At 37.9% G+C, this 72089-nt stretch overlaps 2 protein-coding genes and 1 non-coding gene across 5 annotated transcripts; 2 read left to right on the top strand and 1 right to left on the bottom strand.

Annotated features, from left to right (window-relative positions):
- The first annotated feature begins 37379 nt into the window (after positions 1 to 37379).
- LOC107830769 (mediator of RNA polymerase II transcription subunit 27) lies at positions 37380 to 44656 on the top strand. 2 transcript variants are annotated; one of them, XM_075238916.1, is made up of 2 exons: positions 37380 to 37576; positions 43088 to 44656. In XM_075238916.1, exon 2 carries the CDS (start codon positions 43153 to 43155, stop codon positions 44398 to 44400), a length of 1248 nt encoding a protein of 415 aa, XP_075095017.1. In that variant the 5' UTR covers positions 37380 to 37576; positions 43088 to 43152; the 3' UTR covers positions 44401 to 44656. The 2 variants fall into 2 exon arrangements, with proteins under 2 accessions (XP_075095017.1, XP_016513894.1); XM_016658408.2 differs by lacking the exon at positions 37380 to 37576 and adding an exon at positions 37746 to 38009.
- Positions 44657 to 49278: 4622 nt separating this feature from the next.
- On the top strand, positions 49279 to 55870 carry LOC107830770 (uncharacterized). Of its 2 annotated transcripts, none has more exons than XM_016658410.2 (6): positions 49279 to 49641; positions 51008 to 51238; positions 52982 to 53088; positions 53264 to 53326; positions 53918 to 54082; positions 55029 to 55870. In XM_016658410.2, the coding sequence occupies exons 2-6, from the start codon at positions 51037 to 51039 to the stop codon at positions 55398 to 55400; spliced, it is 909 nt and encodes a 302-aa protein (XP_016513896.1). In that variant the 5' UTR covers positions 49279 to 49641; positions 51008 to 51036; the 3' UTR covers positions 55401 to 55870. The 2 variants fall into 2 exon arrangements, with proteins under 2 accessions (XP_016513896.1, XP_016513897.1); XM_016658411.2 differs by having other exon boundaries at positions 49398 to 49641; positions 51070 to 51238.
- A 1547-nt stretch (positions 55871 to 57417) lies between these two features.
- Positions 57418 to 57538, bottom strand: LOC142174034 (small nucleolar RNA snoR130). Its single transcript, XR_012703393.1, has one exon. It is a non-coding gene; the product is annotated as a small nucleolar RNA snoR130 (small nucleolar RNA).
- Between the last annotated feature and the right edge of the window lie 14551 nt (positions 57539 to 72089).

The raw sequence follows: 72089 nt of genomic DNA, 5'->3' as shown, positions 1-72089 counted from the left end.
TTATGGAAGGTCTATCTTCCAGCCTGATCAAATAAAAATCTATTAGGAATTCAAGAAAACATAAAACACTAAAGTTGTAGTTTTTTCAAATTCCCGAATGGATCTCCGTGTAATAATTTACATGTTTTTTACTGGACAATGTGCATTCTGCATGCTCAGCTACGCGCTCAGCCATCACGTGCACGACAACACACTTGGTGCAGTGCCACCGCCCTTGGTGCATGTTCAGGTGCATGGTTGGGCCTTAAGTTGCATGGGCGCGCACCTGAAGGGTCGTTGTTAAAGCCCTACTTTGTTCCATATACCCATACCCATAAATTTTCTATAGAAAGGGAAGATCTCGAGAACCCAACTTCCTCCAAGGTCTCTCCATCATCCAAGGTAAGTTCTAATATTGATTCTAAGTTTATTTCAATTCACCAACACCTTATTAATATGGGTAAACCATTCAAATCATTAGGTATTCGATTGAGACATTGTTGTTGAGAAACGAAACCCTAGAACTCGAATTCAAGATGATTGAACGTCCACCCTCTAATTGATTATAGCATTGCATTAGTGATTATAGACTCTAAGTTCATGAGATATGAGTTGATAGGTTTGATATAAAAGCATGAACGGTTATAGGTTTGGGTTGTTGTGTAGCACCCCTGAAAATTTTGAAGTACTTAAGCGCTATTAAGAAAGTTGATGTGTGCTAATTATATTATTTTGTGTGCAGGCGAGGAATATTAATATGATGGATATAAATTTGATATGATAATAAGTGTACGAGGCATATTATAAGTGATGCGGGTTCTAAGGAGAGCCCTAAGTCTAAGTCAAGTTGGAAATTACATGATAGACTAAAGTTTCAAATGAGTACGCACAAGACCAAACTTTGGGCAAGCATATCTACATATATATAAGGGGTTATGTGATTAACACCTTTCAAATTAAAGACCTTTGAGTCTAGTTTCTAACGCGTTATGTGATGAACATCCTTTCAAATGAAAGAACTTTGAGTCTAGTTTCTAACGCCTCAAACCATTTGTTATTTGGACACCCCTACAAGAAGTTATGACAAAATTACCAAAGGCTAGCAGAATGTGATTCTGTGGCCAATTCTGCGACCGCAGAATGGTCGCAGAACTGACCAGTTTAGCGGTCCATTGTGCGGACCGCATGCCCGTTCTATAGTCCATTCTACGATTGTAGATCTGCAGTCCATTTCAGGAACATTGTAGTAATTTAAGGAAAGCTCAAAGCGAGGTATGTTGGCTAAACTACTCTCTTATAATTGAATTCCATGATGTTCCCGTAAGTTTCAAGTATGGTTGGTTCAAGTTCCTTATTTTCATGTTCCGAGTTGTTCCCAATAAATTCAATCATCCTGAGTAAGCAAAGTATCGATAATTTTGTATTCAAAATGTGTTCTAAATGGTCCTATCACATTATGTTATCCTTCGGGAATGTTTTCAAGTATGATATGTGTGTTAAAATGTTATGGCTTTGAGTCATGTTTCAAATGAAAGCTAGTATGCCAAACTGTGTGAGAAAAACTCAATATACTTAAGACTCTTAATTGCTCATATGTGTATCTAAAGTCTTGATTGGAAATGTCTTATTGTTGATAATCTATAAAGATGGTTGGCAGTGAAATAAGTGAATTGGGGATGCCCATATGTGGCTATTTTAACTAATGTTATGCTTTGTAAGTAGTTTCAATGTGTTTTGTCTTCTTATATATTCTTGGGTGGAAATTGTGTATTGCCCTTTTTGTGAAAAAGTGTTTCAATAGTAAATGATGTGTTACTCGTTTATGATTTTAACTTGTGCTTCGATTGCCAAAATGTTTACTCTATTTTTTTGAAAGCAATTCATTGTGTTTAAGGTCTTCATTACTAATGAACATAAAGTTGTGATTTCTGGAATATTATGTGTTGATATTTATGATGATGATACATGATAGGGATGAAATGAAAGTGTGGAATATCAAAACGGTCACCATGCCTTGAATAATGAATCTTGTGAATGGCCAAAAGAGCCAAGGGAATATTGCTGTTGTGATTGGTTGAAAGTACTAATGGATATTTATAGAAATGTGAAGGATAATTAGGTAAATATATTTGTATTTATGTTATCTTTGTGTGCAAACCAAAAATGTTTTTGGGAGTATCGATAGTCACCGAGGAACGGTAGGTTGAAATAACCTAACCCTGAAACTACACGTGCCAGTGAGGGAGTGGATTCTGATTATTTCCCTTATTTGGGATGAGATTGAGAGACCGTTAGCTGCAGATGTTCAGACATTGGATAATCAGTTCGTGAGGTTAGATGTTTCAGAACCCAGTCAGGTTCTAGCTTGCACAGTCACTCGGTCTTCTCTAGATGAGCGTATCAGAGAGCGATAGTATAATGATCCTCATTTGCTTGTCCTTAAGGACACGGTGGTGCCAAACAGGTTGCTGTGGGGGAAGATGGACTTGTACGGATGCAGGGTCGTATTTGTGTTCCTAATGTGGATGGGCTCTGTGAATTAATTCTTGAGGAGGCACACAGTTTCAAGTATTCTATTCATCTGGGTGCCGCCAAAATGTATCAAGATTTGCGGAAATATTATTGGTGGAGGAGAATGAAGAAGGATATTGTTACATATGTAGCTCGGTGTCTAAATTGTCAGCCAGTCAAGTACGAGCATCATAGACCTGGTGGTTTACATCAGAATTTAGAAATTCCTGAGTGGAAGTGGGAGCGTATCACTATGGATTTTGTTGTTGGGCTTCCATGAACTCAGATAAAGTTTGACGCAGTATGAGTCATTGTGGACAAGTTTACCAAGTCAGCACATTTCATTCCAGTAGCAGTCACCTATTCTTCATAGAGGTTAGCGGAGAGTTACATCCGAGAGATTCTCCGCCTTCACGGTGTGCCCATGTCTATCATTTCTGATCAAGCTACACAGTTCACTTTGCACTTATGAAGGGTTGTACAGTGTGAGTTAGGCACGCGGGTTGAGTTGAGTAGAACATTTCATCCACAGATAAATGGACAGTCAGAGCGCACTATTTATATATTGGAAGATATGCTACGCGCTTGTGGTATAGACTTTGGAGGTTCTTCGGATCAATTATTGCAACTTGTGGAGTTTGCCTATAATAACAGCTACCACTTGAGCATTTAGATGGCTCCATATGAGGCATTATACGGAAGATGGTGTCGTTCTCCAGTTGGCTGGTTTGAATCGGGAGAGGCTCGATTGTTGGGTACCGATTTGGTACAGGATGCCTTGGATAAGGTTAAAATTATTCAGGATCGACTTCCCATAGCTCAGCCTAGGCAAAAGAGTTATGTCGACCATAATGTTCGTGATATTGCATTCATGGTTGGAGAAAGAGTATTTCTCCGGGTTTCACCTATAAAAGGTGTAATGAGGTTCAAAAAGAAGGGCAAGTTGAGCCCTAGGTATATAGGACCCTTCGAAATTCTTGAAAGAGTGGGCGAAGTAGCCTACAGGCTTGCATTACTACCTAGATTATCAGCGATTCATCTGGTGTTCCATGTGTCTATGCTCCGAAAATATCATGGTGATCCATCCCATGTGTTAGATTTTAGTTCAGTCTAATTGGACAAGGATTTGACTTATGAGAAGGAGCCGATTGCTATTCTAGCCCGGCAGGTCCGACAGTTGAGGTCTAAGAGTTATCCATCAGTTCGAGTGCAATGGAGAGGACGAACGTTTGTTTTAGAGGTGGAGAATGTGATGACCCAAAATGTCATATTTAATTTAAACATTCATTTCTGTGTTATAAGACCTCGAAAAGCACTATTCATCACTCCTCGACTTGCGTAAACAGTCCGAATAATTTTCCGGAAAGTTTTTATATGAAAAATTAATTAAGATGTCAAATAGAGCTTTAAAACTCAAATGGGTTGACTTTGGTCAATATTTTGAGCGAACGAAGTTGGATCAGTGTTTTGACAGCTCCGGTAGGTCCGTATCGTAAGTTGGGACATGGGTGTATGCCCGGAATCGGATTCGTAGGTCCTTAGCTCAAATTATCGCTATTTAACGGAAACTAGAAATTTAAAGGCTAAAGATTTACAAAGTTTGACCACGGACTTGACTTTTTGATATCGAGGTCGGAATCTGATTCTGGAAATTTGAATAGGTTCGTTATGTCATTTATGACTTGTGTGCAAAATTTGAGGTCAATCGGACTTGATTTGATAGGTTTCGACATCGAATGTAGAAGTTGAAAATTCTCAAGTTCCTTAAGCTTGAATTGGGGTATGATTCGTGGTTTTAGCATTTTTTGATATTATTTGAGGTCTCGACTAAGTTCGTATTATGTTTTAGGACTTGTTGGTGTATTTGGTTGAGGTCCCGGGGGCCTCGGGTGGATTCCAGATAGTTAACGGATCAAACTTTGGACTTCAGGAAAATCTGAAATTTTGGCCTTCCGGTGAAATCGCACCTGCGGATTGTAGACCGCAGATGTGAGCTTGTAGAAGCGGACAGTTTGCACAACAGGACGGGGTGTCGCAGAAGCGCGATCGGAGAAGCGGCCCACGCATCGCAAAAGCGCGACCGGAGAAGCTGCCCACGCATCGCAAAAGCGAGAAAAGGGGGAAGGGCAGCCTTGCTCAGAAACAAGCCAGCCCACAGAAGCGACCCCAATTTCCGAAAAAGCTAAACCGCAGATGTGGTCAAGTGTCCGCAGATGCGAAAAAGCCTAGACAGAACCCATAAAATCGGAAGTTAACCGTTTTTACTCATTTTTGAGTTTTGAGTCTCGGATTTAGGTGATTTCAAAGGAATTTTTCACGACTTTGAATTGGGTAAGTGTTTTATAACCAAAGGTGATTATATTTCATAAATCCATGTTTATATTCATCATTTATTTCGGATTTAGATGGAAGAAATTGGAATTTTTGTAAAACTTTCCAAAAAACAAAAAATTTAAGATTTGAAGGTCCATTTAACATCAGAATTTGATAATTTTTGTATGGTTGGACTCGTCTTGGAAGAGGTGTTCGGATTTCGTAAGTTTTTTCCGAGATTCGAGACGTGGGCCCCACTATTGATCTTTGAGATGAATTTCGAATTTTAATCCAAAAAATTAATAAATTCATATGGAACTAATTCCTACGATTTGCATTGAGTATATTGAGTTGTTTATGACTAGATTTGAGGATTTCGGACACAAATTTGTGAGGCAAAGGTTTATTGAAATCTTGAATTTTGTTGCAAAGCGAGGTAAGTGCCGTGATTAACCTTGACTTGAGGGAGTAGGATTTATTTGTCTATTTGCTACGTGATTTAATGTGCGGGTATAATGTATATGTGAGGTGATGAGTACTTATGCGTTGTGGTTAAGTCGAAGCATGATGGAGGAATTTATTTCATTTTGAATAATTGCTTATTTAATTAAGATATTCCTGCTTAAGTTTATTATTGATTATTTAATCATTATTCATGAAATATTTAACTATTTAATTATTGTTGAATATGGTGAGAAAGAATGTAAAAGCACGAAGGGTGATGCCGTGCCATTTTTATTATTTATACTATCATTGTCATGGTGAGAAAGAGTGTAAAAGTACGAAGGGTGTTGCCGTATCATTTTTGAGTGTAAAAGCACGAAGGGTGGTTCCATACCATTTTCAGAGAGTGTAAAAGCACGAAGAGTGATGCCGTGCCAAAAGAGAGTTAAAGCACAATGGGTGATGTCGTGCTAATTATTATTATTTATTTATCAGTTTATGGGAGGAATGAGAGTAAAAGCACGACGGGTGATGCCGTGCCATTTTTATATTATTAGTTGCTCATTTTATTGTTGATGAATTAATTGGCTGCTAAGTGATACTTCTCCTGCTGAAATTATTTTATTATTCCCATTCGCATGTCCCCTCATAATTTATAAATTGTTATTTATTGTATCATTGTTACTTCGTATTTGTATATACTTGTACAGGTTGTTTGCGTACGTGTCTTGTCATAGCCTCGTCAGTACTTCGTCGAGGTTAGGCTCGACCCTTACGGAGACATTAGGCCGGTTATACTCATACTACACTCTGCACTTCTTGTGTAGATTTTGGAGTTGGTCCCACTGGCGTACGATAGACATGCTCAGATTCAGCTACTCAGAGGAGACTTGAGGTATAACTGCACATCGTTCGCAGTTCTGAAGTTCCCTTCTATCTTATCTTAGCTATTTATTATCTTTCAAACAGCTTGAATTTTATTCAGACCTTTATTTGTATCATTCTAGTAGCTCGTGCACTTGTGACACTAGATTTGGAGATGTATTGTGATGATTCGGTAGTAATGGTCTTCCACACTTTATTTCAGTGATTGACTTCTGTTTAATTTAATTTGCTTAAAATGGTTAAGATTATTTTAATGTTGGTTTGCCTAGCAAGTTAAATGTTAGGCGCCATCATGGTCCTGAAGGTAAAAATTTCGGGTCATGACAGGAAGGTCAATTTTCCAAAAGGTTTCTGCAACAAAAGCACATGAAGAAGAATAAATTAGCAATTCAAATGTTCATGTTCTCACATAAGCCACGCCCAGGTTCTCCATCATTACATCACCCACCAGAGTTGTTTGATTTTTCAGATCCTATTGATCCGTCCATCTTATTAGAGCGGGGAGTTTTTATGAACACCAAGATTTTTGAAACTAAGGAGGTTCCATACTAGCACCTTTTGGTTTTAATCCGAAATTTTCACTATGTCATGTGTTCATAGCGTAGGCCAAGAATTTTCCACAAGATCTCTTATGGTTCTTTTTGTATCTCTACAATCAATACCACATTCTCATGGAATTCAAGTACCGTGATTTTCGAGAAATTGACACTCTTGAACCTTTCCTAAAAATATTTGTATTGTGGTTCAAACCTCAAAGATATTGGGTTCATCATTTTCATTCTCGTGGAGTCAAAATATTTATGTTCCACAGGCCATTTAGTATGATCAAATGAACTATAAAGGTGATGCCTACGATGCCCTTTTGGTTTTATTATCCAGTCACAATCCGAGCAATGTAAAAGGAGTACGTCAAAGCTCAGAGGATCATTTTTCAGCAAAATTAGTGTCTTCCAGAGGAGACATGATCAGGAGAGGAAGGAAGTTCGAATTATTCTTCCATTCACCCCCATTGGAAAAATGTTAATATATCACTTAAGGGATACAAGGAAATACTTGAAGACTCACCAGAAGAAATTTCTAAGATAAATTTAAATGAGGATATTGGTACTTCGTCGCAGAAGAAGAAAGGTAAAAGAGTAGGAATTATTGAAGAAAATCAACCGCATGCAAAGATATATTTCACAAGTGCTGAAAAGTGAAGGATAGAAGGGTTAGAAGACAAGTATAATGCATAATAATGATTCAGGAAATAATTTGAATAAGTCTTCTAAACCTTTTTAGCCAACTTCCCGTCCATAATCCCTATTTTTCCTAATCTATAAAATTGCACAAGTATCACCATTTTCAACTCTTAACCCCCTAGGTAAGTACCCAATTGAAAAAATAAAATTTTGCACACCTTATTTATCCTTTTCACCACTCTACCCCACAAGAAATTACCATAAAAAAACAAACAATCTACATAAGTTTTTCACCTTTTAGCCACTTTAAACCACCAAAAGTTACCATTAAAATACAAATATATATCAATAAAGTTGCCTACCCATTTCAAGCCATAAAGTTTTCCAAGTTCTATGCCATGCAAATATTATTCAAGGGACCATCATGTCATCAAAGAAAAGTAATCTATGTCAAACCATAAATTTACACAAATCCAATGGCATGAAAATACTATTCATTGGTCCCTTTACCATTATCCATGTCTTGTCCAATCTAATTTCAAAACCCAATGCCATGAAATTATTTTTTCCACTTCTTGATCATGTTTTTATGTTTTATCTATTAGCCAAATAAGGATCTTACATTGTAAGGCTTTTATGTTTGTTGTACTTTTTTTTCACCACTTGTACTATGTAATTAAATAAGAGTAGTACATGAGGATATATCCCAGGTAAGTACTGATTCCTCCTAAGATTCTTCAGAAGAAGAACTTCCTTCCATTTTTATGAATCAGCCTAGGGAACTAGAGGTCTGCAAAGTTGGCGATGATCAAGATGGGATGATTGATGAGCCCATTCTACAAAGGAGATATGATTCTACCACAACCAAACAGATAATGAATAATGATTTAATCATAGGAAAGAAATATTGCTCATGCAAGACGCCAAGGAAGAAGTTTAGAAGATTCAGGTTACCCAAATTCCTAAGCGACAAGTCCAGGTTCAGTTTAAAAATAAAATACTTTAGAAGGAGAAGGCCGGGCAATGCAAAGAGAAATATAGCCGGTTTTATTTGTAATAAAGTAGGACATTTCGAGTGAAACTGCCCATAGTTCAAGCAGTTTATTAAACTTCTCTTTGAAATTACAAATTACACAAGCGTTCATTTTAGTGAGGATGAAGATTTTGAATCAGTTTTTTCACAGGGAGATGAGCCCACAAAAGAGATTCCCTTTTCCCTATATGTTTATGAGGAATAAGGTGATGATCATTACCAAATTTCAGAACCAAAGCCAAAGGTGAAAGAAGAGATCCATAGCATCATGGTGATATCACAAACAGCAATCAAAGTCTATGCATCTAAGTGGGACAAACCAACACATGGGAAAAGAACCACATCATCACGGTGATCCCGCAAGCAGAAATCAATCCAAGTGGGGCAAACTAACACATGTCATAACTTTTCTTTGACACGAGAGGAGCCTCCTCACTCATTATCCTATGATTGGTAATTAATTACCAACCACTCAATCAATTTCTTTTGGATGACAAGTTTCTCATCCAAAATACGCTCACCCTTTTCTCCCAACTTGCCAAAGCAAAAAAAATTCTAAGTTTGATCTCAAATTAGGTTTTTGGCAATTAGGAATCCGCCCAAATGATAGGACAAAAATTAGTTTTTGTATTCCCGATCACTATTTTCAGTGAAAAGTCATACAAATTTCAGTTAAAAATCTATTCCATCTTTGTTTCAAAAGATAATGATAAAAATATTTCAGCCCATCCTCCATACATCACTTATTTATATTAATAATATTTTAGTATTCAGTGATACTTGGGAAGAGTACATAAATTTTCTCAATCATTTTGCATCATTAGTGGGAAATATGGCATCTTTCTTTCAGCCAAATAATAGTTTTTGGAAAAAAGAAGTTTGATTTTTTGGGCATGCATTTTCCCATGGAGAATATACTCAGGTCCTCATATTTCTGAGTAACTTCTCAAGTTACCTGATATTGGGTTCACAACGACGCAAATCCAGCAGTTTTTGGGAATAATAAATTATGTGAGAGATTTTATTCCTAATATTTTTACATATATTCTCCTCTCCCAAAAATGTTGAAGAAAAATGCCCAGCCATGGGGCAAGGAACAAAATGATGAAGTGAAAAAAATAAATGAGATATCCCAAAGTGTCAAATCTTTGCACATTCCCTCCAATGAAAAGAAAATATTGCAGACAGATGCCAGTAATTAATTTTGGAATGCATTTGTTTTGAGGAAGAAAATGGTCAGAGAGAAATATGTGGTTACGCCAGTGGAAGATTCAAGGATGCCGAACAACACTATCATTCTACTTTCAAGGAGATTATAACACTGAAAAATAGGATTAAAATGTTTATTTTTTGTTCTAATTCACTCACAATTTCTTATAGAGATGGATATGAAGGCTTTTCCGAGGATGATCCACTTGAATCCAAAGGTCATTCTGAATTAGCAAATTCTCGGATGGGCTCAATAGTTTCTCCATACAAGTTTCAGCCCAAGCACAATAATGGGAAAGATAATATTTTTACTGATTTCCTTTGAAGGCAAGGTGAGTTTTTCAAGAGGTTTCTGCAATACAAGCACCTGAAGATGAATAAATTAGCAGTTCAAATGTTCATGTTCTCAGATGAGCCACGCCCAGGTTCTCCATCATTACATCACCCTCCGGAGTTGTTTAATTTTTCAGATCCTATTGATCCGTCCATCTTATTAGGGCGAAAAGTTTTTATGAACTCCAGGTTTTTTGAAACTAAGGAGGCTCCATACTTGCACATTTTGGTGATAATCCGGAATATTCAATATGCCATGTGTTCATAGCGTAGGCCAAGAAGTTTTCAAAGGATCTCTTATGGTTCACTTGGTATCTATGCCATCAATACCACAATCACATAGAATTCAGGTGCCGTGATTTTCAAGACTTTGACAATCTCGAACCTTTCCTAAAAATATTTTTGTTGTGGTTCAAAGCTCAAAAATATTAGGTTCATCATTTTCATTCTTGTGGAGTTAAAATATTTATGTTCCACACTCCATTTAGTATGATAAAAAAAGAACTATAAAGGTGATGCCTACGATGTCCTTTTTGTTTCATTATCCAGTCATAGCAATGGAACAGGAGCACGCTGGAGCTCATGGGCTCATTTTTCAGCAAAGGAAGAGCCTTCGGGAAGAGATATGGCCATGAGAGGAAGGAAGTTTGAATTATTCATCCACTCACCTCCATTGGAAAAATGTTAAGATATCACTTATGGGATAAAACGAAATGCTTGAAGACTCACCAGACACCTATGACATTTATCCAGCAAAAATTGCTAAGATCAATTTAAATGGGGAATATCGGTACTTCGTTGCTGAAGAAGAAAGTTAAAAGAAGAGGAGATATAGAAGAAAATCATTCACACGCAAAGAGATATTTCACAAGAGCTGATAACCGAAGGCTAGAAGGGTTAAAAGACAAGAATAATGCATAATCATGAGCCAAGAAATAATTTGCATAAGTCTTCTAAACCTTTTTAGCCAACTTCCCTTCCATAATCCCCCTTTTTTTCTAAACTAAAAACTGCACAAGTGTCTAAAATAATTTTCACCTCTTAACCACCTAGGTAAGTGCCCATTTGAAGAAATAAAAGTATGCACACCTTTTTTATCCTTTTCACCACTCTACCCCATAAGAAATTACTATGAAAAAACAAAAAATCTGCACAATTTTTTCACTTTTTAGCAACTTTAACCCATAAAGAGTTACCATAAAATCCAAGTGTATCGATTAATCTGCCTACCCATGTCAAGCCATAAATTTTTCCAAGTTCTATGCCATCCAAATACTATTCTAGGGTCCCTTTTGTCATCAAAGAAAAGTCATTCATGTCAAGCAATAAATTTACCCAAAACCAATGTCATGCAAATACTATTCATGGGTCACTTTACCATCATCCATGTCTTGTCAAAACCAATTCGAAAATATAAGGCCATGCAATTTGTTTTCTAGTTCTTGATCATGCTTTTATATTTTGTATATTAGCCAAATAAGGGTCTTACATTGTAAAACTTTTATGTTAGTTGTATTTGTTTTATACCAGTTGTACTATGTAATTAAACAAGGGTAGTACATGAGGATAGTTCTAAGGTAAGTACTGATTCCTGCCAAGATTCCTCAGAAGAAGAACTTCCTTCTATTGTCATGAATCAGCCCATGGAGCCAGATGTCTCCAAAGTTGACGATGGTCAAGATGGGATGACTAATAAGCCCATTCCAGAACGGAGATATGATTCTGCCACAACAAAAAAGATAATGAAGAATGATCCAGCACTTTATAGAGCTTGCGCTAGGTCAGATTTTAATCACAGGAATGAAACATTGCTCATGCCAGGCGCCAAGGAATAAGTTCAAAAGATTTGAGTTGCCTAAATTCTAAGGCGATATGTTTAGGTTCAGAAGGAAAATAAAATACTTCAGAAGGAGAAGGTCGGCCAGTGCAAGGAGAAATAGAGCATGTTTTGATTTGTAACAAAATAGGAAATTTTGCGCGAAACTTCCCGAAGTCCAAACAGACTATTAGAATTCTCTTTGAAATTACAGATTACACAAGCGTTCATTTTAGTGATGATGACCATCTTGAATTTGTTTTCTCACTTGAAGATGAGCCCACATAAGAGACTCTCTTTTCCTTTGATGTTTATGAGGAATATGGTGATGATCATTACTAAATTTAATAACCAAAGGCAAAGGTGAAAGAAGAGATCCATAGCATCATGGTGATCTCGCAAGCAGAAATCAAAGTCTATACATTAAAGTGGTACAAAACAACACATGGGAAGATATCCACAACATCACGGTGATCCCGCAAGTAGAATTCAATGTCTATGCATCTAAGTGGGACAAAAAAATACATGTCATAGCTTTTATTTGACACATGAGCATAGTCCTCACACATTATCATGCAGTCATTCGAGATGATTATTGGGTGTCGTACTTCAAGAATTTTGACACCACCTCTAATGGAATTCTGACCACAACCGTTATTACCAAGCACTCGATCACCATTGAATTCTTCCCAGGATTGAAGTACAAGACAAAATTGATTAGGTCACATGTCCCAGGTTAAGGAATTGGTTATTGATTTTGACATTTACATGGTTTTGCAGGACAAACTCCAAATCAAAGCCAATGGGATAACATTCACAAATCACACAACAGTCCTATGTAGCATCTCACACTGAATTCTTAACTAAATGTGACAATCCTTTATGGAAAAATGAAGAGTTCTTCATCAAGCTAGCTTCAAAGAAAAATGAGAATATCAATTCTACAAAGGCAAGTCACTTTGGTATGAATCCTGACCACCTTCAGCTTGCAAAAAAGGAGTGTCAGGAGCTAGTGGATTTTGATCTCATCGAGCCATCAAATTCATGATGGGTGTGCGAAGCATTTTATGTGAACAAAAGAGCCGAGCAAACAAGAGGAAAATTGAGATTGGTAATTAATTACTATCCACTCAATCAATTTTTTGATGACAACTTTCCCATGCCAAATAAGCTCATCCTTTTCTCCTAACTAACCAAAGCGAAATATTTTTCTAGGTTTGATCTCAAATCATGCATTTGACATTGTGAATCGACCCAAATGATCGGGAAAAATCTAGTTTTTGCATTCCCAATCACCATTTGCAGTGGAAAGTCATGCCTTTTAGTTTAAAAAATTGCTCCATCTTTGTTTTAAAATGCCATGATAAAAATATTTCACTTGTTTACATTGATGATATTTTATTATTCAAGGATACTTGGGAGGAACACTTAATTTTGCTCAATCATTTTGAATCTTTAGTGCGAAAAAATGGCATCATGCTTTCAGCCAAAAAAATGGTTTTTGCAAAACAAGAAATTAATTTTTTGAGCATGCATTTTTCATATTGAGAATACACCCTAGGTCCTCATATTTCTCAAGTTCCTTCCTACTGGGTTCACATCAAATCAAATCTCATATTTTTTAGGAATAATAAATTATGTGAGAGATTTAGTTCCTAATGATTCTACATATATTTCTCCTCTCACAAAAATATTGAAGAAAAATGCCCGGCCATGGGGCAAGAAACAAAATAATGCAGTTTGCCAGGGCAAAGAATATATATTTCAATGAGATTCTTGTTGTGGTTCCACTAACACATAGATTGACCCTGGTCATGATCTCGAGCAACTTGTTGTAGCCTATCGTGACCCTCTAAGTTCTGTGCATAGTCCTGAATAGGAGCAATAAGAAAATCGCATCTATGTGTTGTCAGGACGTCAGAATTTAGAGACTTCACCAAACGCGGTGATAGGTATATTATCCGCATTTTTTATTAGTGTATATGCCTTGGTAGATAGGTTCTACCCTGTCGTATATTAATCCATTTTTTGCTGGTTAATGTGGTAAAGTATGTATTGCTACAACAACCGTTTGAGGTGTCCACGCCAGTGGGCGTGTCCGTGATATTTAGGCGAGTGTATCGAGATTGCGATGTGATGATTTATGATCACTTTACCTTGGCCAATTTGAATGAATTAAAAATGTAGAATTTAATGTCATTATGGAAATTGATTGGTTGGCCTCTTGTTATGCCATAGTAGATTGTTGGAGGAAAGTATTTCGCTTTAACTTTCTGGGAGAGCCCGTTATCGAATGGAATGGCAATATCGTAGAGCCATAAGGAAGCTTATTTCTTACCTTAGGGTCCGAAAGATGATCACAAAAGGATATTTTTATCATATGGCATGGGTACAAGATGCAGAGGCGAAGCATCCCACCCTTCAATCGGTTTTGGTCGTTAGTGAATTTCTTGATGTGTTCCCGGATGAGCTCCTGGGCATTCCACCAGAGAGGGAGATTGAGTTTTCTATCAATGTGCCACTTGATATTCAGCCTATGTCTATTCATCCATACAAAATGGCTCATGCGGAGTTTATGGTTAATGAATTAGTTGAAGGAACTTCTTGATAAGGACTTCATTCGACCCACCACTTCCCCGTGGGGAGCCTAAGTGCTATTTGTTCGAAAGAATAATGGTTCGTTAAGGATGTGTATTGATTATCGACAGCTAAATATGGTGACCATCAAGAGAAAGAATTCACTTCCAAGGATCGATGATATTGTTTGATCAATTGCAATGTGTCAAAGTATTTTTCGAAGATCGATCTCAGATCTAGATATCATCAGCTAAGGATCAAGGAAGAAGATGTTCTGAAGAAATCCTTTCGGACCAGATATGTCCACTACAAATGTCTCATTATGTCGTGTGGCCTAACCAACGCACCAGCGGCCTTCATGGATTTGGTGACTCGAGTGTTCAAGCAGTATTTGGATATTTTTGTGATCATGTTCATAAGATGATATACTGGTATATTTTCAAACAAAGGCGAATCACGGAGAGCATTTGCGAATGGTTTTATGCATACTTCGGGATCACAATTTGTACCCAAATTTTCAAAGTATGAGTTCTGGTTGAACTAAGTGGCCTTTCTTGGGCACATAGTGTCCGGTGAGGGTACATAAGTTGATAGTCAAAAGGCTGAAGCAGTAAAGAATTGGCTAAGGCCTACAACCCATACCAAGGTATGCAGCTTCCTTGGGTTGGCTGGTTACTACTGAAGGTTTGTTGAGAATTTCTCATCCACAACTGCTTCTTTGACGAAAGTGATGCATAAGGAAGCGAAAATTCGGTGGACTGATGGTTGTGAGAAGAGCTTCCAGGAGTTAAAGGATAGGTTAACCTCGGCACCAGTATTAACTCTTCCTGAAGGACCCGAGGGGTATGTCATATACTGTGATTCCACATAGTGGGCTTAGGCAGCGTACTAATATAACACGGGAAAGTGAATGCATATGATTTAAGGCAGCTGAGGAAACATGAGCAAAATTATCTGACCCTTGACCTGGAGCTAGTAGCTGTCATTTTCGCTCTAAAGATATGGCGTCACTATCTATACGGAGGTCATGTTAACATATTTACCGATCACAAGAGCTTGCAGTGCATATTCAAGAAAAAAGAGTTGAATTTAATGCAATTAAAGTATCTCGATGTATTAAAGGACTCTGATGTTGATATTCTATACCAGCCCAGGAAGGCAAACATGGTGGACGATGCATTAAGTTGGATGTCTATGGGCATCCTGCGGTATGTGGAAGAGCAAAAATTGGAGATGAATAACTGTACAGTTTTTTGACACCGGTAACGGAGGAATCACGGTTCTGAATACTATCGAGTCCTTGTTAGTGGCCGAAGTAAAGGTGCGACAATTCGAAGATCCAGCCTTGGCGAAAATAAGAGGAAGCATCCCCTTTCAAAAGAAGTAAGTGTTCGGGCTATCCAAGGAAAGTGCCCTTAGATACAAGGACCGGCTACGTGTACCTAATTTCAGATGACTCGGAGAGAAGATCATGACAGAGATTAACAAATCTCGGTATTCCATTCATCCAAGGTCAACCAAGACGTACCACGATCTTCGACAGTTATAGTGGTTGAACAACATGAAGAGGTACATTACTGGGTACATCACTCGTATCCAAATTTCCAACAAGTAAAGATTGAACATCAAAAATCGGGAGGGTTGCTGCGATACATGGAAATTGTGACCGAGAAATAGGAATCGATCAACATAGATTTCATTATCGGATTATCATGATCACGTCAATGGGTTGATTAAATCTGGATTATCGTGGATCGACTCACCATGTCAGCTCACTCTCTTCCAGCCAAAACTACTTTCTCGGCTGAAGAATATGCTATGTTGATATTAAGGAAATAGTTTGACTTCATTGGGTCCCAGTTTCTATCATATCAGATAGAGGTGCTATGTTCATAACTAATTATTGGAAATCATTCCACAAAGGGTTAGTTACAAGGATCAACCTCAATACAACTTTCCATCCAAAAATACCATGGCCATGCCGAGTGAAATATTCAAATGCTCGAGGACATGTTACAGGCCAATGTTATGCAAGAGTGATTAGGAGGATCGTATATTACTCATCAAATTTTCTTACAACAACATCTACCATGCCAGCATTCGGGTGGCACCATATGAGGCCTTACACAGACGAACGTGCATATCTCTTATAGGATGGTTAAAAGTTGGTGAAACAAAGTTATCAAGCCCTGAGTTGGTGCAACAAGCGGGGGAAAAGGTGAAAGCAATTTGAAATCGATTATTGACCGCTCAGAACAGGCAAAAATCTTACTCAGATAGTCGGCGGCGAGATTTGGAGTTCGTTGTAGGAGACTAGGTGTTCTTGAAGGTGTCACCTATGAATGTTGATGAGGTTTGGTAAAAGAGGCACTCATCCCCTGATATATCAGACCATATCGAATCATACAGGAAAGTCGGTCAAGGGGATTATAAGCTGGAGTTGCCCCAGGAATTGGAGGCAGTGCATCCGGTATTTCATGTATCTATGATCAGTATGTGTTTAAGTGATACATTGCGTATCACCCCTCTTAAAGTTATTAAAGTTACATGAGATCTATCCTACGAAGAAGTTCTGGTGGCCATTCTAGATCGTCAAGTCCGAAAGCTGCGAACTAAAGAAGTGGCTTCAGTTAAAGTACTTTGTAGGAACAATAGTAAAGAAGAAATGACGTGGGAAACGAAAGAACAAATGAAATCTACATATCCAGATTTTTCCAAGCTATGAGAGGCAACAACGAGGTAATCATGAGGGGTTGTGATCCAACATTCAAAGACGACTATTCCAAAGGGGGAGATGATGTTACACCTCACACCTAAATAAATCTTGGTAAGTTTGGTCTCAAACATGGCCAGTCAGCCAGCGACATATGTGAAGGGAAGGGGGATTACACGATTCCGCAAGCTTGCACCAAGTGTCCCACCTGGTGTCGTAACCAGCGCGGGGTGGCCCATTTTGCATGATGACCCGACGAAGATTTCTATGTTAGTATAAAAAGGCAATAAGGCTCATTCCCTCTCATTTTCTAGAAGTATCACTAACACTTGTTCTCCAAAAATACTCTTAATTCCCCTTTCGGATTTCAAAATGAGTAAAGAAAAAGTCGAAGATGAGTTTGAATCTTGCAATATTTTGCGTTAAGCAGCCTGGAATCATCATTGTAATAGTTATTATCTAGTTGCATCGATTTTGGGGATTCATTGAAGGCAGGGTTGATCATCTTAGAAGTGTAGCTAGCGCTTCAACAAAGTATGTAGGGCGACTTTCTTTCTTGGCATGAGTTAGCATAAGTTTCTCCTTCCTTCTAAATAATTCCTGTATTGTAAGATTTGGTGGTTCTATGCCCCTCTAAATAATGTTGTTCCATTTTTGTATATTCTTGCCGGTAGCATTCCTATTAATGTTTAAATTGTTCCAAGTTGGTATCCTATGATTGGGAAGCATGGTACATTTTGAGATTAAACTTAATATCTCTTGGAATTGATTCTGCAAATCACCACATATGAACATGTATCTATTTTTAGCGAGTTGCACTATAGATAGTTGTGTACGACACCTATTATGCAACCACTGATCAATTGGGTACGATGTGAAATGCTAACGAGCCTTTACATGGTCTGGTACAATCGAGACCTTGTGTGGCCGGATACGACCCGAGCTCTCTATGACATTACCGAGCCTTTGCATTGCCGGGTATGACCGATCCCTTACATGGCAGGGTACGACCGAGACCTTATGAAGCCGGGTATGATGTGATAAAGGAAATTAATCTTACCGAGTCCCGTGAGAGGGCAGGTATGATGTAAAGTAAGATGACATCTTTATATGTTATGGCTTCTATTGTTCATGCCCCCTATGGTTGTCCTCGATACCCAGGTTGAGACCATGAGATCATGTTTCCTATACTATGACTCTTATTTATATGCTTTCTTAGTTTTACATACTCAGTACATTTTTTGTACTGACGCCCTTTTATTTTGGGCATTGTGTTCATGACCATAGGTGCAAATAGACCCGGTGGCGTCCCTCCCCAATAGGGTGTTGTTCGAGTTAATAGATTGTTGCTCTCCACTATTTCGGAGTAGATGTTCAACAGTCAATAGGTACTGGAGCAGATTTCATGAACGTTTTGGGTACAGTGGAGCCCTGTCCCGACCAAGTAGTGTAATATATATATTTCTTTTGATACTCTTAGAGGCTTGCAGGCTAGTGTTAGTATTTGATTGCATGTTGTGGCTGGGTATGGTTATGCTGGTGATAGTGATGATCATGTATTAAATGCTAATGTTTATTTTGCTAAATAGTTATTCACATGTTAAATATAGTGCTAATATTTTGAGGCCTCAGTGGCCAGATTTTATGGATAAAAGAATATAAGAATTGACGTTGGTTCGCATGGGCCTTCGGGTATCGTGTGCCGGTAGCATCTCCCAAGGTGGGGGTGTTACAAGATTCTATTTTGAGAAATAGAATTTTCGGACTGCCAATTGATTGTTGCTTCAATGTCACTAGATGGTGATTTTTCTCCTGAGGGCAAAACAACATTATTTTTGGTGTTCTTTAGGGCATGATCTGCACATCTTTAATGAAATGTTCAATAGGTGAAAAATCATGGATATAGACGGCGCTAACAAGGCTATACATTAGTACATTAGGATTGTTGGGAAAAGCGGTTGCCTTGTCATCTTCCCAACCAGGGGTTATTAGCTAGTTATTTTTCTCTAGCAATTTTGGCCATTTCCTGAGGATTATAGCGGAATAGTTATTCATACTTACCTGGGTGACTGAGCAAGCCAACTAATGGGTTGCTTTTTTCATACCTTTCTCGAAGACATTCTGCAGATGATTTGCACTTTTCTTTTTAAGCACCGGGTAGTATTCTGTTGGATCCTCAAGGCATTATTAATAGGAACATTCAATATTTCATGGGCACTGACTCGTGAAAGGATCTTTGAACCACCACAAATTTCTTGCTTAGATGTCATTGTGCACAATCCAGTCATGGTCGGACATGATTCCTTCTATCCATTAGGAGAAATCGTCTGGATCATATCCACATAGCTTACATCGTGTAAGGCCTCGTAAAATTTCACCGAAAGCCCCAAGGAAGTTCATCGGTTAGCTAGTATGGGGGTTCGTCTTACGGGCTCTAGTGAAGGAGGGGTTATTGTGCAATATAGGGGTGAATCATCGCTTGTTGTGGAAGTCAAGGAGAAGCAATATGACAATCTATTGCTGGTACAGTTGAAGGAGGGGATTCACAAACATAAGACCATGGCTTTTTCTCAGGAGTCGTCAGGAGTCCTATTCGGATTTACGTCATAGGGATTTGGAGTTCCAATAAGATAATTGTGTGTTCTTGAAGGTTTCCCCCATGAAGGGGGTTATACGGATTGGTAAGATATGAAAATTGAGTATGAGGTATGTCAGACCATACAGAATCATTCAGAAGATTGGTCAGGTGGCTTACAAGCTAGAACTACCTCCAGAGATCTCTTTAGTGCACCAAGTGTTTCATGTATCCATGTTGAAGAAGGTGGTTGGGGATGCGTCGCTCATTATTCTGGTTGAGATTATAGAGGTTAATGAGGAATTGACTTATGAAGAGATTTCAGTTGCTATTCTTGATAGGCAAGTCCGAAAGCTGAGAAACAAAGAGATTTCCTCTGTTAAAGTGTTATGGTAAAACCAACAGGTCAAAATGGCCACCTCGGAAGCAGAGAAAGAGATGAGGAAGAAGTATCCTCATTTTTTTGAATAGCTATGTAGTTGTATCCATGATGTTAAAAGCTAACTTTCTACAAATGATGTTTCCCCTGAGCAACTTGTGTGAAGGATACTCTTTCTTTGTAATGTAATGTTTATGGCATTGTGACCGGTGTTGTTTCCATGTTAATTTACATCGTAATGTTATAGTTATGCTGTTAGGACTGGTTTTGGATTCTCTAGCAGGTGGATAGGCCCAATTATAGGGGAGACTCTGGCGAAATTTTTAGAAATTTATAGAGTTAGTCAAAATTTGGAACTGTTGGTATGTGAAGTAACAATTGGGTCACATTGGATGCTAATTGCGGATTTTGACCCTCATTCGAGAACGAATGATTTTGAGCGGCCGAAAATGTAAGGCCTTGTAAAATTTCAACTAAAATCAGGGGTTTCATGGTGCCGAGGTAGGCTAATAAATTTGATAGTTGTAGAAACTCTTCGCAGTGAGCTTGCTGGCCAAAGTACAAACTTTTTGGGTTGAACAGAGCATTAGGAAGTTGAAGAAAAATTGTTGCAAAATAGAGCGTTTCTGCGATCCATTATGCGATCGCAGAACTAATATGCAGAACGTAGATCTGCCGCAAAGCGAATCAGAGAAATGGGCCAATTTTGGAGGTTGTTTTGCGGTCAACTATGCGATCGCATAATCGTTTCCTGGGTCATACATTCGTCACATAACCAGCATGAAGATTTTTAGAGGGATATTATGCGGTCCATTATGAGGCCGCATAATTGATATGTGTGCCGCAGACCTAGCCGTATAGTGGACCAGACCAGCAGAGATTTTGGGATTGTTTCTGCGGTGCACTCTGCAACCGCAGAGTTGAGTTCGGTGGGTCCATTTTCTGATTTTTAAAACCTAACCCTATTTGATTAAAAGCCAATGGGTCTTGTTTAGAAGGCAAAAATCTGCCATTTTAGAGCAAGGGGGTGCTTTAGAGAGAAAGGATGAAGCCCCAAGAACCTTTTTCATCAACCCTTGCTTAAACTTTGAAATTCAACAAGGAAAACTCACAAGGTCTTCACCCAAGAGGTAAGATTCTACTCCTTAGCCCTCAATTTCGGAATTGGACTGAAAGTAGGTAATTAGAAGTGTGATTCTTGAGTGTTATTTATGCATGCATGTACCATCAAGGTTGGTGGGAAAGTTATTGATCTCAATGCATATAGGAGAACCTTAAAACCTTAATGCACACTTACTGCTTGATAAAATGCTCAAATGAGCTGAAACTCTGAATATCTTCCTAATTATGATTTAAATTTGTCATGTTTCTAATAGATTGAAGTCGCTAAGATTTTCGGAACATTGTAGTAATTTAAGGGAGCTCAAGCGAGGTATGTTGGCCAAACTCCTCTTGTAGAAATCAAATTCCATGATGTCCTTGTAAGTTGCGATTGTGATTGGCACAACTTCTTATTTCTCATGTTCCGAGTCCTTTCTAATATATTTGATAATTCTAAAATAAGTCTTGTGTTGAAAGATGTATACACTCAAAATGTGTTCCAAATGTTCCTATTATATCATGATTCCCTTCGAGAATGTAATCTATTATGATCAATGTACAAAAGGTGTTGTGATTTAAAATCATGTTTCAATTGCAAGTTAGTATACCTAATTGTGGAAGAGAAGCTCAAAATAAGCTAACCCCAAAACTACACGTGCCAGTGTAGGAGTGATTGAGGGGTAAATCTCCGTGTTGATGTGATGAGATTGTTTCCCCTTATCTTTCCCCTAACTTGACACCTTTATACTGTTTGAGGCTCTCAATGATTTCATGTTTCCTTCTCCTTTTACTGTTACTCGTTCTATTGATAGGGTGTTTAGTTTTACATACTAGTACTATTTCATACATACTAACGTCCCATTTGCCCGGGCGCTGCATCTTTAATGGATGCAGGTGGTTCCACAGCAGGCTGTATTGATCAGTGATAACAGTACACCCTCTCCTAAGCTGACTTTGTGAGCCCCACTTCATTTCGGGGTCTTGTATCTCCTGTCCGCTATGTATATTATTTTGAGGTATAGCCGAAGCCTGATTGCGGCACCATCATGCTACTCTTTTTTATATATTAGAGGCTCCGTAGACATAGCGTCGGTGGTACCTTTGTTTTTGGAAGTCAAATTAGAAATAGTGTATTTGTATCATATGTTTCCACTTCTAAACTATTAATGTATAATGTAATATTTTGGGAAATCTTGAATGAAGTTCTAACAGAATTGAAATTTGGATTGTTCATGTAACCTTATCATTGTCTAATTAATGAAATATATCTTCTGTTTATTCATGGGTGAGTTCGGATAGAAGGCATTTTACAGGCTTGCTTGGCCGAGTTATCTCGGCGAGCGCCGGTTGTGCTCTCCGAGGTCGGGGTGTGACGCATCAATTAACTTATGATGTACTTTTATGTACGAAAATATGGGGTATAACAAACTTGTATGTATACTTGTATGAAATAACAATTAAACATTTTGTGTTATTGAATAATTCTGTATTTGTTATAAAAATTCTTATTTTTGTCTTCAATATTTTCTATTTAAGATAAGCTTGTTTAGATGATTAATCTTGTTAAGTTTACAACATACACAAATTCAAATGATGATTGAAAACTATAATGACCCAGTTGGTTGTTTTGTGTATTTAAGCCTTGTTTCCCTCTTTGAAGCTTCCTCTATGTGTATTTATGGTTGTGTGACTTTTGGGGATGGTTGGTTGGGTTTCTAGGAGGTATTGGTTTGATTTGAAATACATAGTTCCTAGTTTGGAAGTTTAAGTTGGAAGTGTTGGCCAAGTTTGACTTTTGTGGAAACGACCCTGAAATTGTATTTTGATGGTCCCAATCGGTTTGTATGGTGATTTTGGACTTATACATTATACCCAGAATTGAATTCAGAGGTTCCTAGGATGAATTGGCTCTTTTTGCTGAAAGTTGACAATTTAAAGGTTTCAAAATTTCTAATTTTGACCATGAGTTAACTTTGTGTCTATCGGGATCGAATTTTTGTTTCGGGACATGAAATAGATCCATTTTATCATTTGAAACTTGTGTGTAAGGTTTAGTGTCATTCCAAGTTAGTTTGGTAGGAATCAGACGCTCGGTTGTGATTTTTGAGGGCTCAGGTGAGTTTCGGACGTATTTTAGAATGTTTGGCACTTGTTTCAGTGTTGCAGATGTTGCTGGTGCTACAGATCTCGCAAATGCGAGAACCAGTTCGCATTTGCAAGCCTCGCATTTGTGAGGTATTAGTCGCATTTGCAAAGGGGTTTGGGGCCTAGGCATGTCACTTATGCGACCTTGTGGTCGCTTTTACAACGTTGACTGGTAGAGTAAAACTTTGCTTTTGCGAAGTCAGTGGTCGCATTTGCGACATCCTCTGGTTTTAGTAGGCTTCGCATTTGCGGTCAATGGGTCGCACTTCCGGAGTTCGCATTTGCGAACCCCAGATCGCAAATGCGACATCTGTAACTGGTTTTTAAAAGGGATTTCGGGACTTAGACTCATTATTTCATATTTTGAGATTAGGAGCTCCGTTTGAGGCAATTTTGAGGTATTTTTCGCCAATTTGGGTTGGATAAGTTTTCTTGACTCGGATTTGATTGTTTTTCATTAATCTCATCTTTTATTTAGCATTTAATTGATGAATCAATGAGTGATATTGGTGTTTCTGACCAAACTTTTCAAAAAACAAATTGAGATTTGAGAGTCGATTTTTATAAGGCCCTGTTAAAAATTTCCTAATGATTTAAGATTTTAAAGTGTGCCAACGGTATTTGGGAATAACGTATTTGAGTATTAAAGGAGACCCATGGGATAGAACCACATCACTTTGAAATGAAAATATATGTTTATGGTGTGTTGGAACATACTAAGGCGTTTTGTGAATGGCAAGAACTTGTGTGGAACAAGTTGGATACATTAAGTGGAAAGGATGTCTCAATTCGCACAAGATCCTAATTCAAACGCATCCTACTTCCAAACTATAAAGACTTAGGAGGTTATATACCAATCAAATTAAAGCTCTTTGAGTCTAGTTTCCAACTCATCAACCCGTTCGTCATTTGGATATTTTTACAGAATGTTATGGCCATTTTACCGGACCTATTTTTACAGCTCTTTGAAGGTATTCTGCCTCAGGTGCGTGACCAGATGCATGGTCACTTTCCCAGCTGCACGACCACGCACGTAGGAGTCCATTAAATACCTCCAAGGTCGGGTAGAGAGAGGGGATAAGTCATTTCTTTGAGCTAGGTCTTGCATATCAAGGAAAATCCGCCCAACACTTCCCTCCCATGAACTAAGGTAATGTTTTTGGAGTAATTTGAGTTGATTACTACTCCTAAACACCTATATTAACAAGGATTAATCTTGAAGATCCATAGATTTTCATTCAAATCCCCAAATTGGTCAAGAACCCTACAAGTTGGGATTTTCCAGAGTCTCACTACAAGAGGTATGTCTGCCATCTCTAACTAATCTATGGTGATTATTTATGTATGAAATATGTGTTATAACTTATGATATGGTGGTTGGAAGCCATAAGTTTCCAATTTAAATACATAACCATTGTAGAGATTGAAAGGTGATTATATGATGGAATTTTGTTGGTTGGGTGTGGATGGATGGTCATGTATGTGATGTTGGAAGTTATGAATTATTTAATAATAATGGTGGGATAAATTGTTGGTAAATGGTAGTAGTTGGATGAACTAATTCTATGGTTAAGAGATGTAGAGATTCATGCCTACTAGGTGTTTGATAAAGTGCCTAAATGGCCTAAATTATAGAATTTATTACTAATATTGGTCCCATTGGATGTTTTTATTGTAAATTGAAGTTTCTTAGTGTAGTGGATCATTGTAGTATAATTAAGGGGAGAATTCCAGGTATGTTGGCTAAACTACTCTCTTAGAATTGAATTTCATGATGTTTTCGTAAGTTTCAAGCATGATTGGCTCAAGTTCCTAATTCCTATGTTCCGAGTTATTCCTTATAAACCTAACTATTCTGAATGAGCCTTATGTCCAAAGATATATGTTCAACGTACGGTTTGTGTATTAAAATGTTATGGCTTTGAGTCATGTTCCAAATGAAAGCTAGTATGCCAAATTGTGTGAGAAAAACTCGATATGCTTAAGACTCTTAATTGCTCATATGTGTACCCAAAGTCTTAATTGGAAATGCCTTGTTGTTGATAATCTATAAAGATGCTCGAAAGTGAATGAAGTTATACTTGTGGCTAGAGGTGCCAATGAAATGAGATGATGTGAGAAAGATTATGAAATAAGCCTAGATTCAATTGTTCCAAAATTACTTCAAAAGTAGATATGTCCTAAAGTCATGCTCCAATGTGGCTATTTTAACTAATTCTATGCTTTATGAGTATTTTCAATGTGTTTTATATTCTTACATATTCGTGAGTGGAAATTGTGTATTTTCCTTTTTTGGGGAAAAGTATTTTAAGAATAAATGATGTGTTACTCGTTTATGATTTTAACTTGTGCTTCGATTGTAAATCATTTTACTCCATTTCTTGTAAAGAAATCCATTGTGTTTAAATTCTTCATTACTAATAAACCTAAAGTTGTGATTTTCGGGATATTCTATTTATTGATATTTATGATGATGATCCATGAAACGAAAGAAATGAAAGTGTGGAATATGAAATGCGACCACTGTGACACAAATGATGAATCTTATATATGGCCAAGAGAGCCAATGAAATAATGATGTTGTAAGTGGTTGAAAGTACCAATGAGGCTATATACGGTATGAAAAGTTATGAGATAAATACATTTTTATTGATGTTTCCTTTGTATGCAAATCAAAAATATTTTTGGGAGTATCGATAGTCACCGAGGAAGGGTAGGTTGAAATAACCTAACCCCGAAACTACACGTGCCGGTGTAGGAGTGAATTGTGATTATTCCCCTTATTTGGGAAGAGATTGATGTGATAAAATTATTCCCCTTATTTAGGATGAGATTGATGTGATAAAATTATTTCGCATAATTTGGATGAGATGATTGATAAAAAAGGATGATGTCGATCCACAGACATTGTGGTGAGATGGCCTAGCCGATTGGGTCTTGATCAGATACCATGCCGCACAGATGGTGGTGATTGTGTTGGAAATTGTAATTAAAATTGTGATTATGGTTGATGTCTCGGACGAGACGGTCTAGCCGATGGGGTCGTGATCGAACTACGTGCTAAAAGTATAGTGGTATTGGTATTGTAAACGGTGATATTGTGAACAGTGGTATATCAGTGCTAAATATCTCCCAACCAAAAATAAAATTATATTCATATTTTGATTATCATCTTCATAGTATTATCTTCATATTTTGGAAATTAGTATGTTTTAACATGGCATTTGGATATCATTGATTGTTGATTGTTGTTCTCATGATTTCCCCTTTCTTACATTGGCATTCAATTTTGAAAAAGGATAGTAAGCTTTACATACTAGTACAATTCCATATGTACTGTTACACAATGCCTTCCTGAGATTCTTTTGAAGGGCGACGTACGGCTAAGCAATCGTTGTCGGTGCGATTGTTGTCCGCCGACTGAGGTCCCCTCCGTACGCTAGACTAGATTGTTAGTGTCATACGGAAAAACCAATGTCATGAGCAACTGAGAGAGTAGAAAAGAGAATTGAGAATGAAAGAAAGCTTGATTGCATTAATGAAAGCTATTACAGAAAAGCAACACGGTGTTAGAGGGAGAGACACCAGTACAGAGAATTGTTTGCTTGCTAGAAAGTTTGATTGCTTGATCCCCCTTAATAATGCTTAAAAAAATAAACCAAAGTTACATAACTTGACCTAAATAAGTTGTAGAAGCACAGTTAAGGAAAACGCAATAAAACTACTCTATATTTACAATAAAAGGGACTTAGTCTTCTACAAGGTAGAAACAAGTCCGTCGGCAACAACTTTGTCAATAGCATCAAGGTCTGCGTGTTCAGCATTGTCTGTGGCTGGGCGCTGGTGATGGCTAGCGGTGGGGCGACAAAGGAATATGCGCGCTTGTCACTTGGAGCTGCCGAGACCACGGGATCAACCGTGGCGCTGGGCGTTGGGAGGCTTTCCAGGATGCCACGGGTCGCGTCTAAGGGGTCATGGGGCATAGCTGGAAAGCCGTCCATGACATTCTCCCCCACCTGAGTTGGCAACGTCCTCGACGCCTTATTTGAAAGATAATCATAAAGTAGGCTCTTACAGGCTTTGAGGTTTTTTCCCCTCTCCTAGGTGTTCTCCTCTACATCACATTCCTGCAATTTCACAAAGAACTCCTGGTGATCTTTCCTTGAGGCGTGAATCACTCAATCATCAAGAATAGCTTCAACACGCCTTTTCCCGGTTGAATTGGGACCTCGAATACTAGGTACTGTGAGTTGGCTCCGTGAAGGATCCTCCATATATTCCCGAAAAGGTTTCAGGAGACTGACATGGAAAATGGGATGGATTTTCCACCAAACTGGGGTATCCACTCGGTATGCAACTTTCCTAATGCGCCTTTCAATGGACAAGGGTCCAATATATTTTTGCAATAGGCGAGGTTATGGACCCTTGCAAACAAGTACCGCTTTGGGATTTTGACCATCACTTTGTCTCCTACTTGATATTCAACAAAGCGACGATTTTGATCAACATGCCTCTTTATCCGCTTTTGGGCTTTGACAAGATAGCTCCGCACTATCTCCAAATTTCACTTCTATTCTTTTGAGAAGCTAGCAGCTCGAGGAGATTTTGACATGTTTGGTGCATTCACAGTGTGTGGGAGTAGCAGTTGTTGTCCGGAAATAATTTCAAAAGCGCTTTTGTCCTAACTAGAGCTCTTTTGTGAATTGAAATACAGTTGAGCAGCATCCAGAAGCTTGACCCAGTCCTTATGTGATCTGGTTACGAAGTAGCGGAGATATTCCTCCAACATGCCATTGAATCTCTCCGTCTAGCCATCAGATTGCGGATGAAAACTTGAGCTATGATTCAATTTTGACCAGAGGCACTTAAAGAGTTGGGTCCAAAAGTTCCTAGTAAAGCATGAGTCACGATCACTAACGATGTCTTTAGGCAGACCCTAATATTTGGCGACATGAGAGAAGAAGAGTCAAGTTGTTTCTTCTATTGATATATATAGTAGGGATGCTATAAAGGTAGCATACTTGGAAAACCAATCCACCACACCCAGGATGGTTGTGAGATCTCCGACCTTGGGCAATCCGGTGATGAAGTCCAGGGAAACGCTTTCCCAAGGTCTTTTTGGGATAGCTAGTGGTTCCAAGAGTTTTGCTTGCGTCAAGCAGTCCGACTTATCCTTCTGGCATACTAGACAAGTCTTCACACACTAAGCGACGCCATCGTCCATTTGAGGCCAATAATATGCACGGCGAAGCAATGCCATGGTGCGTTCTTCACCGGGATGATCAGCCCACAAAGTATCGTGGCATTCCTCCAGAAGTGCCCTTCGTAGATCTCCTCCTTTAGGAACATAAAGTCGATTCCCTTTCACTTTCAGGAAACCATCTTCTATGTAGAACTGGCAAGTCATGCCTTGTCCTACCAAAACAACCAAATACTATGCAGCAAGATCCTTGATGAGTAGGTCTTGTACCTGGTCTATTATGGTGGTGGTTACTTCACACCCCTTTAGGGCGGCGAGTAGGCACACCGAGGCTAGATCAGCCCTCCGACTGAGCGCATCAGCAACATGATTAGTCTTCCCACTTCGATACTCCAGGTTGAAGTGAAATTCCGCTAGGAGTTCCTGCCACCTAGCCTGTCGACCATTCAACTTTGGATGGGTCATGAAATGGCTAATAGCTATGTTGTTTGTCTTGATCACGAACAGGGCTCCCAATAGATAATGCCTCCAAAGGCATAAGCAATGAACGACAGCCAATAATTCTTTCTCGTGGGCGACATAGCGCTGCTCTGCATCCTTCAGTTTCCGGCTCTCATACGCTATGGGATGCCCATCTTGTAGCAAGACTCCACCAAGGGCATAGTTACTTCCTATTCAGCATGTTTTGGTGAGCCCTACTCTATTCCGGGCCTGATGTCATTTAATGTTGTACTTTATATTTTGAGGTATAGCTGGGGCCTTCTTGCTGGCATTTCTGTATTACTCTTCTATTGTACTTAGAGGCTTTGTAGACATATTGTTGGTGGTGTTTGATGTTGGGAATTAAACTATAAATGTTGGTATTTGACAAACATATTTTCATTATATCTATAAACTCGTAATATTTTGGAAATTATGAATGAAGCTGCTAATGGAAATGAAATGTGAGTTGTTAATGAAATCATTTTAGTGTTTGATTAATGGAGTGTATCTCTTCTTTATTCACGCTTGAGTTTGGGTAGAAGGAAATCTAACAGGCTTGCTCGGCCGGGTTCACTCGGTTGAGCGCCCGACGCGCTCCTCGAGTTTGGGGCGTGACAGATTTGGACTTGGCTTTGAAAACTGAACATATATTTGGGCTCGTGGGGTAATGGATAGTCGACATCTACCCCTCAACTCAGGCTTTGACCGACGGGACCTGGGGTGACTTTTGTTGACTTTTTAGGAATTTAGTAAAGATTGCAACTTTATTAATCGAAATTGATTACTTTTGGATTATTTGATATTGTTGAGTTGCTTTTGGCTAGATTTGAGCCGAACAGAGATGCATTTTAAAGGAAAAGCATTTTTTTGGAGTATTGATTTGGCTTAATTGAGGTAAGTATCTTCTCTCACCTTGTGTGGGGGAATGTTTAAACTTAGGATTTGGTCGTAACTGCATATTGTGTTATGTGAGTTACGTGTACACGAGGTGACGATTGTGTACACGGACGTGTGTGATTTATGGTTGGATTAGACCTTAGGTTATTAATAAGCCTTGAATTGGGGTTGTTTGCTATATGAAACATGTTTTATTGTTGAATACTCCCTGCACTCTTACATTATTGTATTGTCCTTGTGCACGTTATTTTTGAGTTGTGAGACTATATTTTGACATGAGTATTGATTTTGTTTCTTTGTGATATTGTGGAACATGTGGACATGATGTGTGGGTTGATTGATGTTGTGTGGAGTATAAGGGTGGCGAGATGCGCATGTGGTGACATAAGGGAGGCATTTAAATGTGATGCACATGCGGCGAGATAAGGGTGGGTCAAGTATATTCAAATCAACCCACCAGAGACCGATACCATCTCTCATACAAGGCCTCATACGGAGCCATCTGAATACTCGATTGGTAGTTGTTATTTTAGGAAAACTCTGCATGCGGCAAGAACTGATCCCAAGAATCCCCGGACTCCATAACATAGGCACGAAGCATATCCTCCAATATATGAATAGTTGATGACGTCCAAATCCACTACTAAAGAGTAAATGGACACGATCGCATGCAATATAATTTACCTAACTATAATGGTTTTGGGAATATTTATGTCTAAATGCGAAAATGTAATTTAACCTAGAAAGCAAGTAAAATGATCAATGGCTACAAGCATGGATGCAATGGGAATTACACTCAAGTAATGATCCAATGTATTTCATGTTTATGTTAATTAGCCTAGGGTAATAATTCTATATTAGCTTCTTCCAAAGACTAACAAGACTTCCTACTGAATTATCCCTAAAACAACTAAGAGATTAAGCTCACCCGAATATGGCTACAAGTAGTTCAATCCTATCCCTAGGTAAAATCTATAAAGTGAGGGTTAAAGCCTCAAGTTCTTGTTAATTAATCTTTTTCAACCCCAAATTATATTTTCCAAAATTAATTCGAAGTTAATGGGCGAGTCATAGGGTTGGCTAATCCCTTTGGAAACATTAAAGAACAAGAATAATTAAAGAAACAATAACTCACTTCATTATAAATAAAAATCGTTCAATACATAAGCACAACAAGGTATTTAATCCACATTTTAAATATGAATATTTCCATAAACAAGATTCAAGTATTGGAAAAAATACTACACACTTAGATATTCGATACAAAGCAAGGAAATGAAGAAATGAACATAAATGGGTAAGAAATGCTCAACCAAAAACTCCAAATCTTCAAGAACCAAGTGTGTGTGCAAGAACCCTAGCTTCCAAACTTGTCTTCTCTAGTCATGAAACTAAAAATTAAACCAAAGATATGTTTCCAATAAGCTAGGTCGTGTATTAGTGGGTTTGGAATGGAAAAAATATGAAATACCAAAATTGTCCATAGCTGAAGCCCGTTGACCGCACCTGTGGAGGGATCCTCGCAGGTGGGGTTCCGTAGATGCGGATAGTCTCTTGTAGAAGCGGCCTTTGATGGAAAACATTTACTCTGCAGAAGAGGACTTACACGCGCAAATGCGGACATCAAGCGTAGAAATGCGACCGCATATGCGTTTCCTCACTTGCAGATGCGATCCCAGCGAAGGTTGCTTGAATTCCGAAGATACAGCTTTCTCCACGCAAATGCGAGGTCGCATAAGCGCACAGTGTTCCGCAGATGCGGAATTGCTGAAGGAATTTGCACTTGTTTTACACTTTTTTGCACAATTCCACTTCAATTGAATTCAACTCTTTTCATGGCATCATTTGAAAATCTAGCAATACACACCATAGACAACCTCATATCATAATTAACTAATACAGAAACTAAAGAAAAGAGACTAAAATAAATAATAAAGTCACCACCCATCAATAGTGCGCTCGGACTGTCCATCCGTTTGAGGGTAGAATGTTGTTCTCAACTCAACCCGTGTGCCCAACTCACGCTGTATGACTTTCCAGAAGCACGATGTAAAATGCGTACCCCAGTCAGAGATGATGGATACCGGCACGCCATGAAGTCGGACAATCTCGCGAATATAGACATGAGCCAGCTACCCTGAAGAATAAGTACCACTGGAATGAAATGAGATGACTTGGTTCCTATCCACAATCACCCATACTGCATCAAGTTTCATTTCAGTCTGTGGGATTCCAACAATGAAATCCATGGTAACTCGCTCCCATTTCCACTCGGGAATATCACGCCTCTGAAGTAACTCACCTGGCCGTTGATGCACAAACTTCACCTGCTCACAATTTAGACACTGAGCTACATACTCCACTATGTCATTTTCAATCCTCCTCCACCAATAGTGTTGCCTCAAGTCTGACACATCTTAGCAGAACCCGGATGAAAGGAGCACCGCTAACTATGGGCCTCCTGCAGAATCAACTCATGCAAGCCATCAACATAAGGCACACATAGCCGGCCCAACATCCGTAACACACCGTAATCCCCAATAGTAACCTTCTTGGCATCGTCGTGTTGTACCGTGTCCTTGAGGACAAGCAAATGGGTGTCGTCATACTGACGCTCTCTGATACGATCATATAGAGAAGACCAAGAAACCATGCAATAAAGAACACAACTCATCTTCGAAACATCCAACCTAACAAACTGGTTGGCTAAGGCTTGAACCTCCAATGATAATGGTCTCTCCGTTGCCGGTAGATATGCTACACTGCCCAATCTCTACGCCTTTCGACTCAAGACATCGGACACCACATTGGCCTTCCTAGGATGATATAGAATGGTGATATCATAGTCCTTAGGCAACTCTAACTACCTCCGCTGCTGCGAGTTAAGATCCTTCTATTTGAACAAATATTGTAGAATCTGGTGATCGATATAGACCTCACAAGGGACACCGTACAAATAGTGCTGCCAAATCTTCAAGGCATGAACAATTGCTGCTAATTCTAAGTCATGGAAAGGATAATTCTTCTCATGCACCTTCATATGTCTAGACGCATAGGCAATCACCCTACCGTCTTGAAGCAACACCGCACCGAGGTAAACACATGACACATCACAATACAGAGTGTAAGACCCTGAACCCATAGGCAATACCAACACGGGGGTTGTAGTTAGAGCAGTCTTGAGCTTTTGAAAGCTCTCCAACACTCATTTGTCCATCTGAGCGGAGCACCCTTCTAGGTCAATCAGGTCATACGTGCAGCAATAGATGAGAAACCCTCTATGAAATGACGGTAATGCCATGTCAAACCAAGAAAACTCTAGATCTCAGTGGTTGAAGACGGTCTAGGCCAACTCTACACTGCTTCAATATTCTTCAAATCTACCTTGATCCCATCACTCGACACCACATGACCCTAAAACACCACCAAGTCAAGCTAGAATTGTCACTGAAAATTTTGCATACAACTTTTTTTCTCTCAAGGTTTGAAGCACAATCCTCAAATGTTGCTCATGAACCTCTCGGCTCCGGGAGTACACCAAGATGTCGTTAATAAACACAATGATGAATGAGTCAAGATAGGGCTGGAATACACTGTTCATCAAGTGCATAAATGTTGCTGGTGTGTTTGTCAGCCAAAATAACATCACAAGGAACTCATAATGACCATACTGAGTCTTGAAAGCAGTCTTTGAACTATCTGGATCCCGAATCTTCAATTGATGATAGCATAACCGAAAATAAATATTTGAGAACACTCTGGCACCCTGCAACTGATCAAATAGGTCATCAATGTATGGCAATAGATACATGTTCTTTACTTTAATCTTGTTCAATTACCGATAATAAATACACATGCGCATAGAACTATCCTTCTTCTTCACAAACAAGACCCGAGCACCCCAAGGTGACACACTAGGCCAAATGAAACCCTTATCAAGGAACTCTTGCAACTGCTCTTTTAACTCTTTCATCTCTGCTAACGACATACGATATGGTGAAATAGAAATAGGCTTAGTGCCCGACAACAAGTCCATGCCAAAATTTATATCCCTATTAGGCGGCATGTCCAGAAGATCTGACGGAAATACATTTGGATAGTCTCTCACTACCGAAACCGACTCAACGGTAGGAGTATCAACACTGACATCTCTCACAAAGTCTAGATATGCATCACACCCCTTCCCAACAATCCGATGTGCCTTAAGGAAAGACACCACCCTATTAGGCACATAATCCAAAATACCCCTACACTCCAACCACAGCAAACATGGCATAGCCAATGTCACCGTCTTGGCGTGACAATAGAAAATAGCATGATAGGGCGATAACCAATAAATGTCCAAAATAACATCAAAGTCTACCATACTAAGCAACAATAGATAAACTTTGGTCTCAAACCTGCCAATAATAACTAAAAACGATTGATACACACAGTCAACAATAATGGAATCTTCCACAGGCGTGAACACATAGATAGGAGAACTCAAAGAATCACTGGATATACACAAATACAGAGCAAAGTAAGATGATACATATGAATAAGTGGAGCCTGGATCAAATAAGACTGATGCATCTCTATGACAAACCGGAATAATATCTTTGATAACTGAGTCTGATGCAACCATCTCCATCCTACTCTTCAGCCTAAGGTTAGTCCTGTTACTTATTGAGTACATTGGGTTAGTTGTACTCATACTACACTCTACACTTCGTGTGCAGATCCAGGTACATGTGGACGCGATATTTGCTAGATCAGGTGTTAGTACCTGCTCGAAGACCTCGAGGTAGCTGTTATTATGCCGCAGACCTTGGCTCTTCTTCCTTTCATTTTATTTCAGTCATCTTTATCAGTTATCTATGAGAGTTACACGAAACCTAAGGGTCTAAACGGGTAAAAGTTTCACATATAAGGTCGTGTACAAACTCGTCACCTCGTGTACAAGTCTTCCACGTAATTCTAATAGTTTAATCAACCAATCACTATGGTGTAGTTCCCCCACACAAAATTAGGCAAGATACTTACCTCGAACAAGCTAAATCAATCCACTAAAAATCCATTCCCGTGTGAAACAACTTGCAGACGACTCGAATGTAGCAAAAATAACTTAATATCATAAATAAAAGCCATGAAAAATAATTTCGGATAATAAAGATTCAATCTTTAATGAAATTAAAAAGTCAACTCAAAAGGTCAACCCCGGGCTCGCACCTCAGAACACAACCAAACTTACAAATTCTGAGAACCCATTCCAATTCGAGTCCAACCATACAAAAATTATTCAATTCCAACCTCAAATCGACCTTCAAATTCTCAATTTATTATTTAGAAAAGCATTTACAAAACCCTCCAATTTCTCTCCAAACACAAATCACTAATTGAATAATAAAAACAATGATAGAATTATGAATAATTGAAAATTTCAAGTCGAAAACACTTACCCCGGTCCAAACCGTGAAAATCCCTTCAAAAATCACCCAAAATCGAGCTCTACGACTCAAATTATGTTAAAATGAACCAAACCCTCGAAATAGAGTAATATATAATCTGCCAGGTTATTGCCACGACCCAGCCTAGGGCCGCGGCGTATAATCGACACTAAGTGCCAATCATCACTAAACTTGATAATAATCTACTAACTATGAATATAAACAAATAAACTGAACAAGCATAAGCATTGCTAATAAGAAATGTTCAATATGGAAAGTTGACAAGCCTAACACAAGCTGGCAAATAACACGAGCCTTGTATCTTTCAACTTCATTTTTCTCATTCATTTTTCACACAAAAAAACATTTATAACCAACTGGTTTTATACCAGCAGGTGTTTGGACTACTGGTCCAAAGATCTCTCTTTTAGCAAGTGCGTTCAATTCTGATTGAATTATCCCTTACCATTTTGGCCAATCAGATCTTTGTCGACATTATTCGACAGATCGGGGTTCAAAATCCTCACTATCTTGCATAATGTTAAGTGTAACATTATAAGCAAAAATATTATCCACGACTATTTCAGATCCATTTAAATTAATCCCATCACTAGTAGAACTTATTAAAAGTTCCTTGCTCACTTGAGTCTCGGGTTCAGTGATTTCTTCAGGAATCTCATAACTAATCAGATCTTAGGTCTCTTCAGGGGATCCCTTTATAGTATCGTTTTGATCATTTGTCGATTTTATTTTTCGAGAATTTTGATCCTTAGAACCCAAATGCATACCACGCTTCAAGCGTACTTTAGGTTCACTAGTTCTCATGCCAGTAGATGGTCCTGCTGGAACATTAATTCGTATAGGCACATTCTCTACAGGGATATGTGACTTAGTTATCCTTTTCAAATCAGTAAACGCATATGGCATTTGATTTGCTATATTTTATAAATTGATGATCTTCTGGACCTCCTGATTACATATAGGGGTACGTGGATCAAAATAAGATAATGATAAAATTTTCTACACAATTTCTCCTTTGATTTCCTTTATCTCTCCCCCTAATTGTGGGAAATTTATTTCATCAAACCGACAATCTGCAAATCGAGCAGTAAATAAATCTCCCGTCAATGGTTCAAGATAGCGAATAATAGAGGGTGATTCAAACCCAACATATATTCCTAACCTTCTCTGTGGGCCCATCTTACTTTGCTGTGGTGGTGCTACTGGCACATATACATCATATCCAAAAATTCATAGATGGGCAATATCTGGTTCATGACCAAAAACTAATTGTGACGGAGAATATTTATTATAATGTGTCGGTCTGAGACGGATAAGTGATGCTGGATGCAAGATAGCATGATCCCAAACAGTAGTGGGCAATTTTATTTTCATAAGTAGTGGTCTTGCTATCAATTGCAGGCGTTTAATAAATAACTCTGCAATGCCATTTTGAGTATGAACATAAGCTACAGGATGTTCAACTTTTATCCCAACTGATAGACAGTAATCATCAAAAGATTGAGATGAGAATTCTCCAGGATTATCAAGGCGAATAACCTATATAGGATAATCTGGGAATTACATCCTTAATCGAATTGTTTGGGCTAATAGCTTGCAACCTGCCTGTTTAATAAGAAGTTGCTGCAAATTATTTCATTGAGTTGCTTGCAACCTGCCTGCATCAGCTGCTTGTAGATAAACTTCAACAGAGTACTAAATGGATAATCTTTTTCAGGAAGATTATCTATAGCGGAGTAATGAATGAATATCCACAATATAATAATTTCATAATAGGTAATGCATTTGTATGTGGGTATGTGCCCGTAAGCTTTGTACCTTAAGAAATAAAAGAAAGTAGAAGATTTCCTTTGTCGGGAAAAAAGCAAAATTAAATGTGCAAACTTTAAGGAAGAAGTTGTATATCAATCAAATATAGAATTTTTTTATATATAGTTAAATCTTACAAAATTTTAAATTTCTAAATATTAAATTTTTTTAGATAGTTCAAACAAGGAAAATTTCAAATTTTAATTGATTTGTATTCTTAAATATTAAAAAAATAATTAAAAGACTATTTTGTCCTATAGTAACTCTATTTTAAATTAAAAGGATAAAATATGCGAACGCGACGAGCAAGGCAGTATTTATGAAAAACCATTTTCGAAAAGCTAAACCAAAACAAACCGGTTGAAACGGGGAATAGTAAACAACTCAAAAACGGGTTAAGACTCTAATTTCTACTTCTCTGTGAACATCGCATTAGGGTTTCGAAAATCAGCCACGATGGTCCGAAATTCCCAAATCAACCTCCGTCATCTGCCATATTACTGATTCCTCAGCTCATCGCCGCCGTCCACTACTCCGATTTAGGTAAAGGTTACAACTTTCCTCCATTTCTTTTACTATTTCCCCTTTTAAAATTCATAATTAATTAATTTAAACTATTTTTAATTTAAAATATTCTTTTCATGGACACTATTCTCGAGTATGCTTAAGGGTTAGAGACGTTTAAAGAGATTGAGAAAAGACGAAATAAAGAGGCCGACTTACAAAATAGTGTAAGTATTTAGGTATGGGCTTTTCCTCAAACCCTGGTTGACGCTCCTCTGTGTAGCGTGTCCCTTAGTTCCTCTTCACAGTTTGATTTAAGCTTTCATCCTCTTCCTTTTAGAGTTTAGACAGATCTAGAGTGATATTTACACTATTAATCAAGAAAAAGAGAAGAAGACTTCTTTAAGTTCTCTCAAGCAGGCCATCTTTGATAAAGAAACATTCTCTACATGTACACGGGGATAATCATAAGGTGACGCTCACGAATTCTATTTTTTTTTAAAAATATTTCCCGTGACATTGGTGACTTTGTAGGTTGGAATATGCGTATTGCAGTTTGTATCATGAGTAGCTACCCCTCATCATCTGAACTATTTGAATGACTTGCTATTATTTTGATAAAAATGGATTACAACATAAAGTGTATTGGCCTAGATATTGCTTGTGGCATCAAGATTATGCTCTACTGCACTAAGCTGTTTTTTTACTGAATAACATTTACTTGTCTGATAAAAAAACATCAACATTATGCTCAGCGCCTACTTATTATATTACTTATATTGCCCAAGCAGTCAACTTTATGGTCGGGGAAAATATGCATGAAATTTTCTGCTGAATCCCTTATTGACCGATGAGACTTGAATTCAGTGATTTGTTTTATGAAGAGACTTGAATTCAGTGATAAATACTTGAAATACAAAAAATTTCATAGTTTTCCTTTTAATTTTTTTTCCTGCAAGGATGGTGGGGCAAGTTCTCTGAGGGGTTTGCTTAAACCTAATACTAGCCCGATTAGCTTTTTAGATTTATCGGGGAAAAGAGGAAACCTGGAGTATTCTTTAGTCCGTGTCTGTCCGCCTCCACCTTTCTTAATTGCTTTCACTCATTTGTGTCTGGTGTAATTTCCTTATGCACAAAGTTGCCAAAGAAAAGATTACTTTGTTAAAAAGATCAGCTAGTTCCTGCAGATGCAGATATGCATCCTGCAATGAATAGATATTTAGCAGAAGTTTTCAGTGTCGGCAGTGATACACATTGATAGGGGAACTTTAGTTACCTAGTGTGTCATCTTCGAATCACTTTGGAATTATCCAGTCAGAATTTGCTCTAGTAAACTTTTTGTTGGGTTATTGATCATGGTCACAGGGAGGTTAAAAGCCTAGCAAGCTCTTGACCATTAGTGAAGAATGACATAAGCATTTAATAGCTCATCTGTTTCTTCCTGGTGACAAACGAGTATCGGTGGCGATTCATTTTCCCCTTTTTGCTGCATAGGATGAGTAGGAAGGCAACATTGCCCAATACCCATTTTCTAACTTTGAATTGCTTATTTATAGATAAGCTAATGACTGGCGGCTTCCTCCTACCTTGAACAGCTCAGTTTTAGTGTTGTCAAAGGTGAAAAGCGCTAAAAAGCGATCCAGGTCTATTAGGGCTTTAAGCGCAAAGCGCAATTAAAGTGTGGGCTTTAGTTAGAAAAGGCGCAACGAAGAAAAAAAATAAAAGTATATATGTAATGCAAGAAAAAAAGCTAACAATTTCACTCATAATGATTTCCTTAAAAATTAATAATATCTTTTAACCAATATCTTTGTACCACTCTATTCAAGATAGAACTTATTGGGCAATAAGGCGTGGGCCTTAGTACCTTGCATACACTAAAGCGCAACCTAAGTGAGGTGAAGCGCATACCCTGAGCTTTTTTGAGCTTTAGGGCTTAAGCGCGCCTCAAATGAGCCTTTGACAACATATACCCAAACAGAATATATTGCATGGGAATCAACCTTCAGACTGCACACTCTAGTGATGGACATCAAAATAGTCTAATCTCAGGAGGTGCATTAAAGCTAACACCTCTATACAATTATATACCCATTTTTGGTTTCTGTGGGACCAAGTTATGTCCTTTGTGTGGTTCAGGAAAGTTTGATGGCTTTTTTTATATTCTTTAAACAATGGACACCAAGAAGACATGCAAATTATAACCTATTACTTTGTTTCTCCTTGGTATCCTAAATATTGTGGTGATTCACAGTCCCCTACTTTCTCCTCCAATGAGAATGTAGGCTACGATAGCCCTACATCTCTGGTTATTAAAAAACGATAGTCCTACATCTCTATGATCATTTACCTCTCTTTTGGCCGCTACCCAGAGTGCCATGCACATTGTCTCATCCCGGTCATATTGCTGATGATTGGCAGTTAAGTGGATGCACATCACATCTAGGACAAGCTTTTTTATGCTTATGAACTTTTGGACTGTTAAGTGGATTGCTTGTGCTTTTTTGTGCCTTCCCTGGTGTTTTTTTTTTAATTTTCTTTAAACATTGGACACCAAGAAGACATGCAAACGATAACCTATTAGTTTGTTTCTCCTTGGTATCCTACATCTTGTGGTGATTCATAGTCCCTTACTTTCTCTTCCCGATGAGAATGCAGGCTATGATAACCCTACATCTCTATTTAGTCATTTTTACAGAAGGTACTAATCGTAATCTATGACCATTTAAACCTGTTGCTTCTCTTTTGGTCCCTACCCCAGAGTGCCGTGCACATTATCTCACCCCTGTCATGTTGCTTATGAGTGGCGGTTAAGTGGATGGACAGCACATCTGGGATTTGTTTGTTGGAGTGCTGATGTGGAAATTAGGAACTTTGTGATAGACTAAAAACTATAAGCCAACTTGTACTAGATGGGAAGAGTTCAGTTGTTCCTTATTGTCATATCCTTGCTGGGTGTTGTTTTCTTGAATGTTCCTTTGCTTAGAAAAGCTTGTGTATTCTCTTTATTCTGTTAAGAGGCGAATTTATTTGTATTTGGTTACCCGTTGACTGCTACTTCTTCTATTAAACTAAGCTTGTCTCCACATTCCTAATATACTACATTCATGTGATAGGACAGTAATACCCATAATAAAATTAAAAAAATACTATCTTATCTTATCCTATAAACTTTCTGTAGCTACTTAAGTTCAATGAATATAGACATGTTCTGAATTTAGACAAATATAACGTCATTGTTCTCTTGACTTTGTATACTCATTTATGGTTTGTTGTTCGAGAAGAAGTCACATTTGTTTAGAAAGATAACAATAAGTTGGATGGCCTACCAGTGGAAGCCAACAACGCGTGCACCTTTTTTTTTATCAAGTAAAGGTAGGAAAACAAGTGCAAGTTATAACTTATAGTTTATCTCTTCTTGGTGGCTTCTGGTGATTCATAGTCCTTTCTTTCTCCTTCTAATGAGATAGGAGGCTATGAAATTTTTCCGGGACATCAAATACAACCTAAGGAACCACAGTCACAGCCCCTCTATAACAATTCCTTATTTTTTGGCGTTTAACGGACATAAAACTAGAATTCCACCTAATTCCCATATGTTTGTGTGCTATAGCACATGCCTTTCGCGGTAAATCTCTGTTGGGCATACGTTTCCGGAGGTTCTAAGCTCTGGTCATTTATGCTTTGACCTTTCTCCTTGCCTCCAACCCGAGGCACCATTACACATCATCTCATCCCTTGCCTTCTGTATCTCTTACGATGAGCGTTCACTGGGTGGAAAGCGAATGAAGGATTTGCTGAGTCGGAGCTGTAATGTTGAAGGTGTGAAGTTTTGATAGACTAGAAGATACAACTACATTAGTATTAGATGGGGAGAGTTGTTTCTGTAGCAGGAATTGGAAATAATTCTAATTGAGTAATTATTCTGGAAGTCCGTCCACCTAGAAAGGCTTGTGTGTTTTCTGTGGTGATGCTTTTTAGTCATTTCTGAATGTTTCTCTCTTTATACATTTCTTTATAGTTGTTTCATCCTCCCAAAAACCTAAGAAACTTAGGTTTCTATCTCTTCTAATGTGTTTTCCTCTTTGGTTGTCCACAATTCACTTTCTTGTCAATGTTGTTTCACAACCAGTTTGACATGAATTAGTATATTTTCCAGATGTGCTCTGGGGTGTTGGTTTTGGCTGCTGTTGTGGGACTTTAACTATTTTTCAATATTTATCGTCTTTTATTTGGTCAACCAAATACTTTCACTGTTTATCATTAAAATAGGAGAACTGTTTTAGAAAGTTTAATATTTTCAATCTACAGTATCGAGGATACCTTGGCTTCTTCTGCACTACAGTTCTCCAAACTTTTGAAGATAGTCTTCCACAATGAGCAATAGGATGGAGTGAAAAGGATATAGGATAAAAAAAGATATACGACACATTCTCTTTCCTTTGTGAAAGAACTTCGCTGTATAAGCTTTATAAAACAGCAGTATAGTGGATTCCATTTATCAATCTACATCAGTAAAAGCTAGAAAATTCCTGTCTCGACGGAGAGACTTTCCTGAATCACAAAGCATTGAAACTTCGAAGACATTATTCCCATCATTGCTACTTTTTTTGATAGACAAGGAAAATCCTTTCCCCATTTAACTTAAACAATATATGTACTTCGCAAACTTTGCTGTGATTGCATATCAAGATGGATAGCTCACATCAAATCCCCTATAGTCTGGTAAAAAATGATTACGGAAGATATTGAGTGATTGTTTGCTGTATATTGTTGCCCTACAACATGTGAGTGATGAACATTTTCCTTCAAAGTGGAAAATGAAGCTACACTCACACATCCTCTTTGCGCCGCTGCATAATTTTGTGGAATATGGAATAGCTGTAGGAATTCTTTGCTTTTCCACTTTGTGGGTCTTTTGTTCGTACAATGCTATTGGACAAAAAGGAATGCAGAAAATATCAAGTGATTGTTTGTTGTATCCTGTTTTCCGACAATACATGAGTGATGAACAGTCTCCTTCTTCAAAGTGGAAAAGGAGGCTACAATCACTCGGACAGCCTCTTACTGTTATCTTTTGGAATATGCAATAGCTGTAAAAATCGTTTGCATTCCCATCCTGGGAGTATTTTGTTGATACCGTACAATTGGACAGAAGGATTACAGAAAATACTGAGTGATTGTTTGCTGTATCCAGTTGTCTTATAAAGTTGAGTGATGAACAGTCTCCTTCTTCAAAGTGGAAAAGGAGGCTACAGTCACTCGCACATCCTCCTAGCTTGCTGCTTTGGTTAATTTTTGTTTTGTTTCACTACTTTATGTACATGTTCCTAGTTTTATGGGGCACTTGGTCAGAATTTTAGCTCTGAAGCACGATATCAGACATTACTTGCATGTTCGAGCCCAAGTGGTGACAAAATGAGTTGTGTTGAGGTGACCATTGAAACTTTTGAAATATGATTTAATGAAATGTAGGTTTTGAACTGGTTTTTATGGTTACTGGTTAAGGTTGACTCTCACTCACTTCTCCTTTTATAAAAACAAAAATAGAACACCTCATCCACGGGGGCTATAATCGCCAACATTAAAACCTCCCAAGGTTCAGACATACAAAAATGCAGCAACCAACACCACAACCACACACGTCGGCGGGACCAGGAGCTTCAGGGGCAGAGTCCAGCCAGGCAAGTAGAGATGCGCCACCGAAGCAGGTGGCAATGGCACTGGAGCGTCTGGGGCAGGCGAGTAGACTCATAGCTGATATCAGACTTGGCGCAGATCGGCTTCTGGAAGCCCTATTTGTGGCGGCTCAGCCACAACACTCTTCTAAACCTTTGCATCTTATCCTCAAAGAAGAAGCTTCTATGAGACAACACCTACAAGACCTTCGCTCTGTTGGAAGGCAGTTGGAAGATTCTGGTGTCCTCGATGATTCCCTTCGATCACGAAGTAATTCGTGGGGCCTCCACATGCCCTTGGTTTGTCCCGATGGTGCTGTTGTTGCGTATGCATGGAAGAGACAACTTGCTGGTCAGGCTGGTGCATCTGCAGTTGATAGGACCAGGTTAGCCCTCAAGGCCTTTAATGATCAGAAACGACGATTTTTCCCACACCTCCTCACCAATGCTGGTGAGGAGGGTGCTACAAAGAAACTTTGTGGTCCTCCGTCAAGTGATCAAGAAGAAACTTGTGAACTGGAAACAGTGTCTGAAGTTTTGACACATCTGAAAAAGGAGGTTCCAAATGTAACAACTTTCTCCTACCAGCGTTTGGATTGGTTAAAGCGGTCTACCTCGTTGCCCTCTTCGACCAGTGAAAATTCTATTGAATTATCGAAAGATAATACTTTCCAAAGCACGACAACGTTAAGACAAGGATCATCTGATGATGTTGTTCCAGACAAGGTTGCTATAATCGAATTGTTGATACCTTCTGTTTTTAGAGCCATAGTATCAGTTTCCCCTGCCGGTTCATTGGATCCTGATGCTGTAGCATTCTTCTCGCCAGACGAGGGTGGTAGCTATGTACATGCGAGGGGATTTTCAGTTCATCATGTATTTAGGCACATCACGGAGCATGCTGCTATGGCTTTACAGCATTTTACAGGTGTCGGTACCGAGACAGCCTTGCTTTCTTTGCTGCTCTGGGTCTGCAGTTACCAAACTTTGTTCTCAAAAGTTTGCAGCAAGTGTAGCCGGCTACTATCAATGGACAAAGAGTCTGCAATGCTACTGCCTCCTGTGAATCGCCCTTACCGGAATTTTTGTGCTGGAAAATTCTTGTCAAAGTCTGTCTCAAAAGAGGACCTAAGTGTGGATTCTACTCAGGGTTTTCATATCGACTGCTTTTCTGAGGAAGCATAGAAAATCAGCCTTCTGATACCTGATCTGGAACATTCCACAAAGAAATTCCAAATCTATCTTCAACAATTTGGACCTCTTCCCAACCAGATAGTAGCAGCTTTTGTACTTTCTTTCCATAGTAGCAGCATTTGTATTTTGTTTTCCTGCATTTAAGTTCCTTTCTCTTGTTGGAAAAGTGTAGCTTTTGCTCCCTTTCTGACCATCCTGATCTTGAAGATTGTATCTAGAAATGTCAAATTTATAGTTTTTTTTACAATTTGGACCTCTTTTCAACCAAAAAAAGCAAAGGACCTCATCCACTCTGGTTAAAAAGTAGCATGTAGCATTCGAAATCCACATCTTATCGATTCGAACAATTTTCCATGTTCAACTTTTATTCATCCATAGTCGTAAGTTGGAACATCAAATTTGAATCGATGCTTTCTTAGAGGCCTAGTTGTTTAGTGCTCTCCTCTTGGGGAGAAGTTTTAAATCGATGCTTTCTTAGAGGCCTAGTTGTTTAGTGCAATGTATTTCTCAGCCGAACCAGAAAGTTCCATTTTCAATTGAGCCTGGTTTGAAATGGTAGCTTTCCAACATACTCGATTGTAGCAGCTCCTCAATCATTGTAGGTAAGCTCACAAACTCTTTTTACACTCTTTCAGCCCAAAACTGAAACACCAGACTGATTCTTCTCAGTAACCTATTTGTGCGGGACATCTGGTAAAAGAACCTTGTTGAACTGGATGATGAAACTTTCGAAAGCTCTTGAAAATATCTTGTAGTAAGAAGATCTAAAGCTCTTGGCTGAATAGGTAGGCACATAAGATAAAAGTATGTTGACAGAGGCCCCCGCTTAAAATGTTGACCCTTGCTTAGTAGTGGGGCCCCTCGACCTCGACCTGTTCGTTATGTGGAGCAAACACCTACTTTGAGGAGAAATAAATCCTTTCCTAAAGTGAGTCCCGGATCTCTGATTGTGTTTGGAATAAAAACAAATAATATGATTAAATAGGTAGCTAGTCGTTCAAATGAGACCCACCAAGAAGAATAAATCCTTTGTATTGCACACATTCACAAGTCCACTGTTAACAATTCCCAGATTCCCCTTTCTGTGTTGAACAATGAATATATTTATGTAGGAATTTCGTCAAGAATGATTTCTAACATGAGGAATTCTTTAAACAACTCAAAGGCTCGATACCCATAGGCTTTTACAACCAGCAAATATTATAAATCACCATAAGATATTCCAAGGAATAGCATATAGGGAGACCATCATTTTAAACAATTCGACTGCCTGTTACATTCTTAAAATTGATATTTAAGTGTCAAGTAGGGAATTACCACAAGTTACAGTGTGCTACCATCTTCTAATATTGAATGTCAATGCAAAATTCCTTGGCCAGCAGGAGGGTCTACTTCCTTACTGATTTTCTTTCAATCGTCCACAAGCAAGGTTGAAAATTCTTTCAAAGGACAGTACAATTTTCAGAAAGCTACAGTAGCGACAAATTTATGTAAAGGATTAGCACGATTTTCCCTCTTGTTGTGAACTTACTTCTAATAACGATTAGCACGCCCATTATAACGATTTATCTTTTTTCAATTGAAAAGTGCAATATTTGACAAAAGTTTAACGAAGGTTAAGTTGCTCAATATTTAGTGGGCGTTTGGATATAAGAATTGTAAAATTCTAAAATAGGGGTAAAAAAAATTTTAAAGTGAAAATGATATTTGAAAATTTTAAAGTGAAAACTGAAAATTTTATTAATAAATGTTGATTTCGAAAAAAAATAGTTTTTTTTTTTTAAAAGGGAAAAAAAATTTAATGTCCAAAAGGGATCTTAATTGTCCGGAGCCAAATTAAACATTTTTCTCGAAAATGAACTTCTCACTTCGAATTTGGGTATATTCCACAATATTATTGACGAGGAATGAGCTGTCCGATTCTTCAACACTTACAATGTCCGACCACGTGTCCTACTAACAGTGAAAGCCGCCTGTTGTCACGTGCGACTCATGTGACTGCCGATGATGCTACCTAGGACCACGACAAAACGCCGTCTACTAAACGGCGACCACGCCGTTAAATCCTCCACCAACACCATTAACTGTTGCTTTTAGCTGAATGAACCACGTATCCAACACCAAACAGTGGACCCCACAAAGCAAGCTCATTTCATTACGGGCCTGACACGTTGTTGCCTCCAACAAAAAGGTGGCCTCACTGCTTTTCAAATGCCCATTAATTAATTAAGCATGGTCTTTGATTACTAATCATGCTTATGATACTATTGTTTTGACTAGTTTGCCACTCTTGATGTGGCTTAATTACGAGATTGACCTTAGCTCCAAAGTTTTGGAACTAAAGGTGGGGACTTAAGGATTTTTTGGTGAGTGGTGACTTTTTGTATGGAGAAGTAATCTCATTGTCCAATTCAACATCACTCACCAAGGATTTATCATTTGATTAACGTTGATGTAAATTCAGAATTTTAAATTTATAGATTTTTAATTTAGAAAATTAATTTACTGAATTATGAATAAATTATTTATATATACTAAATAATTTTTTGACTTAAAATTATTGAATTTTATCGAATGCGTAACTTGAACTCTAGCTCCATTCCTGATTATATGTTATAGAGAAGTTACTTGCCGTGAAATTTTAGGATTAAGCCAAAAAGGACAAGTAACTAATAGAAAGTGTTTATGTCATTTTAGGGGTTTAACATAGGTTAGCTTGTTCCTTTATTGTGTCTTTTTTTTATTTTTTATTACTTGGTCAAAAACTCATCCATCTATCATATTCCACTCGATATAGCTATTTTTTCCACATCATATAGTTTACTTGATTGACTTAGCAATTGAAAAATGCTCAATATGAATGAAGATTATCAAAACTCAAACAACTAATTTTCCAATGTATATATATGCACTTTTGATAAAAGAAAGTGTAGCAGTCTAGACAGAGATGAGTAAGTACAAAAGCATTGGGTGGTTTTGAGTACTTTTGGTATATTAAAGATCAACACATCTTTATAGTTAGCTTATAGCCACCTTACTATCTCTTCCTTTATCTTTTTAGCTTTTTTTATATTCGGTATTTGATATTTACATTAGGACTTCGATTAATTCAAATTTGACATCGTGTAACGTCCATTAAAGAAGGAAGCGTTCCTTAAGGCTCAAAGCCTATACCTTTAATCAAGGGTAAAAAGATCCTATCCGTTTCACCATAATCCTTTGTTGCTCTCTTTGTAATTTTATGACCAATAGACTATTACTTTGGCGGACAAACTTTTATTTTAGGCCGGCTAATGGATAATAGTAAAAATATTTATTATTTGAATATTCAAAATTTTAACTTTGACAGAAATATCATATAAGATGTAGGGAATGTCAACGTGCACTTTCGGAAAAAAGTGTAGCAAATTAAATAGATTGATATGAGTAACTCCAAATAGCATTGGATAACCGAGTCTTTTGGCATAAATAAAGTTCATCACATCTTTGTTAATGTGGTTTGTACTAATCTATTTTAGTGGACAAATTTTATATGGGAGGGCGGCCAGTGGATAATACTAGTAAAACGAAAAGGGTAAAATGACAAGTGTGATTTTTATCAAATTTTGTTTACCATGTAAGAAAATTATTAAATAAAAGAATACCTTAATCCTATTCATGGCTTTTTTATAACGATATTTAATTTATACCTTCACAAGATATGAATAAAATTGCGTATATATTATCGTCCCCGGACCTAACTTACACTAGATTTTTGTTGTAACTAGCACTTTATATAATTGTATCATGTTTTGTGAAAAAGTATGATTCTATTGTTCTGTATGATTATCCTCTTAAGTGGATTTGACTTTAATTTTATCAAGAAAAGAATTAGTTAAAAGAATATTAATTTAGATTTTCAAGATAAGTCATGCACTCCAATATCATGGACACCATCCGTTGACAAAACAAGCTACTCCATTTTTTATTATTATCATAAATGAAAAATAAAAGATAAGGATGGCTTCGAATCTCTTTTACTGTTTTTCTTTGGTTGACTTTAAAATTATAAAATAGATATTTAATACATTAACATAAGAAACTTAAAGGTGAATAATGGAAGAATGAGAAATATCCTAAAATGAGCTCATTGGAGGTTTGCTCAAAACGATTTTACATACTCATAAGAGTAGGCATAATAATTAGCCCTTTATGTTAACAAATTTGTAATGATTTTTGTCCTTTCCAATGAAAAAACAAAATATTAACCGGAGTTATTGTACGTTATGAGTCTTGATTGAATTCAAACTCTTAAAATGAGATGTATTATGAGTTTGACGGTAAATGTCAAAAAAATCATTCTTAACAATTACTACATATAATTTATTAACAATTACTATATACTTATAATTTATAAAGTATTTTAAACATTATTAAAGCAAAATAGTACAATATCATTATTTTTTTATTATGTCGAGTGATTCTTTTACCTTATATACTTATAATTTATAAAGTATTTTAAACATTGTTAAGGCAAAATAGTAGAATATCGTCACTTTTTTATTATGTCGAGTGATTCTTTTACCTTTTTATTTTTTACACGTAAATCAAACAAAATCATCTTTATAGTTATTATGAGAACTCAAATTTAAAAAAAGAAAAGCTTTAAGTTGGATTCCTATGAAAATTTAGCTAGCAAAAACTAGCATAATTATCATTTTCATCAAAAAGAAAAAGTGTGAGTTACTTTAACTAAACCACAAGTTTGGTAAGTGGTCCTAAAAACCTCTTTCTATTTTCATTATTCATTATAACCAGTCCAAGTCTAAGAAGTTCCAAAAAAGTGTGTTAGGTATTTCAGTTTACCGCCAAAGGCATTTTAGTCATTCAACCACACAACAACATAATAAAATGTAAATAATCAGAATTAGCTAAAGTTTTTCCTTAACAGAGACATGGAAAGCGACTTTGGCGTGACACATACATAAATTCCAAAATCCAAAACCCCACAAAAAAGACCACAAAGAAGAAAGAACAGAGTGAAATCTCTCACCCTCCACTCCCACTTTCTCTCCATAATTATATTATAAATTATACATATAGGCCTACATATATTCTATATATAGATGCATGTATAATCCTCTTTAAAATATTTAGCTATCAAAAAATTGCTTTTTAGCTTTCTAAATGTATGTATAGACACAAGTGAGATTTCTGAGCTTTCTTTAAGTACTCTCATCCCCAGAGAAGAAGGCAAGTTTCCTCTTTATGTGTTTTTATTTTTCAATTTTTAAATTCCCATATTTTCTTGAATATCCAATTGGGGTTTTTAAATTGGGTCACTTCTAATTGGTAATGGATTTTTTTTCTCTAACCAATTCATGTATTGGTAAAGTTTTTGTCGTTGAGCTCTGATTGGTAAAAGTTTGAATTTTGAGTGAAAGAAATATGATTAGGGGAAGTATGGTTAATGGAAATTGGATTTGTCTTGTTGTTTGGTTTCTGTTTTTTCTGAGCAAAATGGTTGATTTATGCATTCTTAGTGTTCATTTGATTGTTGGGTTTTTTTTCTTGGTGATTTTAATGGTGAACTTTAATGCTTAACAAAGGTTACAACAATGAGAACATTTGAGTTGATGTATTGTTGGGATCATGTAAATCATTGTTTTTTCATACTGCTGGGAAATTCTAATGCTTAGTTGATAATTCTTTTATTGGAATTGAGGTTTAGGTGTGTTAAGATGCAATCATTTTAAGCTGTGTTTAATTGCAGGTAAAGTAGTTAGATCTTTTGTTTACCACTCAAACAGTCTCTGTTAATGAACCATAGTTTGTAAACCATAGTTTGTAAAGCCAATATATGACATGATTGAAACCTTGAAGCTTAGAACTACCAGAAATACTAAACAAAGGGGAAAAAGAGAAAGATGAGCTTTCCTATTTGTGAATCAGATTGTGCTTTTGGCTTTTCTAATACCTTATCTGCATAATCTGGTTTCCTTAGGGTTATGCAGTTTGTCATCTTGATTTCCACTTAACTAGTAGAGTTCACTTACCGTTCTGAATATAGCTTGCTTACCAAGCCGCTCCCTTGAGAAACTAGTCGCTAGGAAAGAAGTGAGGAGGATTCAGATACCACATAAGGGGAATTCCATTCTACTAATGCCCTATCCTATCTGAAAGAGAAGCTAACTTCACGCTCTTACCCAGGAAATAGGAATATATATCTCATTAAGTGTAAAATTGAAAGTTTAAGTTAAATTATTTTCAAATTTAGAAAGCTGCTATTCACTTTGGAACGGACTAAAAAAGAAATGTTATCACGTAAACCGGAACAAAGAGAGTAATACATTAGTCCGACATAAATCATATCCAGAATTATTAAATGCTTCAACACTAAGTTCACGTTGTAAAAAACTTAAAAACTAAAGTGATTGAATGTATTTGGTTGACAAAGCTTCAGATAGCATGTAGTTGCTTGAGATTCCTGTCTTTAACTCAACATGACACAAAAAGATGAGTTTTGATATCTGTCCAAGTTGGATTGCTCCTATTATTCAGCTTTGTGAGATATCAACTGTTCTTACTAACCGAGTCTATACTGTAAATTTTTGAGTAGATCATAATTACTTGGAGCAGAGTCTAATAATGCCTACTATTGCTAAACATGATGACCGGCAGCTGGAGACTGGGCTGCGAATTACTTCACAATCAACTACCCAAATGCAACCATGGTGGCAGGGTTATGGTGATAATACGATGTCTTTGGTCAGTGAAAATACTGTTGCCCAGGGGAATGCTGAAGGTGGCAATGAGGAAAAAGAAACAAATGCTCAAGCCACAGAATCTGGTATTTCCCATATTACATACTACAGTGTGATTGTTTCATCCCTTAGTTTCTACCTGCATCTGATTTATGAATCAACGGCATCGCTGACTTCTTATGATAATTCCTGAAAGAAGGTGATAATGTTAGTTCCCAAACTAGAAATGAAGTCACTGAATTGTACTCTATTTTGATGTTGAAGCACAGAAATCTATGTCTTGCAACCACATTTAGCTGATTAATGTAGCTTGAGCTAGAACTAGTCGAACTCTGTGTGTTTCTGCAACTATTGTCCACCTCCATGTATATTCTTATGTTTTGCTGTAGTCCAGATATTATCATAGTAAAGAAAGGGACAATTGTTCGAGTTTCTTGCATATTATTCACGGTTGGTCTAACTATCTACCGTTTCTTGTATTATACCTTCACAATTTGGAGCACTCCATCTACAACTTGTGTTCTGTCTGAACATGTTCCTTTCAGAACTGACTCGGTAATCTAGTGATGCTGAACCAATAGCCTTGGAAGCTATCTGACTTTTATGTAAATGGTGATAGATCTAGTAGATCTGCTATGGGATAGCCATAAAGATGATGAGGTTCTAAACACCTTAGTGAATGATAGTTTCCTCCGATAAGCAGTGTTATCATAGGCGAAAAGCGCAAAAAAGCTCTAAGGTCCATTGGGGCTTTAAGCACAAAGTACAAATAAAGTGTGGGCTTTAATGAAAAAAAGCGCAAGGGAGAAAAAAAATACAAATATGTATATGTAGTCCAAGACTAATAATTATAAGCCGGACAAAGAAATTGAAAAACAAATACGTACGAAAGAAAAAATATTCTGAGGATATTCACTTGTGCTGCAAAGAACAGCAGTTACTACCACTAGATCAAGAGTAACTTTCTGCTTGCAGCAACAGTCCCAGCTAGTATGGGGACTTGGGGGGCGTTTGTCTTTTCAAAATTGAGATGTCTGAATTTGAATACGCATCTTAGTAGTAGGGACATCAAGCTGAACTTTTCAGTATAATTTTCTTTTACATAAAGTTCTTACACCCATAATAAAATAGGATGGCTGAAAAGGAGTCTTGTCAAGGAGTGTTATGTGGTAGGAAGATATGTAATTAAAGTGTGACAGGTTATAAAATCAGCAATGCTATATGGAATGAATGTTGAGCCTCTAAGGCCCATCATATCCACATGATTAATGCCTTAGAAATTCAAATGTTAAGACTAATATGTGTTTATACTATAAGATTGGACAAGATCTAAAATGATCACATTCAATAGATGGTGCAAGTAGCATACCTAGAGAATAAAACGGGGAAAGTCTGCACGAGATGGTTAGAATATGTCGTACATAGATCTCAATATGCATCAGTACATAGGTGTGACACTATGATGATTTATGCGATAAAAAGAGAACGAGATTCATCTAGAAATGTAGATGGATTTGTTTAAACAAAGTTCAATCTTTAAGAATCAATGCTGGCTTCGCTAGAGTATACCACAACAGAGGCAAAGGTAGAATTCAAAGAGGCAAAATCAGCTAGTTGCAATTAAAGCTTGGTTGTTTAGGTCCGATGTTCCAAGAGTCATCTCACTCTGGTTTGAAATTTGTATGCCTATAGGATGTGCGTAGCAGAATATTTGCCTATTTATTTGTTTATTATGGCTCCGCCTACTAACAATGTTTATCTTGCTTTTACCTTTTCCAAACCATAATTTGCATGTGGCTTTTTATCAGTGATGTAATTTACATTTTCAGGATCAAAAGGAAATAACGTGCAATACAAGCAGCATCTCAAGCATATTACATCCACAACTGTCACCATCATGGGTGAGCAGCAGAAGGAACTCACAGGTCATTCAGCTGTAAGTTTTCCTCCCTCTTCCCTTTCTCTTTGTCCACAGCTTAATGTGCACAATTACATCTAGCTGGTTGTGTAGATGCTCGTCATCAGGTGAAGTCAAATTGCCGGTTCCATTCTTTCCATATTTGGTAGCCTACTACATTCTGAAAGATTTATTCAATTGCCTGTTTCTGCAGATGTTGACGTCATATCCATATCCAGATCTGCAGTATGGCGGAATGATGACTTACGGGGCACCTGTAAGAACAAATCACTCTTTCCTCTTTTTGCAGATACTAATACTTACTATATGCTATCAACTTTGAAATTTGTGCTTTCTCGTTTGTCTATGTAGTCAATGCTAGTGTTATGTTTGTGTTCTCTCACTTTATTGTTTATACTAGTGAAAAATAGTACTGTGGCTGCCATAGCATTTACGGTCTGGATATAAACGGTAGCACTTTTCTTGAGCACTATCTTTGTCAAGTAGAAATTGGTGCTTTATTCTGGTTTTTCCGGGATGTGAGGGTAATATGTTAGTGATGGATTGCTGCCATGTGATATTTGCTAATCATGTTATCATATTGTCAAATGGTTACTTTTATTCAAGAATACTTGTTTGATTGTTAACCCCATGCTATGTTTGTAATAAATTGCACTTAGTTCTCACCCTCATTGATCCTTGGAGTTGTGAGCATTTGTACATGGTACTAACCTTTGGCCTTTAGCTTCTGCACTTTTAAAATTGTATTATTCCACACTTGAATTGCAGCTGTGTTTGAAATGCTTTTGCTTTGAAGGCAAATTATAGGTAAAGCAAAACATTACATAACAATGTGGTTTGTTGTCAGGTACATCCTCACTTATTTGAAATTCATCATGCTCGAATGCCTTTGCCTCTTGACATGGAAGAGGAACCTGTCTTCGTGAATGCAAAACAGTACCATGGAATTTTAAGGCGAAGACAGATAAGAGCTAAAGCAGAGCTGGAAAAGAAAGCTATTAAAGCGAGAAAGGTATAATCATATTGGGAAGCACTTTCTGTCCTAGATATGTTTTTTTTTTCTCCAAGGGGAGCAGCCCTAAATCGTCTTATTTTGGACATATTCTTCATGTCACTTGAATTTTCAGGTTTTTGGTGTTAGTAAATATATGAAGTTATAATCGGAAGACATGCCCAATATTGCTTCATAATTGGCTTAGTTAACTAGTATCGTTCCACAGTCCTTTGAAAAAAATGAAGATTTAATGCTAACACAGTTGTAATGCAGTCTAATGCTTAGAAGATGAGACTCTCTTAGGAAAGTAAAGTTTGAAATGGGTCATTAATAACAGTAGCAACTTCTACGCCTCAATCGTCAATCAGTTAGGGTTTGCTATATGAATCGTTAGTGTCCATTTCGCTTTATTTAGACCCTTACTATTACAAGACAAATCAAGGTTTTCTTTTATTTTCAAAACACTGGAGGTTCTCTACTGACCCCAGCATACAAATCTGTAGACAAAGTAAGAAGATTCCAAGCAAACCCTGGTCCTAATGCAAGTGTCGCAGGACGACTCAGTCATTATACCAACCGATTGGATATAGATCTTTTGTTTTCATTGTGTTCTTTTCTTTGAGTATAAAACAAATTTTGTATGAACTCTTCGCTAAATTCACGTGGAGTTTAAGAGATCGTAGGTCTAAAGCTGACATTGCTGGTCCGAAGTCCAGATAAAAGTGTGCTTGTCAAGAACCGCTAGCCAACCAACACTCTTAATCGTGTCAGAAATAACTTATACAGGTGAAAGTCCTTGTGATGATGAACAAAAGGTGGCTTTATAGGCACTTCTCTTTTATATTTATGTTGAGAATAACATTAGATCAATGATTCCATACGCGTTTAGTGCCTACATTATGTAGTCACTGGTTTCTGAGAGGCTTTTTGATAACACTGACATTGGTCTGTTTTTATTTGTTAGCCATATTTGCACGAATCTCGGCATCAACACGCTATGAGAAGGGCAAGGGGAACTGGGGGCCGTTTCCTGAATACTAAAAAGCTCAATGACATGGACTGTATAACAGACGAGGCCAAAAAATATGGAGCGACTATTCCAACTCACTCTGGCAACTCGTCAGGTTCTGGTAGTTCTGATCAACGGGAAAAGGAAGGATCCACAGTTCAAGACATGCATAAAGGACAGAGAAGTTTCTCAACTGGCAATGGCCATGGTTCATCTGTGTATTTTTCCCAGTACGCTGGAAATGAGCAACAGAATGGCCATTATAGTCATGGAAGTTGGAGCCTGCTTGTCAGCCAGGCTTCTCGTGGGGCAGCATCCAACAATTAAGACGCTACTCTCCAGTGATGGAGGGGTTAGCCCAGCATTTGCTCGTGCCATGGTTCCATTTCTTGCATCGTTTGTGCTTTTAAGTTTAGCTGCACCGACACCCACTGACATGCGAGGTAACTTCACTGTGGTATGGCTATATGCTCAGGCAATTCATTCTTGGCTTGGTTACTTGTACTTGATGACACGATGGGGAAGAAAGCTTATGTGGCGAGTATGATATGTTACAATTTCGCCATTTATTTATCTTTCCCCTCACCCTTTATGTAAATAAAGAAAAATATATGTCAGACTGTAGGATTAGAAGCAGTTTGGAAAATCTGATACTACAAATTACTGCAGCATCTTGAATGTGTGGCTATTTGTTGGGTGGGTTTGTTTGTACGTTGACATACTATGAAGTTGTTGCTTTTGTGCTGTTTGCTTGATATTCCAATGAGGATTTGCAATCCTCTCGACCCTTTGAAACACTTTTTCAACCATTTAATAATTGTGCCCTTTAATTCACCCAAAAGCAAATGGTTGGTCATATTTTCTTGTCAAACAAGTGTAATTATATGTACTTAATTTACCTTTTAAAAGATGGGAAATGTTTTAAAGAACTTAAAAGGATACCTGAGAGCTGGAGATAAGTTTCCTGAAAGGCATGAACTTTCTCCTGCTTCACAATGATATTCCGAAAGATTTTGAAACGTATGAAGGTAAGAAGGTTTCTCAAATTTCAGCAGATGCGAAAAACTATTAGGTGATTTTTTTCTCACTTGTGTAAGTCTTTATAGACAGAATTATCTTAAACGTGCGCTGATGAGAGGTAACAAGTGTTTAGTGGGTGGTTAGGTGATCCTTTATCCACTTGTGTAGCATAATTATCTTAAGTGAGGGCAGTTAGGAGATAACAAAGTATTTGGTTGGCTAGTCGTGATGCGTACAAGTTACATTCGCAAATCATTGCTATACATGATATAATGAAATCTTCTCTTCAATAAGCAAGGGTGCGGGAGTAATTGAAGATCCATTTGATGGGATAGTAAACTGTTTTCTATGCCCTGGAATAAAATTTCCCAAGGTGAAAGATAATTCGAACAGTTATAAGATCAACTATATTATATGATAATGAATGTTTGGTAGATAAGATTAGAAATGAGCACATTCGTCACAAGTTTCAAATAGCACACGTTGAAGATAAAATGAGAGAATGCCATTTGAGATAGTTTGTTTATATCCTGAGTCGACCTACAGATGCACCGGTCATAGGTGCAAAATTATGGTGGGAGAAGCTATTAATGACACCGTAAATCTAAAATCACACGGGAGTAAGTTGTCTCAAAAGACCTACTACATTAAAATCAGTGCAGACTAACGCACAATGGAAGGAGAAAAATCTATATAGGTCATACTTACTAATTGAAAATAAGTTTTAGACTTGATAGAATTTTATTTATTTATTATTATCAGTAGTAGTACTATCATTTATATGTATTTATCTTTTTTTACTTGCATGTTCATTTTATTTAGCTAATGATGATAATATGAGTTGAGCTAAATGAAAATATCAAGTATTCATATTGTCAACCCTAGAGACGTAGTTATTGTTGTTGAAATAAAGTTTCCCAAACAAATTTAAATTGCCATTTATGCGAAGAGTTAAATACCGAATTACCGCCCTCCATTTCGATTTTGTGGCACATAATCTCTTTAGCATTTGAAAATACACGTATAGTATTCGCAAGATCACATATTGAAATGAAACTAGTCTCCTTCAAATTAACAAGTGAATACCACTACCAGTCTAAATATGTGAAAATGGATGCGTAGTTTCCTCCTAAAACATAATATCTATTTTTAAGCTTTGCACAAATTGACACTTGAGTAACAATATTTTCTGAAAATTTTCCATTTTTGCACTGGAAGAGAGAATTTCAGAAAAAAATTTCAATCTAAAATATTTGGTTGCCAATAGTCTTCCATATTAACAAATAACCAACTATATTCCCATTAGATTGGATGAAAAATGTGTATCCCTCAGAATGCCTAGTATCCACATAGCAAATGACATGGTTCCTCAACCTTTTTTTCTAAAAGGGAGCACCAATTAATTGATGTAACATTTCAGATTACTAAATGATTCATCAGTGGGATACAAAATTTATTAACTCCATGGGAAAAAATAAATCCACACACGAAAACAGAAATCATATACTACCATTGTTTTAGAACATCTTAGTTCAGTAATTTTGTAAAAACTCTCCTACAGTATTTTCGGAGTTTGAAAAGATGAGGAAGTTAACTACATCCGAATTTTAGATAATTGCTCAGAAAGTTAATTCGGAAAAGGAACACATATCAATATCGATTTTCTTTCTTTTGAGTTTATCTCAAATGTGTCTTTGAAATTAAAAATAAATTAAAATCCCCTAAAACCAAACCCCATCTTCCCAACCCCCATTCAAATGCACCACAGAGAAACAAAAAAATGATGAAAGACAAAAAAACAGAAGAGATTAGAGAGAAACATAACAGACTATACTCTGCCTTTAACAGATCGGAAAATTAATGGCCTACTGTTTTCCGCCGCCGGCGAAGAGGAAGATTGGGTCGGCGGATGCGACAGTGTAAAGGCGCTTGTTATTAATTCCCAGGAGCGGCGGAGCCTATAAAAAGGTCTATATATTTGAAGGGAATTGCGCTTCAAGCCCTTTTATTTTGGCATATTTGTAGTTTTCACCCACTCTTTTTATGCACCTTGCCATAGGTGGGCAAGAATGATTATTACCTTGCATTTTATATTTATATCAAATTAAATAATTAATTTTACTGATTAAAAGTTAAATAAAAATACAGATCATTTGACCATGTATATATGAAAAACACGAATCTTGTATTCATTATGCCTTATGGTGTAACTATCGAGCGCGGGTAAATCTTTTTCCTTCTTTTATTGACATATACTAATGCCAAAGTAAATAAAATACTAAAGAATAAATTTATACATATGTAAGATGTTTATATGTATATCTTAATTAATTAATAAATATCCTATTTAGGGTGATAGTGTATACTTCAAATCAAAAGGAAATGTTGGCATTAACCTATTGAGAAAGGTGATGACTATAAACAACTCTTATGTTAAAAAACATAGATCTCAATGTTTATAACACAAAGCTAAAAGAATCTAAAACAAGATATTGAACAATATTCTCGCATAATTATTTTATAAAACTTTATCTTCATCCTGAATAGTCTCACTAATTTTCTTTAAATACTTGAAATAATTAAGCAGTAGAAATATAAGTGCATATCAAACATTAATTACTAAGCAATAATTAAGCACTAGAAATATAATTACCAAACGTTAATTACTAAGTAAAAATTAAGATCTAGAATATGATTTCGAATTTAAAAATGTATGGTTTCGTAATAATTTGTTAACTGTGAGCTACTACTGGAGTCCCGTCCAAACTGAAGTCTGAAACTATATAACTACGTCGCCTGTTGCAAAAACGACCTGCATTTTATTGTTTTTTTAGTTCTTCAATAGGTCGCCGGTTAGAACGGTGACTGCGTACCATTACATGATCTATCCATTTCTTTAATTTTATCCTTAAGATGCTGACACGTGTCCAATTAATAATAATCTAATGACTCAAATTTGTTTGTTTAACTATACGAGTTTAACCAGAAACTTTAGTTTGGATTCGTATTTGGGTTTTTTAAAGAAATTCTTTCTCCGTCACACTTATGGAGTGATTGTGTAATTGGTGGTATTCAAACCTCTGGAATTTGCGTCACAAAATCTTAACATCTTATTATATATCTTGTGATTTTGCCATAGATTTGTAGGATACGGGATCAAAAGGCAGAATATCTTAAGAGACACCCGTAGTTGTTCCCATTTGACATCCCGGTCCCCTTACTCTAGATAACGAACTAGTTCAAATATGATATTCTAAACATCTCCACGGTTGTGTGGGGTTCACTTGCTTGATGTGGATGATACATCAGTGTCCCCATCAGATTTTTTATGATAAATAACAATTTACTTTTTTCACGTTATTTAAAAATTATCTAATTTCTTTTCATGATTTACTCCTTTATCTACTTCATTTTTCCTTCACGAAAAGCACCCTTCTACGGTCACACCATTGGCGGAGAGTTCCGTTACATATTTACTTCAAAATTATAGATAAATAAACAAGACCCATCAAATATCTTTACTCAATTTGAAGAAAATTTGAATATCTATTCAATGAATATTACCAATAAGATCATGACGATACCCTTTTTCATTCACTATCCCATAGAGGTTCCAATGCAAACTTGAAAATTACAGCAAAATTAAACGAGATTCATCAAGAATCTTTACCCAATTCGAAGAAAGTTGGATTCTTTATTTACAAAGCATGGTTCTTACAACTTTAAGAAAATTGTGACGTACCATGTGATTGAAAGTAAAGGGGAATAAGGAGAAGAAAGTCATAATCACATTCGCATGTAAATTAGACTACTTTTTCGTAAAATTCTTTTTTTTTCTTTTTCAGAAAGTCAATCAATCGAATAGAAAGTTTGAAGAACACCCAAATTGTAATACTACCAAGCTCGAAATACCCACAGGAAATACCAGCAAAAAAGCTCCAAATCGGAGAATGAAAATACTTGACCGAAAGCATTTATTTCTTCCGGTACAAAAGTCAAATCCCACACTTCTAAGTAGCTTAAATAGAGAATCAATAAATCTTCATAAGTTTCATTTGAAACCCACAGGAAGAATGGAAAGAGAAAGAAGAAAATGAAGAGAAAAATGGAGGGGAAGAAGAAGAGAAGTGAGGGATGGGGGAATGGACAACACTAACGAGGGAGGAGGAAGAAGGACACTCTTCAACCCTTTTTTTTATTTTTCTTCTCTCTTTTTTACTTTAATTTCTGCTTTTTATTTTTATTTTTTCCTTATCTTAATCTTTTAAATCAAAATTACCAGTGCTCACTCTCTTCATTCGTGTGCATTACACGCATATTGTCCAGCTCAATTTAGTCAATGCCACATAAGTTTGGTCAACGGTCGAAGGGGTTTAAAATAATATATTTAATCAAGTTCAAGTTTCCACTTGAAACTTTATAGAGTAAGGGGACCGGTATGTCAAATGGGAACAAGCACGAGTGTCTATTAGGGTATTCTGCCGAATTAAAATTTCAAAATTTAAGTCAACTTGTAAAGCCAATTTCAAGATTTGCAAATTTTCTAGTATTGTAATACATATCAAGTGACTAAGAATGCTTGCACCTTGTGCTATAGAATAATCTATGAAGTGGATATTCGAACATGTTGTTTGACCAAAAAATATAAACGACTAATTATAAACCTTTGGTTAGATTAATTGATTTTACGTGATGAGGGGTTAAGCCTAGTTAATAATAATAATAACTTCAGATCTATAATCGATCTACGTGGATAATGTTTGAACAACGTTAAATGTGATGTGCATTTAGTGTTCCAATGCTAATAATGGAAAAGGAACGTCAATCATTCAATAACAATAAATGACACTAAAGTAAATAAGGAGAATGATTCACCCAACATTAAATGAGGTGGATAATTCCTCCTTCTGACAATGGTGAATGACCGACAAATACAAGAATATCGGGATCTATCTCAGATTTGATGGAGAAGGTATAAAGTCAATAATAATCGAATCTCTATTGAAAGTTAGTGTTTGTATTTATCTAGAGAGAGTCTGCTTTCTTCCCCCCTCTTATCAGGGAATCCCTTTCTATTTATAAGGACATGCCCCCAATTAACCCTAAAAGTACAAGTATAAAGAATATCCAATGAAATATTCTCTTAAAGGTCCTGCTACTAAACTAGCCGTTAATGATCCTTCTGATACTTGACCTCGGTCATAATTGGCTACTCGATGATGAGTCCCATTAGTTACTAGTCGACCTCGGCCAAATTACTTTTAGCAACACCACTAACCGTGGAGTGACCTTAAGCAAATTTTGACCCATACAGTTAGTCCCTCCGCTTATCGGGGTCGTCTCTCGGACGACCTCGATGAGCGAACTTCGCTAGTCGTAGTTGAGAGATTTTAGGCGAACATATCGAATAGTAACACTCTTGGCGAGATGATAACGTGGTGCTTCGTGAATCATAACTTTATCGTTATGTCGGTTCAGAATGACGTCACGACACCACGCATCATTATAACGCGTTTTCTCGATGTATTGCGTCGTTTTCCGTGCCTCTACCATTTCGACATCCGTGCTGGGCATCTACAGTTTGTATTCTCGATTGTGGTGCACGGATTCCTATAAATAGGGACACAAGACCTTTTGCCTGATCCTTTGTGCTTTTCAAATACTGAATCTTCATCTCTTCCTTCCTTCTCTCAATGTTCTTGCTTTTGTTACCTTCATCCTTGCATTCCTGTTTTCACCGGTTCTGATAACTTTTTCCATTTATATCTCCTATGTGCTTTCATTTTCTCCATATAAAAACAAGGGAAAAAGGTTAATACAATCAATTTAGGGGGAGTACCTGATCCTGTCTCCTTGGCGGTTCGCATGCCCCTTGATAAGTGGGGATTTTGACTACTTATTAGCGCTTTTTAGCTTTCGTTTTAGTCTAAAAGTATTTAATTGTATTCCCAAAAACTGATGAAATATGCTTAATTGCAGGAGTATTGAAAAATGAGCCACTAAGATGAAATACAACTCAAAAAGGAGTGATCTGAACTCAAGGACAAAAATCAGGCACAGAAGCTCAAGTGTAGACCACAAATTTTCATATGTGGCCGTGGAATGTGAAGAAAATTTAACAGAGTCCAAGTGCAAAGTGCGGACCGCACAATTATTGTGCGGCCGCATAAGCTATGCAAAAGCTAAAGTTCAGAGAGTCTCATTTAAAGCTCAAAAAGAAATGCGGACCGCACAATAATTGTTCAATACCCATTTGCACTTGAGAAAGCCAAATTGGGCAAAATCACTCTCTTACCGAGAGGTATTGAGTGGGTACTCGAGTGTTGATTGCTATGATACACCCCGACCAACGAAACAAGCTTTACAGTTTACAACCCAATAGGCAAACACCTAGGTGAAGGCCATAGCCCTAGGCCTTTTACTTTATTTGAAAACAACAACAAAAATAATTTCTTAGTTTTAATTTTTTATCTTGCAATCTTAGTTTAAACTAGACCTAGAATCAACCAAACCTTGTGGAAGTATAATTTAAGATAGTTTAAGCTCATTCACCACAATATATACCTCTAAATCCGATTCATATAGCTCCTTGTGGAATTCAACCCCGACTCTCTGTTGGGTATTACTATTGCATCGACCGTTTCATAATCTCAAATAGAGGTGTGACTTGGACGAGATCAATTTTTAACGCCGTTGCTGGGGAGCATAAAAACGGATTTAGCTATATATTTGGTTTTGTGTGTGAATTGTCTTCTTTTCCTTCCGTGTTACTAATCTTTTTAGTGAAACAATTGTAGGTGAAACAATGGCTCTCAACAACAATGATCCTCTCAGAAATATGCCTTTGGGGGATGTGCACGTGGAAGATGACCAAGTTGAAGAAATTCCTCTTGAACCTCAAGAAAATAGACGAGGTCGACCGCCTTAAGACAACATTCCCGTTCCACCCCTACCTCCACCAAGAGCGGCTCCACACCAGGTGTTACCGAATGAAGGGTATGCAAGTTCCATAGTCCCACCCCGCATTAGGGTGGGCAACTTTCAAATCACATATGCTATGCTCACATTGCTAGAGCAACGAAGATTCTTTACCGGGGCTCCAAATCAAAATACGTACAAGCACTTGAAGGGGTTTGTGGATACTTGCTGGGGGAGTAAACAGACAAATTACTCCGAGGATGCTTTAAGGTTGAGGCTATTTCCTTTCTCTATACGGGGGAAAGCCTTGGATTGGTTAGAAAGGTTGCCAAACCATTCCATCCATACATGGGATGAATTGGCGGAGAAATTTATTTCCAAGTTCTTTTCTCCCGGGTATATGGCTACTCTTAGAGATGAGATTCTAGCATTCAAACAAGAACCCAATAAGTCATTACATGAAATATGGGAGAGGTACCGAACTATGGTGAAAGAGTGCCCAACCAATGACATGACAGAGGCTATGATTCAACAAACTTTCTACAAGAGGATCAATACTACCAATCAATGCGTGTTCAACCAACTTATCGATGGAAATTTCATGACAACGCCATATGCGGAAGCTTGTGAGATCTTAGATGAAATGGCGGATACTTCATCGGTATGACAAAGTAGAGCAAATATTCCTCAAGGTGATCCAAACGTGATTCACCTACATAAAGAATTACATGATCATGGGCAAGCAGTTGCCGAGTTGATCACCACAATGAATCAATTAGCCAAGGCTCAACTTTAACAAGTGCAAGGTCCTAAGCAAGTCAATGCAATTGAGGGAGTTAATATGATGGTAAACAAGAGAAGTCAAAAGGGTCCTCAAGTGCAAAATCGTGCGGAACATTATGTGCAAGAAGATAGTGAGTTTGATCAAGATGAATCTTACAATGAACAAGAGGAGGAAGTACAACATGTGAACAACTTCCAAGGGTAAAGAAACAACTCTCAAGGCCCGAATCAACAACAATGGCGACCTCATGGCAACCAAGGTAATTGAAATGGTGGTAAAAACCAAGGGAATTGGAATAATCAAAACAATCAAGAAAATTGGAATGGTCAAAATAACCAAGGCAGTTGGAGTGGCAATAGTTAAGGATATTGGGGAGGAAACAACCAAGGGGGATTGAACAATAACCAAGGAAATCGGGGGTCAGGCTTTCAAAGGCCCCCGATTTATCAACAACCGAGCAACCCGCCTCTTTATCCTTCCCATGGTCCAAGCTCTTCCAACAATGAGAAGGGACGAATTGAGAACATATTCAAACAAATGATGGAGAAGAATGCTGACTCCGATGCCTAACTAGCCTCTCACAATACTTCAATTCGCAATTTGGAAGTTCAATTGGGGCAAATCTCACAAGCTTTAAACACTCGTCCTAAGGGGGCACTACCAAGTGACATGGTGGTGAACCTAAAGGGTGGGAACAACACGGGACATGCCATGGCTATTACTACAAGGAGTGAAAAAAGTGGGGATGCACCCACCTCAAGTCAAAGGAAAATTGTGAATGATGAGAAAGTGGTACAAGAAGGTAAGATCCCGAACAATGTGGTGCAAGCAAATGATGAAGTAAGAATTGATATTGATGACAACGTGGATGAGACTCAAGAGGAAGTGAACCCGTCTAGGGAGCACATTGTTGATATACCAGAACCGGTAGTGCCAAAGGCTAAGGCACCAATGCCAAGGCCTCCTCCTCCATATCCTCAAAGGCTTGCCAAGTAAAATGGCGAGAATCAATTCAAAAAGTTTATTGAAATGATGAAGAGTCTATCTATTAATATGCCATTGGTTGAGGCTTTAGGGCGAATGCCCGGTTATGCAAAGTTCATGAAGGACTTGGTGACAAAGAAGCAATCGATGAATTGTGAAACTATAAAGATAACTCATCAAGTGAATGCAATTGTGCATTCAATGGATATTAAATTGGAAGATCCCAGCGCTTTCACAGTCCCCTGTACCATTGGAAGTGCTAACTTTGCTAAAGCTCTTTGTGATCTTGGGGCAAGTATCAATTTGATTCCCTATTCGGTTTTTAAGACTTTGGGAATTGGGAAACCAAGACCCACATCTATGAGATTACAAATGGCGGATCGTACCATGAAGAGAATGTTGGGTATAATTGATGATGTGTTGGTTCGTATTGATAAATTCATTCTCCCGGCGGATTTTGTTATTCTTGATTGTAAAGTGGACTATGAGGTGCCGATTATTCTTGGTAGACCTTTCCTTGCTACGGGAAAGGCTCTTGTTGATGTGGAAGCCGATGAACTCACTTTCCAGGTAGGTGATGAAAAGGCAGTGTTCCACATGTGCAAATCTATGAGGCAACCGAATAGCAATGAAGTATGTTCGTTCGTGGACTTGGTGACCGATGTTATTATTGATGATACAAGTGCCACGATTAATGCGGGTGACATGTTGGAGGCCGTTTTGCTAAATTTTGATGATGAGGAAATGGATGGCTTCATGGAATGTGTAAATTCTTTGCAAGGGATGGGATCATACAATTATGCACCTCAGAAACTTTCCTTGGATCTCGAAAATAGGAAAACTCCTCCTACAAAGCCTTCAATTGAAGAGCCTCCTATCTTGGAGTTGAAGCCATTGCCTCCACATCTCAGGTATGAATTTCTTGGCCCTTGTTCTACTTTACCAGTTATTATTTCCTCTTGTTTGACTAACGTGCAAGTTGACTCTACATTAGCGGTGTTCAACAAGAGGAAGAAAGCTATTGGGTGGACTTTGGCGAATATTCGGGGAATAAGCCCTGCATTTTGCATGAACAAGATTAATTTGGAGGAAGATGCCAAACCCTCCATTGAACATCAAAGGAGACTCAATGAAGCAATGCAATAGGTGGTTAAAAAGGAGATCATAAAGTGGTTGGATGCCGGGGTTGTCTACCCCATTTCTAAAAGTTCGTGGACTTCTCCGGTGCAATGCGTTCCGAAGAAGGGAGGCATAACTGTGGTCACCAATGATAAGAACGAGTTGATTCCAAGAAGAACAATGACTGGGTGAAAAGTGTGTATAGATTATCGGAAGCTAAACAAAGTCACAAGGAAAGACCATTTCCCATTAGCCTTTCTTGACCAAATGCTTGATAGGTTGGTTCGACCGGACGTTCTATTGCTTTCTAGATGGATATTCAGGCTACAATCAAATCCTTATTGCCCCGGAAGATCAAGAGAAAACAACTTTCACTTGTCCCTATGGCACTTTCACTTTCAAGAGGATGCCATTTGGCTTATGCAATGCACCGACAACTTTTCCACGGTGTATGATGGCGATCTTTACAGATATGGTAGAGGACTACCTTGAAGTCTTCATGGATGACTTTTCGACAGTCGGGGATTCTTTTGATGATTTCTTGGCAAATTTGGATATGGGTTTAGTAAGGTGTGAAGAAACGATCTTGGTGTTGAATTGGGATAAATGCCATTTCATGGTCGAGGAGGGTATTGTCCTTAGCCACAAAATTTCAAAGAAGGGAATAAAGGTCGACAAGGCAAAAATAGAGGTGATTTCTAAACTTTCACCTCCAACATCCGTGAAGGGCTTGAGAAGTTTCTTGGGCCACGGGGGTTCTACCGGCATTTCATAAAGGATTTTTACAAGGTGGTGAATCCCTTGTGCAAGCTTTTGGAGAAAGATGCTAAATTTCACTTCAATGATGATTGCATGAGAGCATTCGAATTGCCCAAGTTAAAGTTGACAACTACTCCCATTATCACCTCCCCGAATAGGAGTATTTCTTTTGAGCTCATGTGTGATGCTAGTGATGTGGCGGTTAGAGCTGTTTTGGGGCAACGTATCAACAAGATTTTTCATCCGGTCTACTATGCTAGTAAGACAATGAATGAAGCCCAAGTCAATTACACTGTGACCGAAAAAGAGCTCCTGGCCATTGTGTTTGCTATTAAGAAGTTCCGCCCGTACTTGATAGGTGCAAAAGTGATTGTCCATACGGATCATGCGGCACTTCGTTATCTTATGAGCAAGAAATATTCCAAAGTCCGGTTGATGAGATGGGTGCTTTTGTTGCAAGAGTTTGACATAGACATCCAAGATCGAAAAGAAAATGAAAACTAAGTGGCAGACCACTTGTCTTGTTTGGAGGAGTAGGGGAGGCCGCATGATAGCCTTGAAATCAATGACTCCTTCCCTGATGAGCAACTCTTAGCCATTTCAATGAAAGAGGTGCCATGGTTCGCGGATCTAGCAAATTTTCTTGTGAGTGGTATCATTCCGAATGAGTTCTCTTCAAACCAAAGGAAGAAGCTCAAACGGGATTGTCAAGACTATTATTGGGATGAGCCGTACCTTTTCCGGATTTGTATCGATGGCGTGATTAGAATATGTGTCCCGGAGGAGGAACAAGTTGAAATTCTTGGGACTTGTCATTCTTCACCATATGGTGGTCACCATGGTGGAGCAAGAACGACGGCCAAAGTGTTGAGTTGTGGATTCTATTGGCCTACTCTCTACAAGGACGCAAGTGATCTAGTCAAGCGTTGTGATGAATGTCAAAGGGCTGATGGGATTTCAAAGAAAAATGAAATGCCCCTCACCACCATCTTGGAAATTAATATTTTTGATGTGTGGGGTATTGACTTCATGGGACCATTTATAAGCTCTTGTGGGAACACCTACATTTTGGTAGCGGTAGATTATGAGTCAACATGGGTTGAGGCCATTGCTCTACCTAACAACGAAGCAAGAAATGCGGTGGCATTTTTGAAAAAGAACATCTTCACAAGGTTTGTTACTCCGCGGGCCATTATAAGCGATGTGGGGTAGCATATTTGCAACAACGCTTTTGACACATTGCTTAGCAAGTATGGTGTCACTCATAAAGTCACGACTCCCTATCACCCTCAAGCAAATGGACAAGTGGAAGTCTCCAACCGGGAGATCAATAGTATATTGTCCAAGTCAGTGAATGCTAACTGGACAGATTGGTAAAAGAAGCTGGATGATGCACTATGGGCTTATCGGACTGCTTTCAAAACTCCTATTAGGATGTCTACATATCGGTTGGTGTTTGGCAAAGTTTGTCACCTTCCAGTGGAATTTGAGCACAAGGCCATGTGAGCTTTGAAGAAGCTAAATCTTGATTGGGTGCAACTGGCGCATTGCGGGTTGCACATTTGAATGAGCTAGATGAATTCCGGTACCATACATATACAAGTTCGTCCTTATACAAGGAGAAGATGAAGTACCTCCATGACAAGTACATTCGGAACAAAGAGTTTAAAGAAGGTGATCTTGTGTTGTTGTTCAATTCTCGGTTACGGATATTTCCGGGAAAGTTGAAGTCTAAATAGAGGGGCCCGTTTGAGGTTGTGAGTGTGACACCCTTTGGTGCATTGGACTTGAAGAATAAAAATGATGAGGTGTTTAGAGTCAATGGTCACCAGGTGAAGCACTATCTGGGAAAAGTTAGTGATGGCCACGTTGTGGCAATGATTCATTTCAAGTGATGATGGTAATCTGCGTCGTGCCGCAATGTTAAATCAGGCGCTTCTTGGGAGGCAACCCATGCTTCTTTTTCTTGTTCTTTTTCTTCTTCTTTAGATAAGTCTTATTTTGTACTAACTGGTTTTGAAGTGTATTGCAGGAATGATTTTGTTTTACAATGACTGTGCTCAGAAAACAAATGGCTAAGTGTGAAAAAAGTGTGAACCACACAATTTTGAATGCCACAGCAGAAAGGGATTTGCGGCCGCACAACTGGAGATTAAAAATTGCAAACTCTCTGAAGTTTGCCTGTCAGAGAAATGGCCAAAGTGCAGCCGCACAAGGAAATGTGCGGTCGTACTAAAAAATGTGCGGACCGCTGATCAACAAAGGGTGAATATGTAACATGTAAAGGAGTGCGGACCGCACATGAAATTGTGTGGCCGCACTCATCTCTTGAACTCTTACCCCAACTGGTCAACTATAAATAGTAGCCTTCTCACTACTGTTGAGACTTTACGATCTCTGAACAATTAACGCAAAGGCAAACACAATGCACTCAACTAATTCATGCAACTAACACTCATTTCATCATCTTTGATTCATCCTTAGCATCACTACATTACTGGTATGTTCAATTCATTTTTAGATTTTTTAATTTTCTAAATTTTATTCATAATTAGTTTAGTTATTTTTAGGCCTAATGTCAAATTCATCATCATGCGAGCTTAAATTTGTGTGGGTAACTTCCTATTTGCTATATGGGGTATAGGTAAACTGTGTATCATGTCTAAATTGCTACTACCATGTCTAAATTGTGCGTGAATTAGAACCCCTAAGTTTACTGCCGATTATTTTTGAATTGTGCGGCCGCACAAGGAATTGTGCAGTCCGCAGATCACTAGGCTAGGGCATATGGTGTGGAATGATTGTGTGGACCACACTTGAAATTATGCGGTCCGCATAAATTGAACCGCGACCGCAGAAAAATATGTACGACCGCAGATCGAGCAATTCTCTGTCTTCAGAGAGTTGTGATTTTTGAACTTTCATTGTACGAACCGCATTTCAATTGTGCGGTCCGCATATCAAGTAATTCTCTATCTTGTTGTCATTTTTGAAATTTCAATGTGCGGCCGCACCCAAAATTGTGCGGACCGCACTTCAGAAGTGCTGCCGCACTTAAAATTATGCGGACCGCACTTAAAATTGTGCGGACCGTAGAATCATCACTACGGTCACACTTTCAAATTGTGCGGTCCACACAACCCCACCTGCGGCCGCACTAAAAAAATGTGCGGTCCGCACTTCCCAACCTGCAATAAGTTTTGTTCAGCAAATTCTATGCTTACCTGCACTTGACTAGAACTGACTCTTACTGCTTTTTTGTGCAGAATATGGTTAGATCACGTTGTCGTGGTGATACATCAAAGGGGAGGGGTGAACCTTCCAGAGGCAGAGGCAAAAGTACCTTGCCCCTCTCCATCCAAAAAGTTATCAGTAAGAAGGCAACAGTAGGCCGAGGTAGATAGTTGGAGCCCTCCGAATCAAGTTCATATGCCCCGTCTAGGGAAGCATCGTAGGGTGACTCAGCGCAAAGGCAGCCTACTGTGAAATCATAGCCACATCCGTCCCATGACAGATACCGACTGAGAGATGAGTCTACCTCTTGTGAGAGTACTTCTGAGGGGCCGGAAGGGAACAGTCAGGCTTCAGAGCCTTCATCTACACATTTTCCCGATGCACCGGCTACTACAGTGGAGGTGGATGAGATCCTAGATGATGTCCGGGGGGTGATACTAGAGTTGCAGGCCTAGAAAGGTCAAAGAAGAAGGAAGTTTGGGAAGATAGGTTTGTGAGCCTGACTGCATTCAATAGGTTTTGAGAGTGGTTGCCGCAGAGATCGCTCACTCTTGAGTGGCAATTTGTGTTGAAAGATATGTATAGATATAACCCAAATGTGTTAAGACAATTTCGGGAAAGAAAATTGTGGAATGGTTCACTCAAAGTGTAGTGGATGACTAAAAGCACTTTTTTCAGGAATTTTATGCCAATGTAGCACACATCAAGAAGGGGACCAAAGTGACAAAAGTGAGAAACTTGAAAGTGAGGTTTGACCAAACCACCCTAAACGCATACCTAAGTTTGGAGGATGTGGAGCCAGTGCAATACTTGGAAAAGCTGGTTATGGGCGATATAGCGGTAGCTTCGGGACCACCACCACCATGGATCACATCAGGGATTCCAATTCAGCGGAACACCCTGAATTTGAGGCAAAGGGAGGGCAGACGTTTGTGTGTAGGAGAATAGACCCTTGCCGGAATGAAACAAATCTACCAATCCAGCGAGCAGTGCTAGTCGCCTCGATCATGTCCGGGTACCCAATCAATATGGGTGTCGTCATGTCGGTCAACATGTCCTTGGTTCCCAGGCAAGGTGATACCTCTTACCCGTATCCCAACACTATCACTGAGTACCTCACAGATGCGGGAGTGGAACCAAGGGATTTTGACACCAAGGAGAAGAAGCCTTTCTTGTGGTATTCGTTGATAGATGGTGGAAACCCAAAGAAAAGGGGTGAGCCCTCTACTACTGCAGGCCAGTCTGATGAGCCTACCGGGGTAGCTGCTAGGACAAATGACGTGCCATCTACTTCAGTAGATCCTTCTGGTAGTGCAACAGCTATGCCTCCACCTCTTTCTTCAGGTCCTTCAACATCAGTGCCTTCCACTTCGGTTTTGAAGCCGGTGCCCATACCCACTTATCCACTATCTACGTTGCGGGTCTCCCAAACACTAGCGAGCCTCAACAACTGGATGCAGACAGCCACAACAAAGCTGACTGACATATCCAGTGTTGTTGCAGCACAGTCATCCATCTCGGCACCCCAGATTCCTTCAACAGTGGAGAACACATTGAAAAGGATCTTGTAGAACCAAACCACCATCATGAACACCCTGGTAGCACATGGCATTATGATTGAGGAGCTCGAGAAACAGGTAAAGAAAATGAAGAAATCCCAGGCGTCCAAGAAATCAGTTGATAAACTGAGGATAAAGGTGACTAAGATAGCAGCAGCTGGTGATCTTCCATTTGATATGCTGACGGGGACAGAACCAGCAACACTAGTAGGTGTGAATAACTAATTTTTGACCCCACCCAAATTTTATACTATTTTAATGTAAATATTTCTTTTAGATTTAATCTTAATATATATATATTTTACAAAAAATATTTGCTTTCTTTTAATTAGTATTTTAATAAGCAAGCTATATAATCTTTCTTAGTATCATTTAAAGTACATGTAAATATTTAATTTTCTTATATTGTAAGAAATATTGGTTATTCTTCTTATCTTCATAATTTAATTATCTTTTAAAAAAAGATTCAAAATGAAGTAAAATCATGTTAAAGTGATGAAGTTTGTCATCAAACTTTATTTAAAAATCTGATTTTTACTTTTAAAAAATAAAAAATAAAAAGCATAATCCCTATTTTCCCCATATCCCTCACGTTGCCCACTTCCCCCACTCACACTCCCTCATCCCCACCTTTTGAGA

The sequence above is a fragment of the Nicotiana tabacum genome, chromosome 19 (assembly GCF_000715075.1).
Source record: "Nicotiana tabacum cultivar K326 chromosome 19, ASM71507v2, whole genome shotgun sequence".
NCBI classification, from domain to species: Eukaryota; Viridiplantae; Streptophyta; class Magnoliopsida; order Solanales; family Solanaceae; genus Nicotiana; species Nicotiana tabacum.
Note: the sequence above shows the minus strand (reverse complement) of the source record. Positions and strands in the feature narration are given on the sequence as shown.

What these genes read in the sequence shown, in the direction of transcription:
- LOC107830769 (XM_075238916.1), top strand. Translation starts at nt 43,153, where the DNA reads ATGCAGCAACCAACACCACAACCACACACGTCGGCGGGACCAGGAGCT.
- LOC107830770 (XM_016658410.2), top strand. Translation starts at nt 51,037, where the DNA reads ATGCCTACTATTGCTAAACATGATGACCGGCAGCTGGAGACTGGGCTG. An exon ending in TGCTCAAGCCACAGAATCTG is followed by an intron (nt 51,239 to 52,981) that starts GTATTTCCCATA and finishes TTACATTTTCAG; the next exon opens with GATCAAAAGGAAATAACGTG. An exon ending in AAGCTATTAAAGCGAGAAAG is followed by an intron (nt 54,083 to 55,028) that starts GTATAATCATAT and finishes TTTATTTGTTAG; the next exon opens with CCATATTTGCACGAATCTCG.